This window comes from Diadema setosum, chromosome 15 (genome assembly GCF_964275005.1).
Source record: "Diadema setosum chromosome 15, eeDiaSeto1, whole genome shotgun sequence".
Taxonomy (NCBI): Eukaryota; Metazoa; Echinodermata; class Echinoidea; order Diadematoida; family Diadematidae; genus Diadema; species Diadema setosum.
This window is the reverse complement of record NC_092699.1, coordinates 8,142,858-8,214,946: the sequence shown is the minus strand read 5'-3', so window position 1 is coordinate 8,214,946 and position 72,089 is coordinate 8,142,858. Positions and strand designations below refer to the sequence as shown.

At 39.1% G+C, this 72,089-nt stretch overlaps 3 protein-coding genes across 3 annotated transcripts; 1 reads left to right on the top strand and 2 right to left on the bottom strand.

Moving 5' to 3' along the window:
* Window positions 1–12,003: 12,003 nt before the first annotated feature.
* LOC140239284 (ATP-dependent RNA helicase DDX19A-like) lies at window positions 12,004–33,987 on the bottom strand. Its single transcript, XM_072319159.1, has 11 exons — window positions 33,864–33,987; window positions 29,775–29,928; window positions 28,680–28,824; window positions 27,178–27,270; window positions 26,201–26,300; window positions 25,324–25,438; window positions 19,359–19,536; window positions 18,562–18,799; window positions 17,670–17,832; window positions 15,213–15,404; window positions 12,004–12,982 (listed from the first exon to the last, which is right to left on the bottom strand). Exons 1-11 carry the CDS (start codon window positions 33,909–33,911, stop codon window positions 12,924–12,926), a joined length of 1,485 nt encoding a protein of 494 aa, XP_072175260.1. The 5' UTR covers window positions 33,912–33,987; the 3' UTR covers window positions 12,004–12,923.
* A 334-nt stretch (window positions 33,988–34,321) lies between these two features.
* On the top strand, window positions 34,322–49,106 carry LOC140238838 (small ribosomal subunit protein mS22-like). Its single transcript, XM_072318735.1, has 8 exons — window positions 34,322–34,447; window positions 40,275–40,411; window positions 41,679–41,843; window positions 42,656–42,799; window positions 43,409–43,492; window positions 44,416–44,561; window positions 46,299–46,407; window positions 47,074–49,106. Exons 1-8 carry the CDS (start codon window positions 34,327–34,329, stop codon window positions 47,182–47,184), a joined length of 1,017 nt encoding a protein of 338 aa, XP_072174836.1. The 5' UTR covers window positions 34,322–34,326; the 3' UTR covers window positions 47,185–49,106.
* A 3,130-nt stretch (window positions 49,107–52,236) lies between these two features.
* LOC140238980 (elongator complex protein 5-like) lies at window positions 52,237–66,333 on the bottom strand. Its single transcript, XM_072318876.1, has 8 exons — window positions 66,270–66,333; window positions 60,882–60,942; window positions 58,805–58,936; window positions 57,896–58,092; window positions 57,300–57,493; window positions 56,349–56,438; window positions 54,381–54,481; window positions 52,237–53,015 (listed from the first exon to the last, which is right to left on the bottom strand). The coding sequence occupies exons 1-8, from the start codon at window positions 66,331–66,333 to the stop codon at window positions 52,925–52,927; spliced, it is 930 nt and encodes a 309-aa protein (XP_072174977.1). The 3' UTR covers window positions 52,237–52,924.
* Between the last annotated feature and the right edge of the window lie 5,756 nt (window positions 66,334–72,089).

Sequence of the window (72,089 nt, the reverse complement as noted above, 5' to 3'; positions counted from 1 at the left end):
GAATTAAAAAAAAAAAAATCGATCACGCATTTCTCACACAAAACACATTAGGTTCGTTGTCCCATTTCCTTGGCATCTATATCCAACGTGATACTTAAATGTATGAACGACAAATAGGCTTATCAAAATCAGTTTACTTATATCAAAAACCTTATATCTTAGTCATGGTATTCATGTGATGAACCTTAATTGCATGATATATGACATGTATTCTCATTTGAGTCACTATTTCCTCAATGATAGCGAGCTTTCAGCATTCGAACGAAATTCCCAGTTAAACAAGATTGTGACAGCCTCGCGATACGGGTTCAATCCCGCATCACTATCGCAGGTGACATGAATAATAATGTTTGATATCATAATCATGCGTTCAGATTAAGGCCACCTGTTAGCGGCACAAGCTTGTCAAAAATCATACTCGTTCAATGATATCACTCCTATACCGGAGAATGTAGGCCTACTTGCAAGGACGACATATGTTCTTCTGTTTCGCCGCATCCTACAGACAGTTTGCAATTTCTTTTGACAACAACGATCGCACAAAAGGATGAAGAACAAAATTAACTTCAAGCTTTACACTCACCTGTGACTGACAGATATCCCAGGTCTGCTTAATCCCTTACTTAAATCGTTCCCTCGACAATTTGTCACTTGGAAAATCCTCTGAAGATCATTTCGTTATCCGCGGCGACACAGATCTTGGCTGATAGAAACCCTGGCATTTCCCACACAACGAATGGACTGGGGGTTGTGGAGTGCGCTGCGCGCGCGGCGAACAAACAAAATTAACTTGCCCCGCACACTCCGAGCCTGGCTTGCATGGTGCCCCGAGCTCACCAACGGTAATGGAAGCGGACTTGTGTACACCCGTAATTCGCCAAAATTGGCGCTCCCCGGATGGCAGCGCTGCACGGCACAGCCTAGAACTCGCCAATGCGAAGGTCGGAAGCATTGGTGAGCGTGGAACGAGCACCGAGCTGTTAGCGAGCGGGAGCTTGCACACGGCGCCGATTCTTCTGAAAGGCAAAGGAGACGCCCATGCATTTACACTGCGAATACCATGCGCGCACACACACACTACAAATCGACACACTCTCATACAGACTTACAAATGCACACACACATGCATGTAGCCTACTGCACACACACACACACGACGATGCCTTCACGATATCGACACGTCATAATGATATAGCACACTTAACATACAAACTACAAATACAGAAGTTGTTTTTTTTTTCCTCCTCTTTCTTATCAGTTATCAATCTCAAGAAGATCGTATGTTAAATCTAACAAATTATTCATGAAAATGGTAGGGGAGATGTTCATCTAGAAAAAAAAAAATGTGTCGTATATGCATTTACCTATATCAAAACAAAACCAGAAAGAACGATGGTCATGTGCATTCAACAGTGTCATGATACGATAATATCATCTTTTGAATAGGTATTTTCATAATCATAAAACTACATGGGATTTTAAATGAATAATCGCGACAAAATGAACGCAACGGATGTCGCATGATGCCAGCTGGGTAGTAGAAGCTTACCCCTAGGTTTTCCTAAGCTTTAAGGTCTGTATGCAAACAAGGATGAAATAATAGAAATCTTGAGCATAACAAACCATATGGAATAATCACGTTTGATAATTAACATAATCATCAAAATGAATGGAGATTGATTTCTCCTCATCCCACCACAGAGTCTTAACACAACCTTAGCAACACATACGTCTGACAAGAAGGTGACTAACATTAAAGTATAGTCATGGTATGTTTGTCTTTTCATGCTTGCCATAAATGTTTGCTATCATAATACAAATATCCGGATATAGTATGTGCCAATTTTATCTACCTATCTATCTATTTACCTATCTATCCATCCATCTATCAACCTACCTTACCTACCTACATATCTCTCTCTCTCTCTCTATCTATCTATTTATTTACCTATTTGTTTATCTATCTATCTATCTATCTATCTATCTATCTATCTATCTATCTATCTATCTATTTATCTATCTCTCATCTCTATCTATCTATCTATCTATCTATCTATCTATCTATCTATCTATCTATTATATGAATATTTAGTGTGAGACATCGTGTTCTTTTGTTCTGATGTGTTTTCTTGATAGATCCTGATGAAGGCCATGACAGGCCGAAAGCTCGATTAAAAGTGAAACGAAGAGAGCAACGTTTGCCTCGAATCTGATTTGTTGTTTTTTTTTTTCAATATATATATGGAGCTTGCTTCCAAAAGACGCTAAATCCATCATTTTCAATGGATTTAGCGCCTTTTGGATGAAGCTATACAGTCAAACCTGTCTTAGCGGCCACCTGTTTACAGCGGCCACTGGAAATCCCCCCCCCCCCCCGAGAGAAAAAGCCCTGTTAAAGACCCTATGTATAGCGGCCACCTCTCTAACGCGGCCAGCGGCCAAAAATTGTGTTTCCCGCGGTATATTTTAACCTGTCTATAGCGGCCACAGATTCAATGGAGCCGTAGCCAAGCCGATAATTCAGCGTGTTTTTCTGCTTTATAGCCGTGCCAGTAGATCATGGGCAACATTCAGTGATCGCCACAGCTGCATTCATCACTCATTCAGTCATAATAATGCACTAACACGACCAGTACATTATGCTACTGTGCAGCCGGTGATACCCCGGCATTGTCAAATGCCTGGACAGACGTGTACACGCGTTATACGCATACATACATGTACCATACAACGATGATACAATATAGGCAATGCACACAATGGCGGAAAACCTGTCTATAGCGGCCACCTGTCTATAACGGCCACTCTTTCGTTTCCCTTGGGTGGCCGCTATAGACAGGTTTGACTGTATATATATAAGTATATATATATATATATATATATATATATATATATATAAATGAAATATATAATAATGAAGAGTTTGTTTGCAAAAACCGATTAGTCCATTTTTGAAGATTTTGAAGTATGGTCTCTGTAAAGTACAAAGTAATACCTTTTAAATGATATATTGGTCACTACATATAAAGGTATATTTTTGAAGTTATGGTCAAAAGAAGCAAAAATTTTCTTATTATTCTCTTTATTTTTCTTGACCTTTAATCGCAAATATCTCCATTTGGCAAATATGGACTTATCGGTTTTTGCAAACAAACCCTTCATAAATATATATATATATATATATATATATATATATATATATATATATATATATATATATATATATATATATATATTTATATATATAATCAGCATCTATACTTCACACTATCATGACTAACTGTAACGTACATTATGTCAAACATGACCGTTTTGTATCGACTTATCTCCCACCATACCTTTACTTAATTACCATTAAGGTTAATGAACATTGCAACGTCATGAGGAAATTTGAAGGACAAATAAGGTAGAGAATTCAGTATCTACTTTATCTTTTTTTCAGCACGACCTTCACAATCTTCATTCATGAACCAATGACGGGAGTTGTAATCAGTGCTGAGAGGAGGGAGGAAGGGATGGAAGAGGGCTTTTCTCTCACTGAAAGAATGAAGGAATCAATTTACATATCATCATTAACCTCCCCATCCAATAGATGAATATGGATATATGATATATATAATGTATGCATATAAACAAAGCACAGAGACAAATGTATGTATGCATGTAAGCCCTCCCTCTCAAAGTTCTGTATAGCAATCAATCGTGACCACGCTACCTAATCACGTGTTGCCCCTGATCCACGCCTGCATAAAATACTGGTAAACATTCCTTAGCACTCGTTGCAGAGAGAACATGGGGAAGGTAATATGAATGCCAAACATTATTTTTATCATGATATGGTACATTGAATCTCAATTTGAGACAGAAATTTCAAAGTTCACTCAGATAGTTGAAGGCGAATTCATTCTATTACGTTATTGCACATCACATCAGATCCTCCAGCGTAATGTTTATTTCAGTGACATTCTTATGCGTGTGAATATCGGATTCGGTAGATTATTCGCGTGTTCATTTCATACTTATGTAGGGCAGTCAAAATCCGTTGATGTGAGTGATGTTATCATACATTCACACTTGGGCTTATTTGCAACTATACTCTTTACATTGGTGTATTTTGGGGGGGGGGGGGAAATTTGTGAAAAAGGGCAAACTTATGATTGACTCATTGAGCACTGTGAAGATGAATAAAGCAAAGGCAAAATAATGATTGTAATGCACGGTGATTATTCGTCATGTATTCAAAGGCAAAGAGAATTGTATAAGCAGATAAGTAAAATAACTGTCATCACATGCCGGCAGCCTTGATTTTATCTGAAGAATTTCACACTCGTTAGCAAGCAGTATACAACCCGGAAATATTTGATATGGCGTCAACAATGCCGACTGTCGCCAAGTATCGACTTCGCAGCATTTCAATGGCAATTCAAACAGCTTTGTTGTTATCTTGCATGGTGACAGGCGGACGAGTGTCCACAGAAAACAGCCCCCGTTTTCTGGCCCCGGCATGTAACGTCACGGGGGCGGCGTGTTATGTACACAAACAGGGAACGCTGGGGAGTTCTAAGGCCAAACAAGGAGGGCAGCGTGGGGTATATTCACATCTTCCCCTGATTTACAGTCGAAGCAAGCTTCGCTATACCTTTCTCTTAGTGCGAAAATAGTGTCAGATTTTTTGAAACGTGACATTTTATGCAAAACACGTTGATGCTATTACCCTTTTTGCCTTTAAGACTCTGACGAGCCCTAACCCAACAGCGAAAGGAAGCACATCTTTGACGATTTGGGCACTGTCCCCGTTAGTTGACTCTTTATTGCAAGGATACCACGCCTAGCAATAGTCCCAATAAAATTGGCGGATTTAACTTAGCCGCTATTATGCGATAAAGATTATTAATCTACTATACTGAGTATGAAAGTGTTATGTATAGGGCCTATATTTATGATTACATTATTGACAATGAGGATGATGAAAATAAAGACATAACACAGTAATATGATAAAAAAGATGCCGATAGTGATAATAATAAGTAAGTCTTTCACATTTAATTGACAGTCCATAAAATCGTTCCTAGTACAATGTAGTATGTACCATGTCTATTCATGAACTGCCATTCAACAGTTACTGTATGTACCCTAATAGTGTATCACAGCAAAGCGGGAATAAAGGCGCGAGGGTGGGGGGGGGGGGGGTGGGAAGTAATGACTGCCTCTATAGATGGCGCTGGCCCGCCGAATTTCCAGTTTCGATTGAGGTAGCCACGGATATACCGGCTCAAATTTCAAACGTCGTGTCACAAGTGAAATAGAATTACTCCACCTCCTAAGTGTGTGTATGTGTGTGTGTGTGTGTGTGTGTGTGTGTGTGTGTGCGCGTGCGTGTGTAATGCCTTGAGCAAACTATCATGTCCTCGTTTGGCGGGCATTTTGCGAGAATATATGTGTGTTAAAAAAAACGGATTTCGTTTCATTGGTTAAGAAAAGGGTCACAATGTAAGATTGACTTTGTTTTGCACAATGTTTGTGCATACTCCATTTTTTCTTTGTATAATGTAAGATTGACATCATTTGTACAATGTTTGTGTTTAATGCAGTTTGTCTTTGTATGTTTTGGTTTTGTTTCTGTGAACGTTTTTTGTTTTTGTGATATGAAATTGAACGAAATTCGAATTATAAAAAAGTGTGTGTGTGTGTGTGTGTGTGTGTGTGTGTGTGTGTGTGTGTGTGTGTGTGTGTGTGTATCTACACCAAGACCATGCGTCTGAAGCGACCGAATGGGTAAGGCTACTAAATTCGTCTCTCCTTTCTAACCAGACACCTTCATTAATGCTTATGCTTATATTCTTAACATTATTTTTCGTTTGAAAGTTACTTCACTATGACAGGTGCGTGCATCATTTTACGTCTTAATTGGGGATCCACTGTACACTGGTAAACCATGGTGGATATGGTGTTTCGTTGTTTGTTTTTAGTGCTGGTATTTACGGCACGCTGTCGGCTAACAAAAACAGTATTCCTAATGCGCACATTGATAGACAATAAAAAGCTTGAAATTACTGGTCCAACCATTCTCTTAACTCCTTTTTTTATATAGTTCTTTTGTCTGTGTAGGGGATGTTTCTTTTTTGGGTAAAAAGTAACTCCCTCGGGATGACAGATTATGATAAAGACGAAAAGCAGGAAAGATATATGGCTCGTTAACAGCACAAATCATTCGGAACTTCGGACCACGCCGCCCCGTCAAGGTGCGAGAAATGTTGCTATGCAGGCTGTGTGAGATGTCTTTACCCGTGATACAGAATGACATTTTGCATCCAGATCTAAAGGTAAATTCCGGCCAGTTAAAGTTAAGTCTAGAAAGAAAGAGCAGAATATGAAATCCACAACAGAAAAAAAAAGAGGGGAGGGGGGAACAAAGCTGATGATGTCATAACCTCAAAAATTTCCCTTTATGATGTACAAAGAAAAACAATTCGACGAAATTCAATTTTTCCTCTCTAAATTACTGTACAGCATAGTGTATTTCCTGGGTAAATGAATTCAAAATAATTATTATTGAGATAGTTATCAAGATTTGAGACTGGGCATGATTGCATTTGAAAAGAAATCCTGAATATTTCAAAATTTTATGTTCCAATACAGTACAAACTGTATAGCAAGTTGTGAGAGAATGACGTCATCTACTCACTATTTGCATATTCATATATTACTGTGTTCAAAAACTGTCACGTAAAAATAAGCGAAACATCACAATCTCATAACTTCAGATACAGTATCTTGATCCAATTTTGATCCAATTTTCATTGTTGCAATTAAGAAATTTTACCCATTTTCAGATTAACTTTCACCTGGAGAACGTACGAATTGTTTTCAAGATTTTCAAGTTTGAAGTTGGCGATGACTAACTTGTTTGTTGTACGCTTCCTTCATTGTATCACAAAACACAAAGACTTGTCTGTAGGGACTTGTCACGTGTGCACTGACAGACGCTCGTCTCCACTGGGTGGTGTGAGGATTATTTGTATAGGATTGGTGAATGACTTTAGATTGCCGTGTAAATTAATTCATAGCATTACAGGTGTATATATATATATATATATATATATATATATATATATACAATATATGTATATATATAATCCAATAGATGAAGAGTTTGTTTGCAAAAAGCGATGTCCATATTTGCCAAATGGAGATATTTGTGATTAAAGGTCAAGAAAAATAAAGAGAATAATAAGAAAAATTTTGCTTCTTTTGACCATAACTTTAAAAATGTACCTTTATTATGTAGTGACCAATATATCATTTAAAAGGTATTATTTTGCACTTTATGACAGAGCCCGTACTTCAAAATCTTCAAAAATGGACTCATCGGTTCTTGCGAACAAACTCTTCATATATATATATATATATATATATATATATATATATATATATATATATATATATATATCCGTGACACCGCGAAAAAAAGGAGTGAAACGTATACTGACAGATAGTGCGGCAGTAAACTCACAAGTCAGTTTATTTTGTTCTTTATAAAAAGAAAAAAAAAGTTCATACAGAGAAAGAGAACACGAACTGAGAAGAGCAACTGGTCTCTATTTTCATGTTAAATCTGAACGCACTTTGTGTGAAGAAGCCAAAGCGTAACGGCACAAATTTTATGATGGCTTACAGCCAGGATTATGACCTGAGAACCTGTACATACAATGGACTCGTGTTATTACTAACTCCTAAGGACTTACAAATGACCTCAAATTTCTATATCGACATCTTGTTAAATTAGAGTTTGCGAAAACAACCAACTGCACAGATGCTTTGCAATATTGGTCAAGAAGGGAAACGTTTTGACAAGAGTCTGATGTGTTAATATCATAATATCAATAGATAAATGTTCTTTACAACTGAAGTGCATTGGAACTGGACCCCCCCCCCCTCCAAACTGATAAATCACCAGCTATTGAAATAAAGGAGTTTAATCAAGTACGACTATTAATCTGAGCTTACTGCTACATGGAAGAGACAACTAATAATGTTGACGTTTGCTTGTGAGATGTTTGACCCTCATTCACAAATACCATGGAAAATTAGGGCAAATTAAGAGAAAAAGAAGCATTCACAGTATTCGATCACATAATATTCAGATTGTCAGTTGTTAACATGCATACCATTAAATCACTATAGCGCTTGTCATTCTTAGTTGCAGTTTGTGGTACATGCACTGTGAATTCGGGCCCTTGTACATTGTTCTGCTGGCAGGGAAATATCTCAATGAATGGAGGAGAACAAACATACATGCACACATTTCTTGTGAATTCAGCGACATCCGATCATGTGAACCAAGCAAAAAATTGACAGAACTTGACAAACATATCAATACATGTGAACATGCCAACTACATAATGTTCACTTCATTAAAGATTCCAGTTCTGTTTCACCTAGGGTAAAACTTCTGAACGAGAGAGATTAGATGGTGAGAGCTGGATCAGGTATTCTGTCGAAACAAAGAAAGAAAGAAAGAAAGAAAGAAAGAAAGAAAGAAAGAAAGAAAGAAAGAAAGAAAGAAAGAAAGAAAGAAAGAAAGAAAGAAAGAAAAAAGAAAGAAGAAAAAATGTCTAAATCTCTTCTTGGAGTTGAAAAAAATGTCATTGTTGACTTTCATAATGGGCCAGAATTAAACAGCAGACTCTTGTTTTATTACATACTTTGCAATTGCTATTATCACAGTCACTTGCATCAAGGTGGCAAAATAATGGAACACAAAGAATTTCTAAACTTTGCAAACCAACAAAATTACTTTCTTCTCTTGTTATGTATGTATTCTTAACCACAAGACTTTGTCATTGGAAAGAAATATTGAAGGGAGATAATGGACAAATCCTTTAACAAACCTTGAATTTAGACATTTACCATTGTTGGGTAAGGTGAAATGGTTAAACTTGTAGCACACGAGTTGTTTATAAGGAGCAATATTTAATACAAACTTTTGACAGTTATGGAGCAGCATGCAATAACTCACTTGATTAAAAAAAAAAAAAAAATGTTAAAGTGGGCTTACACGTTAACAAATATTGTTTCATGGGCATATCACAAGCGTAATTGAAATGTTTATCAATCAGTACTATTACCTTCAGATTATACGGTCAACCTCAAGTCGACCTTGCATAAGTCGAAAATCAAAGTCAAAGGTCTTTTCAAGTCCTCTTCATCTTATATTGTATTCATTTTAATCCCTCGTAAGTCAAAGTTTCTCTGAGTCGAAGCTTTTTCATCAGTCAAAACAGCTTTGACTTTGGCAAGGTTGACTGTATGAGCAAAAATTATACTCTTCAAGCGATTAATGGTTATTAATACCATGTACTAAGAAAGATGCTGGATATTTCAGAGATGCATCACTTCCATCTCATCAGTGAAACTACTGTGACTGCTACAGACTCCAGCACATTTTTGCCAGTGCTAAATTTTCATTCAAGCGACTTCTTGGTGCCTGAAAATGGAATGAATCTCTCGAATATGACAGAAAGGACACCTCCATTACATACGTCTGTCATCACATAGTACATGTGACATCTGCAAAAGTAAGAGAATCACCTTAGCCGATTTGTCTCTTTGATCTTTGGTATGTATTGATACCTTTGCATTTACGCTACACTATATCTACGGGGGCAAAGAAGCAATACACATCCATATGTTCACTTCAGACATTCCCATTATGTTCTCAGGCATATGCTTTGCTTTGACAGCACATAAACATTGGTATAGTAAAATTTACCCAACACAGTCAAACCTGTGATATGTGGCCACTCAAAAACATGTACGTGTAGATGGCCTTTGTGGACAGGTTGCAGGCCAATTCGATTTTTATCACTCAACAACTTGTGATACAGGTTGCATGCACGTCTCGCATACACATGCTCAAGGTAGCAGTAAAGCACTGGTATATTTAGGTGTGATGAGGTGGAAATAGAAAGGCACCAAAAAAGAACATGCAGTTTTCAGTCTCTTCCACTCTCAATTATGCAGTTGGTTAATCCTACATGAGATGGAGAAACTGTAGCAGACCAAAGATACCTAATTACACTTTCAAACGAGATAGGACTCAACCTCGCGAGTTTGTCAATGGTACATCCAGCGCCTAACTGAAGCTACAAACAGGGTCTTCCACAGGTCACTTCTAGCCATGTGATTTTCTGGTGGCCACATTCAGCTGGCAGGTACTACAGCAGGTGGCCACTACAGACAGGTTTGACTGCATTCATTATTGTTTTCCAGTTTGCAGAATTTCATAACACGCACAGTATCAATTCCTAACACAATTGGGAATGATTTCAAGGATCTTTCCTGTTCCCTGGTATATTTGATGATTGTTTTTGGTTTTTTAAACTCTCACAATCCTCACCCTCTATTCAAGGAAAAACATTGCTAAAACAATATCATATTTGATGATTGTTTTTGGTTTTTTCAATCCTCACCCTCTATTCAAGGAAAAACATTGCTAAAACAATATCATATTTGATGATTGTTTTTGGTTTTTTAAACTCTCACAATCCTCACGCTCTTTTCAAGGAAAAACATTGCTAAAACAATATCTTGCTTGCAGAGCTACACGGGATACCTCTAATGTTTTGCAAGTTTATAACAATGTTTCCCACTTTGAAGTGCTTCCGGAACACCTGCTTCACGCACAAAGTTTTCTTCTATATTCTTGATTGCCCATTTACTACTCAAGAAGTGTTCGCAAATCTGAAGATGGCAAGCATTGCATTTTCCCCAACAAAAATTGCCAATACATCACAGGGACTGTCCTTTGGATTGCAGTTTTGAAATGCCACAGTAACAACTGTGGCAGTTTCGGTTGTAGTTGTAGTCGTTGTCGTTGATGACGTAAAAGGACTTTGTGAGTCTGTCCTTTTCAATGTAATGCTCTTACAAATGCATTGTGAAAAGACAGCCTGAATTCTGATATAGCCAACTTCACTAGGCAATGTGTGACTGTCTTCAGATTGAGTAAGTACAACTACTTTAAGCAACAGCCAAGTATAACATCTTTCTTTCTTTCTTTCAGACAAGTTTCACATGTGCAGAAACAAGGTGCTCTTCCAGCTGCGTAAGACGTACACATGTAAAACAAACACAAGTTCTCCATGCTCAGATGCACAGAAATCTCACCTGCATACAGACCAGAACGCCTTTAAGAAAGGAAAGTGTGTACTCTACTCCACAAGAGCAATACCTTTTATCTCTTGTCTTGTCTTGTCCCCTGCATTTAATTTTTTTTTTTTTTTGGGGGGGGGGGTGGGGGTGATGACCTGATAATGATTCTACTTCAGGAGATGGAGAAAAAAAAGATTGGAAGATATCCCAGACCACGCATTGTCGTAAATACACAGAGAATTACGTGTGACCATCTATTGAATAATCATTTTCATAGACCAAATAAATCATTATTTCTTTGTTGCGTTTTTCTCCGTTTCATTTTCATTGCAGAAAAGAGAGCACTGTCAATGACAAGTATGCATTTGTCGCTCTCGGAACCACTGAAAAAAAACACAAACATCGAAACATCTAGTCGTGGGTCAAGTGACACAAGCTTTAGGCTGAATAAATTTGTTTAAAGGGATAGTACAGTTTTGGTTGAGATGAGAAATAGGCTTTCAAATTTTTGCAAGATACCAAAAAAACACTTATGATATAGCACAGAGCATACCATTTTAAGAGGAATTCAAAGTTTATTTGATAAGAACCGGGTTTGGAATAACTGAAACATCCAAAAACAAAGTAAAACAAAGCGATCGTTACAAAGTGTGGGTCCCACACTTTATTAGAATCGTTCTATTTTGGATATCTCAGCCATTTCAAAACCAATTTTTATCAAATAAACGTTGAATTCCTCATAAAATTGCATGCTCTTTCATATTTCATATGAGATTTCTCATTATCTCACCTAAAAATGTTACAAACAAGAAATTAGGTCTCAACCAGAACTGTACGATCCCTTTAATTCTTTTGTTTTTTTCATTGCCAGTCATTGTTATGCCTTCTATTGCTACCTGAATTTACAGAAAATGCACAAAGCTGCTCCTCATCAGCTCATTAACACGTGAAGATATTTGTTAAGTGACCGGGTCTGGTTTCATCTATCTTTGACAAAAATACGGAGGATATGTCCAAAATGGCATTCCTGCAAAATGGGCTGCCTGTACACACATACAAACAAGTTATCTTTTAACATGTACATGTACCCACATCCAAATGTGGGTACTACATTTTGTATTTGATTGATTTTTTATAACCAGCAAGCACTCTTTCAGTTGTTTGACCACTGTCGAAAAGTTCTATCACCATTATAGCAACAGCTGCCTGCACCTCAACAGCCAACATATAACCGCTGAATTCCTACAGATTGCATAAAAGCTGTACCTATTTCCATGAATAATCAACTGCTACACAGATTTGATGGCAGCTGTATAAACTTTTGACAACCGCTGCAAATCTCTCTGTCTTTCTTTTCATTGCGTACAATTTGACAGGAGCTAGTTTGCTCTAGCAAGTGTTGCATAACTGCCAAAAATATTTTCACAGAATCTTCCCACAAACTGGCAGCAACAACTGCAAAGACACATATTGTTTGCTGTAAAAAGTCTATTCTCTTTAAAGGCATGAGCTTTGAAACCTGACCGGGTTTCACTTGACTTTGGGCTTCTTGTGCACTCAAACATGCTTGCATTTTGTTTATAAATAGCAGCTTCTCTCATCAAAAATCTACAGATAAAAGGTTCCTTTAGGCGCCGCAGCTGCCTTCCCTATCAAATTTTGACATGTTCCCAGCAAACAATAAGGAAAACAACACAAAAACATGTTTCCCATCATTTTGGTTATTTCTTCTTTCTTGCACCTACGTCACGAAGGAAAAAAGCAGACCCTCAGACTATCCTTTCTATTTCATCCACATCGTCCGTACTAAGCCTCTCAATCTTTCGTCCTGTGGAGGTGAGAAAAGAAAGAAAGAAGATGTTATCAAAATATAACATTGAGTCAAAAGGGGCCTGAGCTTTCGATCCCGGCAGAATCTTCATCAGAGGCAAAATGACAAACAGGCAGGGAAAGCAATCACATATAAGGACTTCACACAACAAGAACAGTCAGGGACAGGCTAGGGACACAGAACAGAGAAAAGAAAAGGATAGGGTAGGAGGTCATGGGCAAGGAGCCCAACAGGTGAAGGGAGGGGGATTAAGGCAGGAGGGTGGACAGACAAAAGGCAGAGGAGGGTCAGTAATGATCCTGAGGGCCATGGGGGCAACCACTGAAGGAAAAGGATGAATAGGGAGGCAACATCAAACAAGATAAGGAACAACAGAGGGATAAAGAAAGGAAAAGAGTGAAATAGCAACAGCAAGGGGAAGGGGGGGGGGGGGCTGAGCAAACAGCAAGTCCTAATAAGGTGTACCAAGAAGAGGCAACAAAATGAAAGTGAGAGTCAACCAACAAATGCAAGTAATCAATCATATCAAAGTATATATACACAATAATGATGATAATAATAATAATAATAATAATAATAATAATAATAATAATAATAATAATAATAATAATAATAATAATAATAATAATAATAATAATAATAATAATAATAATAATAATAATAATCACAACAACAATAATAATAACTTACGGTGTCACAGAATACAAGTGTTTTATATCAATGCAAAGCTTAGAAAATGGGCAATGTGATTCAATGAAAAAAATAATTTTCAAAATTCCTGACTTTTGCCTGAAACCATTGTCAATGGTCACAAATATCACCACATTTATCGTATCTTTTTGTGTGTGTGTCCCACAGCATAGCACTATTGTTCACAACAAAATATTGAGTATGGTATAAATGCTGATCACTCAAAGAGATTTTCGCTGTTTTAAATCATTCAGCGTAAATTTCTGTTCAGCCTAACTTTGAGTGCTGTCACTTTCAAGAGATCTATGAGCAAATATCACCGAATTAGTTTATCTTTTTATCTTTTTATATTTTTTTTTTTGTCCAACAGCATATAGCTACTGTTCACAAGAAAATATTGAGTACGGTAAAGCTGATCACTCAGAGATTTTCATTGCTTTAAGGCATTCAGCTTTCTTTTCAGCCTAATATAAACCATAGTTTGTCTGGTGAGAATAAGTAGGGCGGTAAGTTGCCACTAAACCCATAGTGTTTGAGACAACTTAATGCCCTTCATATTCTCAACTGACAAGTTCATATTTAGACAATATAATGTAAATAATTCAAAACAAAAGCACAAGTTAAGCAAAACAGAACAATGGCAAGTACCACATAACTCTCACAATTAGTACTATGGCTTAGGCCCCAGTCACATATATGGATCCTCAAGGATCTACATGATGATCCGGGGAGTTCCAGGATAGTTTCGACCTCGATGGAGCGTTGACGAGCATTGATATGACTGTACACCCGGTATCAACATAGCAGCTACACAGATAAGGCCGGAAGACTGCGATGTCTACACGGACCAACACGGCATCTACACAGATCAACACGGCAGCTACATGGCAGCCACACAGATCATCCCAGATTGCTCTGCCAACACGGCAGTCCCCGGATGATGCCCAATGCTTTTGACCTCCAAAAGTGGCCACGCTGGCCTCCTGGATGTCCAAGGATGCCCTAGGCGTCAACCCGGATCTCTCTCCAGATCACTCCGGATCAGATCCGGGGTGATCCGGCATGTCTATGTGACTGGGGCTTTACATTAAAGGTATTAGCCCACATTTGTAAACCTGCAGCAATTGGTCTCATAGTTAGCATGGAGTTTGGGTATGATTGCAGTAACACCTGCGCAAAATTTCGTTCCAATTAGTCCATTACTTTCATAAAAATAAAGGAAAATGCACCGTAATCCGTATGCATGCGTACAACGCTCGCTAGCTCCGGTCCACGTACGTGTTACATGTACAATGTACGTAGCTATAGCCCACGCTCGTAATTCGATTTTGGGTCGGGTTGACCCGGTTTGAAAATTGATTTTAAAACGATGATTTTCTCTCTTTTATCTAATGGTATAGACAAAGAGCGACAGGTGAGGTATGTTACTGTTATAACTTGTACTTGAAGTCATATTGGACCTGTTTTATGCAGTTTTGATTTTTATGGGTTTGCAAATGTGGGCTAGTACCTTTAAGACTGTTGACAAAGTCCTTACCAAAGTGCTCCTGAATCTTCTCCATGACGGCCATAGTCCTGGCCCCATCCACAAAGTTGATAGCCAGGCCCGACTTGCCGAATCGGCCTGTCCGTCCGATTCTGTGCAAGTAGGTCTCACAGTCTGCTCGTCCATCCATGTCCACCGGGAGGTCAAAGTTCACCACTACTGTAACCTGCTCGATGTCAATTCCTTTATCAGGCATTGCAAAATGGAACAAAAACAAATGGATGACTATCAGACTTAAATGAAAGTTGACTGCATCAGGGACGTGTACCTTACATACAGGTAGTGAAACAGAATTAATAAAAAAAAAAAAAAATACAAACAGAAAAGGGTGAACTGATGAAAAGAACTGAAAGTTAAAGGACAAGTTCACCTTCATTCACATAAGGATTGAGAGAATGTAGCAATATTAGTAGAACACATCATTGAAAGTTTGAGGAAAATCAGAAAATCCGTTCAAAAGTTATGAATCTTTGAAGTTTTTTTGCAGTCACCGCTGGATGAGAAGACTACTGCAGAGTACTGTATATGCTATATATTTCGCGTGGGTTTTATTTTCGTGAATTTCGCGAGTCGGGAGCTATTCGCGAAATTAACAACATGCGAAAATATTACCTTCCAAAATGAATCCCTTGCCTTGATGATACGAACATTTCAGTACTAGTATACCATGTCACGGCTTACCGAACAGACCATATAAACTGGCTAAGCTTGTTTACGTACTAGTACATATAGCACGTCCACGTCCAACTACTAGTATACACAGCCCAGTCGCTGTAAGTATCATTCGCACAGCACAGTAGATGGCGCAATACTATTTCTGCGAGAAATTCCACTTTCTGTTGTTTTTGTTTTTTTCATTGCGCCACAACGTTACAAACGCGCGGCGTGTCACCCTTGATTACATGTTCGCTATAGCTCTTGCGTTTGCATGCCGCTACGTCTTTACAAGTACTGTATGTCAACTTTAGGGGCCGGGGCTTTGTATGCTCCAGCTGGTTGCCGCTGAATTTACTCGTACCCCTCGTACCACTCGTCAGAAATCTAGCGCGATATACTTAACCACTTCAAAAATGTGGAATTCTAACTTACTAGTTCGCAGAGTTTGGTAAGTTTTTTTTCATGCAGTGTATAACTAGTATCATTTTTATTTGCTAGTAAGTTGAAAATTCACACTTTCTTTGCCACTTCATATTTTCTCTGGTCCCCCAATCGCGAATTTAACCACTCGCGAAAATGTGTGACAGCGGCAATTCGCGAAAATTTATGTACGCGAAAATTACAGCGTATACAGTATGATGTCACATGCGTACAGTACAACAATATAGGAAAATATAAAGAGAATTTCACAAAATTTCATCTTTTGAAAAAAGTACACATTCCTTTGACTCGTTACTGACATATGTTATGGGTAATATTATTCCCATTGCCTTTAGAAAGAGGCAAGTCAAGTGCTCTTTTATTATGCGAAAAAAAGTGAAAATATGTTGAATTTTCTTTACATTTTCTTTATACTGTTGCACTCATATGACATCACAAGCCTCAGAAGTCTCCTCATCCAGCGGTTCCAACACAAAAATTTTAACAATTCATAACTTTTGCATCGATTGTCCAATTTTCCTCAAACTTTCACTGATGTGTTCTACTAATATTGCTGCATTTACTTAACCCACATGTCTATGAAGGTGAACTTCTCCTTTCAGTTTTGATATACCAGACTCTTAGTGGTTTCAACCCCTTTTATGAATCGGATGATGAAGATGAAACCCCCAATACTGTTTCCATACACCCTTGGGCAGCTGGCTTTACTTTTAAAGAGAGTCCAATCTACATCCTGTATGATGATGCACTGATTCATATTGACAAGGCACAGTTGTCCAGCAAAGCAAATGCTAAGCCAGATGGTTACGTTTATTTCATAAAGAGCCTTGCATTAACTGTAAAATAAAATGATTGTAGGTACCACAGCAGTAACACACCAAACAATCTGTGATGAGTATTCAAGTAATCCCCAAAGTAAGTGCACAGACTGTAATTTTCAACATTTACAAACACTTTGTTTTTTGAAGCATTTTTTTCTTTCTTTCTTTTTTTTCTTGTTTGTTGAACGGACAAACATTACCACATAACCTGCAAACAAGTAATTTGAATATAGGGAAAGAAATACGAGAAATATAAAACAAAGGGCTCGACATTGAGCGACGACTTCATCCATGCACTGTAAAATCAGAAACCTTTGGCATCATGAAATTTTTGCAAATTGGAACTGATTTCCTTTTACAGTAACGGGGCATGAAACATTCACAAATTGCCACTGGCATTCAATGCATTGGGTATACAAGAACGTTCATGGGCATTTTCCCTTCGAAAATCTTAAATCCTTGCAAAAAGTTTCATGGGTACAATAATTTCTGGTTTTACAATGTACTTTTTGTCTACGGATACTCTTACCTCTCGCCATGACATTTGTGGTGATAAGAATCTTCTCCTTCCCGTCTCTAAACCTTGTGAGGACAGCCACCCGCTGGTCCACTGTCAGCTCGCCTGAAAGTAGCGCCACGGCGTGTCCCTCACGTGTCATCCTCTCTGCTAGCCAACTCGCTGTCCTCTTGGTCTGAAAGAAGAATAACAACATGGGCATCAAAACGAGACATGATTAATCCTCATCTTCATCATCATCACCATCATCATCATCACCACCATCACTACCATCTCAATCATAACCATCATCAACATCATCATCATCATCACCATCATCATCACCATCACCATCACCATCATCACCACCATCACCATCATCATCATCACCACCATCACCATCATCATCATCATCATCATCACCATCATCATCACCACAATCACTACCATCACCACCATCACCATCACCACCATCACCATCATCAAACTCTCATGTGTCTGTTTTGTTGCAATGATAAACAAAATGGGTGTTATCTGAGGAAAATCAGGAAAAAACATTCATTTGACAACACTTCTTGTAAAGCCCATACATTGTACATACCAAAGTTATTGGAAACTGCCAATTTCAATGACATTTGTCACACAAATGTGCTATATCTTGGCAAGCATGCACCCAATTTTCGAAAATAGGTGCTCAAAATGTGCGCATGATATGAATGAAAAAACTCGCAACATTTCAGCAAAAAATTAAAAAAGAATCATTTTAAAAGTATTACGAAAAATGACGAGGCAGTGGGGGGCAATACTAAGATGAAAAATGAAGAAAGAGAGCTTCACATCTGCAGCTATCCTCATAATAGATTCTACGTCTCCAGCAGAGAGAATTTTTCTGCTTTGGTAGATTTATGTCACTCTAAGTGCTTACCTGGCAAAATATCATAGCCTGGCCGATGGTGATGGCGCCGTAAATGTTGGAAAGGGACTCGGCTTTCTCCTCCTTGTTGGCACAGAGGACGTAGTACTGCTTGATGTTGGAGAGGCTCTCCTCCTCGCGACGCAGGCGGATGACGATGGGGTCAGGCACCACTGTCTCTGCAAACTTCATCACACTGTTGTCATATGTCGCCGAGAACAACATCATCTGGCACGTGGCTGGAAGTTTCCTGCGAAGGTTAAAAAAAAAACACATATACAGTCAACCTCACCTAAGTCAAATTCAAAAGGATCACTAAAAAATCCTTGGAATTGTTGGGGCATGCATTTTGACTTTAGTATACACAATAGAATTGAAATTTTCATATCCATCTGGGGTAAAAATTTTTGTTCACGTCTGCGAGGTCAACTCACAAGCAAGGTTAAATGTAAGCGTAGGTATCCTCAGTCAAATGCCCTCTCACTGGTAACTGTGCAAAAAGCAAACTGAGGTGCCATCACATGAAAGTGATAGAAAGTCAAGCTACCAGTGAGAAGTAAGCCACAGCACGAGGGCCATTGGAGATCCTTCCAAAATTCATAACTTGTGCCTTCGAATGGCCAAATATTGTGTTCTATAGTTTAGTGGCAATAGCTTGAGTGGAATTAGAAGACACTTGATCTCATACATGATGATGTTGACTTCAAAGATGACAATTATGAAATAAAAAAAGTGATGATGACGATGATGATGATGATGATGATGATGACAGTAACAGGGCAGTCGCCCTAGCAACAGACAGTACTCACTTCTGGATGCGGATGGATTGGTCCTGGTGCCCCTGCGTTGCGATCATGACGTCAGCCTCGTCGAGGACGAACACCTTAATCCGAGATAGGTCTATACTCCTGAACTTGATGCACCAGTCCAGCATTGTTCCCGGTGTACCGATGACAATCTGTTGCGTAACCTTCTCCCCGCGACCCACTGCATTTTGACAACAAACAGTTCCCTTTTAAAGCAACGCTGCACACTGACACTGGTCCATCGGTCCCTGACCAGTAAAGATTACTGTCGGACCAGCAACTTTTTCAGGAACAGAGCAGTAAAAATGGAAAAAACAAAAACAAAAACTGGGAAACTACTGATCCAACAAACAGGTTGGACCAGTACAAAAAAAATGGATCAGTGTGCAGCCTTGCTTTATAAAAAGGTTTCATTCATGATTAAAAACTATGGATCTAATTGCAACTTTACTAAAACTTTAGTTTGACTGGATGAATAAAAACAACATACATTGTCACATACATGTGAATATTAATGCTGCGTATTTGGGGATAACGGGGAGTAAAGTCCGATTGGGGAGTAAAGTCCGATTTGTGGGGAGTAAAGTCCGATTTGTCACCTCCTCGTGGTACTCCCTGGTTGACGCTAACGACAAACGGTGAAGCTACTGGTGATATAACAGTGATAGACTTAGCGAGTCAGCAGTTTTGCTAGTAGTGGATAGCTCAAGATGGTATGCAGACAGCCTCAAAACGGACGGACCACACGGAATACGACCACGGAACGAACATTGACAAAGATTTACGAATACGCGAACATCGGTACTATAAATGCTGGAACCATACGGGGGAAGACGGAAGAAATAGTTGACCTCATGCAGGAACGACAACTGAAGGTGCTAGGCATAGCCGAGACAAGACTGCAGGGACAGGGGAGAAAGACAGTCCATGACAACTATGAGCTCATCTACTCAGGCAGTGAAAGAGACACAAGGCACGGAGTTGGGCTCTTCTTCCACCCAGACTTCGCTGTGCACATAGAGAAGGTTCATTATATCAGTAACCGCATTATTGCATCAATCGTCAACATTAACAATCATAGGGTCTCATTCATCCAAGCATATGCTCCACAGCAAGGATGACCACAGGAAGAAAAAGATGAGTTCTATGAACAACTGCAAGACACTCTTGACAACATACCCATTGACAGTGAAATTATTGTCATGGGCGACTTGAATGGACACGTTGGCTCCAGGCCAGTAGAAGGCGTCATTGGAAATTTTGGCGTAGGCACGAGAAATGAGGAAGGGGAGATGCTAATACACTTCTGTGTAAGAAACAACCTCTCAGTAATGAACACTTATTTTAAGCACCAGGAGAGCCACCAGTATACATGGTACAGGTACAATTCTCGGATTGGGCAGTACGACCTGAAGACACAAATAGATTTCATTTTGTCCACCAGAAAATCTGTCATCAAGGATGTTAAAACCATTCCATCGGTATCCCTTGACTCAGACCATAGGCTCATTAAAGGCAAAATGAAGATACACCTTCCAGAGAAGGAGAAGTCCAAAGTGCGAAAGAGGGTAAAGACTGAAAATATTAAGACATCGCTACCGGAAATTCAACACAAGTTAAGGGAGGTAAGAGATACAGTCAGAGGAGAGGACATTGAAGAACACTGGGAGAAACTCAAGCACTGCTTGCACGAGATCCAAGAGAAGATAGTAGGAGTAGCAACTTTGGGCAATCGTAAGAAGAAGAAAACGGGCTGGTGGACGGAGGATGTGAAGGCAGAAGTCGACAAGAAAAAGAAACTTTTCAAAACTTGGCTAAAAAACAGAACAGCGGAGAACAGAGAAGCTTATGTAAAACAGAGAAATTATGTTAATCAAGTAAAAAAGTGGGTTCGGAAGGGAATGTGGACAAGGATAGGAAAAGACCTACACGAAGATGTCAAGGGAACCAAAAAGCTATTGTACAGCATGTCAAAGGCTTACAAGACCAGGAGTGATGGCAGGACCAAGAATACCACGTTGAAAGATAAATCAGGTGCAATTATAACTGGACAAAAGAATGTGGCGAACAGATGGGCTGAATATTTTCAGGAACTACTAAATGTCAATGATGATGAGAACCAGCAAGGAAGGAACTGTAGGGAATCCATCCCACCTGCTGCTTCAGACCAAGAAGACCTAATATGCATGGAGGAAATAGACGCTGTACTGAAGCTCACAAAAAACAACAAGGCTCCAGGGCCAGACATGATCCCGATTGAAACAATCAAGGCAGGTGGTCAGCCACTTAAGGAAATGCTACTGGAACTCTTCAACCACTCATGGGTCAGTGGCACCGTGCCAGAGGAATGGAACCAATCTTTAATCTGTCCAGTATTAAAAAATAAGGGGGATCCTTTGGACTGCAAAAATTACAGGGGGATATCGCTGATGAGCCATGTTGGAAAGCTGTATGAAAGGATACTTGAGAAAAGACTGAGGAAGGAGGTGGAAGAGTTCCTATCAGAAAGCCAATGTGGTTTTCGACCAGGAAGAGGGACCATTGACCAGATCGCTGCCCTACGACTCTACTTGGAGAAAAGCTGGGAGTATGCAATTGATCAGCACATCTGCTTCCTGGACCTGGAGAAGGCTTTTGATAGAGTGCCAAGAGAAAAGATGTGGAAGGTGATTGAGGAGACTGGAATAAGCAGCAGACTACTCATGGCCATCAAGAGCACCTACAATGATCAGAAGAGTGCCATCATCGGAGATTCAAACTATTTTAACATCAACACAGGGGTTCGCCAAGGCAGCGTGCTCTCACCGTTGCTTTTTATCACCTATCTCAACCACGTACTCGTGAACATCAAGCAAGAGGATTACCATGCGGAATGCCTGGGCTACGCAGATGATGTAGCACAAACTGCAGACAGCAGGGACAAACTACAAGACATCATGAACCAATGGGATAGGGAGCTAACTAAAGCTGGTCTCAGGATGAGCTACACCAAAACTGAGTACATGCATGTGGGAAGGGACTTGGAAGAGGGGAATGTAGCCATCAATGGACACGTTCTTAAAAAGACGGACAACTTCACATATTTGGGCAGCAAGATAACATCAAACAATCTCATGGAGGAAGAAGTTAACAACAGGATAACCAAATTCACCAGAAATCTAATTACACTCTATCCCCTCATGAAAGAGAAAGAAATACCCACAGATGTCAAAGTGTGTATATATACAACAATTCTGAGACCAGTGCTACTGTATGGCAGTGAAACTTGGACACTTACTTCAAAACTGAAGAGTAGAATCCAGGCTACCGAGATGAGGGTTCTCCGTCTCATCTATGGGGTTACCAGAAGAGATCGGGTTCGCAATGAAACCATCAGACAAGCCCTCAAGGTAGAGTCAGTTTTGACCATCATAGAAAGGAACCTACTACAATGGTATGGACATGTGGAAAGGATGCCAGACTCTAGAGATGTCAAGAGGATCCACAAATGGAAACCAAACAAGAAGCGGCCAATTGGGAGACCAAGGAAGAGATGGGAAGACCAAATCAAGGAGATTGCCCGAAGGGAGGAGATGGATTTTAACACAGTTAAAACCATGGCTCAAGACAGACAAACTTGGCGAGGACTCATACGGAGGCTGTCAACTGACAGGCCAACTGGCCTACAGGCATCCGGGTGAGAAGGGTGAGAATTTGGGGATAACATAATTTTCCAGAAAATCTACTGAAATCATATACTGAAGGCACTCTATCTGCAATCACAGTCACAGGACTGAAAGAAACATATGATTATTCAAGCATCGTACACTCACAAACTACGTTTGTACGTCGTCATAAGTCGCTTGTAAACATATCACTAGTAGCGCAGAAAATTGATGGATAAGTCTAACAGGCCATAACACAACTTCACTATGCGGAAGAAGAAAATCCTGTTTGGAAAACTTCATTGCATTTCATGGTTACTGTAAAAGTGGATATTTTCGCGCGACTAATTTTTTCGCGCTAGGCCGGGTCAGAAGAGTTTCACGTGTTTTTAATTCCGCGGAATCAAGACATCATGCACAGGAACGTATGGCAAGCAAAAATATTCGTGTGTTTTTATTTTCGCACTAGTTTCTGGTTGCGCGAAATGCGCGAAAATTTCAACACCGCGAAAATTTCCACTTTTACAGTACATGTTTGGCCTTAAGATGCAGGAAAAATTAGCCATGCACTATGTTATGATATGCCAATAATCTGTCCATTGAAACTGACTGAGCAAAATGTATGTGTCCTTGAAATAGAACCTCCAACATGTGGTATCCAGGGAATAATTTTCCAACTCATATTTGATTAGCAATTTCAGCTGATGAACAATATTCCACATGGTATCCTGTACATTTCTATGGAAGAAAACTGCTACACAAAAGATAGTTTGTGTAGCAGTGGTGTAAAAGTGCATAGCAAATTGCGATGCGATACCAGGAAAATTATTCCCTGGGTATCACAATTAAGCATCATCTTAAAAATGTATGTATCATCTGGTAACCTGAGGTTTTATTACACAGAAACGAAGCTAACTCAGGGCAGCACACTAACCCATTTTTTGTACTGGTCTGACCTGTCTGTCAGACCAGTAGGTACCCAGGTTCTCCATGTATTACTGACTCTCCATTCCTGAAAAAGTTACTGGTCCAACAGTGGGTTTTACTGGTCAGGGACAGTTGGACCAGTGCTAGTGTGCCACATTGCCTAACGTATATATCATAGATTCCCAATTATCCCCAGAGTCACATTATGCATCACATCATACAGCCAGATTGTGATCACATGTGATCTTTGCATTGCACGCAACAATCAAGAGCACAATCCCACATTTGCCTGCCAATAACAAATAAATAAGACCACATATCACAAAACCAACAAAAAGTCGCACCACTTATTTTTTGTGGGGACTAAAAAAGGTGAAACGGGTCAACCTAGTCAATGTTGAGTTTTTCATATTGTCTGAAAGAGCTTTCCTTCTACATTATTCCTACATTTGGGATCATAAAATGAATGGGAAAGTGTGTTTTCAGCAGTTTTTCTACAATGCCCCCCCCCCCTCTTTTTTTTTTTTTTTTGTAGAGTAGTGTGATCAGGTATGTCTTAGAGGCCCCTTTTCATTTCTTGAAAATCCTTTGCACACTTTTCACTTGCAACTTTAATAACTTTTGAAAGGATAACGGTACTCTAACAGTACAGTTTTGAATGTTGGCATTAACCTGTGGAGGACGAGTCCCAAGTATACTCAGGCAGGTGTCTATGGGAAATGCGCGTTGTGGCAAAATCAAACGTCCTCAAGGGGTTAATCAAGGACAGAATGTGTTGATAGACCATGCTCAATTTCAGCTTAATCTGATAATTTCTTCATTACTGTTGCTCCAGTGGTTTACATCCCACTTTTTGTCTCATTCATCGCACAGCTAGCACAGCTTGGTAAAGATTAACATGCTTGAATAGACCCTGTACTTCAGAGCCTCTTTTCTCAGTTCACACTTTTCCAGAGTGTGTGATTTCTCACCAATATTTAGATAGGTTAGGAGAGTCCATTTGAATTGAGTTATACATCATTTTAAAGCTTAGAGGCTGCTCTTTCAGAATCTGCCCTTAACCAAAAATTCATGTCTGGCAACTTTTTGTTGGTTTTGTGATGCAGGGTCACAAATTACGTGACATATTATTTCATAATCTGGGATGATATTTCATTGACCCTCAACATGACAGATGAAGTTCTCTCTACCTCACACCCCCTAATCGTCACATTTTTAAAACCAATTTCTATCCCTACTGAGTGATGATTTTTGTTGAAATGCAGACAAAACATAAAATCAACTTGTTTTTGTTATCATATCTAAAAAAAAACGTCATTCTTCTGCCTAAATGCTTTGCAGCTGTACTCACTCCTTGACTCTTTCACCCACATGCTGGAGCTGCTCACATAACTTACCTCTTTGGCCCCTCACAGCATATCTGATATGTACTCCATGTAAATGCTTCCCCATTTCTTCCACAACCTTGCCAATTTGAAGAGCTAATTCATATGTTGGTGCTAAGCAGAGTGCCTATTGGAAAGAGGAGATAATAAGAGAAAAAACAATATGAAATGCTGTAGATGATACTGTACATTGTATATCCTGGGTCATTAAAATTTGCTGGCAATTTCACACATCAAAAGATATTTGCAAAATTAAAAATGTGAAAAATATTGCTTTGAGTAACACAAAATGCACTGCACATTGCCGCCAAGGGGGGAAATCACTAACATTTCTCCTGCAAAGGGAATAATGTGTATTATTCACTTCTCTACTGCGGTTTTCAATCACAAATTTCACTACTTGCAAAACTGTCCATACCTATCCCTATTCACGAAAAATAATACTCGTTAAACACACATACAGAGCACCTACTAAATTGTTTCTAAGAGAAGCAAATCATCAGGACGTGAAACCTACATTTGCCATTGACTTTATCATGAAATTTCAGTTCAAAGCATGTAATTCACATGATCTAGCGATTCATATCATTTTTTTTTTTCGTCAATGGACATTGAATACCTAATCATGTTGTGTTACAATGTGCATTTTCCCAAATATATGCAGCTGAACATCACATAAAATCATCAAGACTTTGCAATTTCTATGTATGATATTTCATCAAGTTCCGTAGAGGGGCATTCCACCTCATTAAATGTGTAAGGCAAGTCACATTGTAATTAATTTGTCAATTTGATTTGTGTTTTATGATGACTCGTATGCTGCGTGGCAACTGCTGATGTACAGCCTTTACCTAGCCTTTGGTGATGGTCTGAACGAGCCCGGACTTACCTGAGGGTACTGGTCATTGTCCACTCTGCTCAACATGGTCAGGACGAATGCCGCTGTTTTTCCCGTCCCGCTCTGCGACTGTGCAATCATGTTCTTTGGCCTGAGGACCAAGATAGGATGAAAACTTACTACTCCGAAGAAAGAGCGTAACTTAGGGTGGCTTGCTAGATTTTGAACATATCTCATGGCACAAAAGTCTTACTACCCTGTACTTCTGACTGCATGAAACAATGTACATGCAAAAACACTGTTTTCTGAATGTTCGACAAATGTTTTCAAGATTATAAGGTTCATACACGTTGTATCTTGCATCATGTTCTATACACAGTACATACCAGGAATATCATCACAAATCTACAACTATTTCCTTTTCTATTTTTTTTGTTGTTTGTTTGTTAATGCTGTATATCTCTATCAGTAAAATCACAATGTTTCATATGCATCTAAATAGACAAAATGAAAAAAAAAATATATATATATATAAAAGAAGACCACTTGGGCTCTAAAGGTGCAGCCCAGTGCATACCAGGTAGTGCATATTATGTACGTCAGTTCATGGGAGTCGCACAATGAACTTATTCCAAGAAAGAAAGACCCACATGCCTTCATTTCTGTTTGGAAGTTTTACAACTCATATACTCCTCATTTATCTGGCAAGAAGGACCATGCTGGTCAACAGTTACTCAACTTTATTAAGCATTGAATTATGTTTTTGTCCTTTTGTGATAGTTTTAACTTTGCTCAAATTCACCCAGCCAGCAGAAGCTTGTGGATAATATCCCATGAGCCAAAAATCACTGAGAATAGAAAGGAGGGAATGGGTGTCATAAGCCTCTTAAAAAAAAAAAAAAAAAAAAAAAAAAAAAAAAAAAAAAAAAAAAAAAACACTCTGACATGGTGTCAAAAGGGAACGAGGATGAGTGGTTGAGGGGACTTCCAAAGTTGATACAGTCTATTGCACTTGCACTGAGACTTACGGCTCTGCCATGAGCAGTGGTAAGGCCGTTTCCTGGATCTTTGAAGGGGCGTTGAAACCCATATCATAAACTCCTTTCAGCAGGGCCTCCTTCCTGTGTGATCAAGAGGAGAAAAGCAAGATTTCTTCACAAGTTCTTGACAATCAAAACAGAACCCCCCCAAAAAAAACCAAACAAACAAACAAACAAAAACAAAGCAAAACAGCATACACCCATGGGTGCAAACAAAGCAGAATCTTATACAAAGCATGTTCCTTCATAAATCTTGGATCTCTATTATAATACATGTACATCCACACACAAAAAAAAAAAGAAAGAAAGAGAGAAAGCAATGACAGCTGCTGCTACACATAGTTTGCATTTGAATTACAGTATGCCTGTGTATCATAAAAATGTATAATCTCCATTGTGCTACAGCATTTTTTCTTTTGTTGAAAATTCTTAATCATGTCAATACACAATGTATCATGCAAGGTCTCAACTATCACCTTTGATTATTAAAGGAGACATGAGGCACAAACACAATATGTGACCCGCTACAACAAAAGGATCCTAAAGTCGCTGACGGGTAAGCCGAGCATGGCCCAGAAAAATGCTATTTTCAGGCCTTTCCTTTGATCATTTAGCTTTGAAATTTTGGCAGATGATAGAAGATACATTAGACTACAAAATTGTGTCAAAAAAGAAATCCGAACGTTTTGACAGATTTTGGCGATCTGACTTCAGAGTCGATTTTTTCGGCTCACCCGTCAGCGACTTTAGGATCCTTTTGTTGTAGCGGGTCACATATAATCTACATGTAGGTATTTTGTATTGACACGGAGATTTATTTCAGAATCTGTCATCAAATATTGAGGAAAAACAATTTGCATGATGACTGTCCAGACCACTGAAATTTTCATGCTTTATAGTCAAGAATGGTGCAGAAGAGAGCATGCACCACTTTACATGCACATAGCAAATGAAGTGTATTACACCACAGCATAATGTAACACAAACACTGAATGTCACAAGCTGTAAATTCATCTCATCCTAAATCATGTTTACATGAATACAATGTTCAGTATATAATATCAGAGAAGTGACTTTAATAGTGCAAAGAATATTATTCTTCATGTGTGTTATAAGACACCAGATATAAATTTCAAAGGTCCTAATAAAACCACACTTCCTGATATCATACACAGAGCTACACATTGCACTCTTTCAGGTACCGCTGGTAATCAACGAGAGAACAGTATGACAATAATTTTTTAATGCATACCTGTACTGGAAATAATTTCATGACATTCTACTATCCATCCACCCTGTTTTCCGCAAAGTACATCCAGTCTTGCGGAAACATGTTTCAGGTTAAATTTTACCCAACAACTAGCCACTTCAGCCCAAAATCAGTGAAAATGCATATTTTTTACATGATGATAATGCACATACATACAGTACATTAGATAAGTATGCATACAATATGAGTACACATATAAGGTAATAGTTGAGGTTCTCACAGGCGAAGCTGGTCAAAGGACTTGACGGAGTGCAGGGGTGAGTTTGGATCTTTCTGTTGAACCTCAAGCTGTGAGCTTGTGGTGTCATGGATGAGGCGAGAGTGGAGAGCCTTGTTGAGGAGAGACGCCTCTGCTGCCTCTTTTGCTGTGGGAATGATATCACAATGATAACAATCGTAAAATAATGATGAAATTAAACTAGAAAAGCACTGTGACAGCACAGAGCTCTGCCAAGCAGCTCATTTCCACCCATGTTGCAGTTCCCACCCCACATTGTATAATCTTACATTCATATCATCTGCATTTTTAGATTCCTTGACCATCAGGCCTACTACAGCACAATGGCTCTGATGACTGCAAAAGCAAGTATGTCATCTAGCATTCATGATAGACTCTGACATGGATAAAGAATCCTTCAAAATATTCCACTTTTGCACAGAGACTGACAAACAAACAAACTCCACAATACCAGCAAAAGCTTAGCCTAATTGGTGGAGGTAACAATAATGATCCAACAAAAAGAATGATGGTATTATAGTTTTGAGAAATACTGGGATTTACAGGTAGGAGTTGGTTGCTGTTTACAGTGAGCTCATTTAGTTTCCAGCAAAGTTAATGCAACAAGATGTCCATTTAGTGTGAGGACACCACTTCTAAAAATATTGTTACAGGTCGTTCGATAACAATCTAGTTTACTCAATTTTTATCGTCTGACCATGTCTGCAATGATTGTGTGGTGAAAAAAAAAAATTGTGCTTCTAAGGGCAAATAGTACACTGTAGATCATAAAACTACATGTACATTACTGTACTACAGAACAACTCATGTTCAGAATGATTTAACCATCTTGTTCAGATTACATTTCAGTTGGTCAATCCACTTGCAGATGCAATACAGGTCTTGCAGTTATGACCCATTAATATCAGATTTTCCTTTTCTTTCAGGTTTGTTGTTGTTGCTATTTCTATTTTTAGGGCATAAGTCATTCAATTGTGAATATTTATGCCCAGTTTCATGTTTTGCTGTAAAATTAGTCCTTATGCAATTCTGTGTTTAGTTTCAATTTTTCTGTTCGCAGGAGATTGCCAATCTCACCCTTATCCTCCTGAGCTTCGGCCGCAGAAGATGAGGAGGCAGACGCTGAGGAGGAAGCCCCACTAACAGCACCAGCAGCAGCAGTTGCACCTTGGGCAGGTGGTGCAGCACCAGCAGCACTCACTGAAGGTCCACTTATGCCAATCTCCTTGATCTAAACAGAAAAACAGATATCAGTATTTATTACATTGTACTACATTGTACATGTAAATACACCATTTTTTCTGTGAAATGACCATTACTAGTTTGTGAAATAATGAGACACTGAGCAAATATCATCCAGACATTAAAGATCATTAGATGATTTGCATAGCCTAGATTTCTTTTGTTAACATACCCATTCCAGGATGAGCGAAAGGTCACATACATACTTGAGCTCAGAAAACTTCACACAAACTAAAACCTGCGACAAAGCCAAAGGCATTTCTCTCATACATTTTGTAGTATACTCAACCTCAGCTGTCTCTGGCACAGTGGGTGATTTAAAGTTCGGTGCTAGTGCTAGTGCTAGCGCTATCTCAGCACTAGCACTAGCACTTAACTTGAAATCACGTCGGTGTTGGGAGTTGACCTAAAAATCATGACGTATTCCTGGTAGTTGGTGCTGGGCTTGGTGATGAATGTCGTCTGCTGAACCAAGCTCCACCGTCTGTGTTAGCGATTTATGTGCTTTTTCCCTATTGACTAACACTAGCCACTTGGGATTTTCATTTTCTTCATTTCAAGTTCGGTGCTGGTGTTAGCATTGCTGTGCGAGACCCATATTCACTTCCATAACATTAATAGATGCACGTTTTGCGTGCAAAATCTATGCTAATGCAGTGGTCGCCCACGTAAAGAACATGAACACTCCAGACATGGCTACATGTATATACATGTAAATAAGAGCCTGGGATCAAAATTAAGATAGTTGTATTTTGGGGAATGGATGAAATTTGTGGCATTTTAATCCGTCTTCCTCACTATGTGTCTTAAAGGTCCAGTTTACCTTTGGGAGCAGTGATTTCATAAATGTTCAAGATATCACATTTGATGCATACGTGCAGGTCTGTTGTATCATAAAACATCCTACCATATGAAATATTTGCAATAAAACCTAAAATATAAGGAGATATCAGGGTTTTTCTCAATAAACCGTAACTGTATACGGTTTAGTCTGGAAACATTTTTATTATAACTATTGTTCACATTTTGTGTATTTAACAACACTTAAAATCGATTATACGGATTCAAATTTTGACAGTGGTTGTTTCTATCCCTAACTCACATTTTAGAACTATTTTAGAGCACTAATGCTTTCATCTGCAAATGGTAAATTATGCCTTTAAACTAAGCAGTTTTGGCTACATCTTTAAATATTTGACTGTAATCATGCGCCATCACTATTTTCGTCACGCAATTCCTGCGGAGCTTGCGGTGCTGTGATTCCAACATAACACCGAGCGTCCCGAGTGCTGGTGATCGATAATTTTGATCGGTATCGCCTCGTTAATCTGACCATCAGAGTTGGAGCTCGATTTAACGCTGTTATTTGGCGGCAAGCACTAGCACCTACCAACGTGAAATCACCCAGTCTACTACTTACTGGAAGCCACCAACAGTGTAAACTCCTTCAAATCAAGTCTACAGTGTAGAGGGCATGGAAACATAAATTCCTTTTTACTGTTCTTAAGACCCAGACACTATGTCACTAGATTTTAAATACCTGGTACACTTGTAGTACAGCAGGCTAGGCAGAAGAAAAAAGAAGAAGATAGGGTAACATCCCCAGTATTCGGTCACTTAAGCTTTTTTGCAATATTTTTCAAACTAAAATAATACATACATACATCATATCTACAGCAATGTATGTGAAATATATCAAATTTCTTTAATCTCAACTTTCATTTCGTTAAATATCTCACAGAATTGCACAAAATCGCGAAATATTTCACCTTGAAAATTCCCCAGTATACGGTCATCGGCTCCAGTATTCGGTCACGCGATGTGCGCGTTCAAAGTCAATGCGTGTTCAAGGCAGCTGAAAAACGCGCGCACGCGCTACCTTGTTGGCGCAAAATTGCATCGGGGAAGTTGCGGCGACCGTTGGTGACCGAATACTGGGGCCTCGGCACTTGCATTCAACCCTTGTACATTGGGACACTGTATCGGCATGTACGGACATTTTGTTTTTCTTTTGCGTTTTTGAGGATACCATTACACTCCAAGCTTGCAATAAGTGAAAAATCCCACGAGAGAACGGCGTATTTCTCAATTTTTTAGCATTTTTTCGGCGACCCGTACTCTTAAAACTGGGCCTTATCCGCGCGCCCTTTTGGCTAGTAGCGCCGATTCTGCACTTTTGACGGTAAAATTTGGGATTTTGGATGGATTTTTGGAGGGGGCTAAGGGAGTTTCCTGTTGTGAACGAGTGTGCAAGTATGTGAATTAGTGTGATTTGCGTGCGTTGTGACAGTTGAACTTACTGGCTGGTGACTAGTGATAAGTGACTGAATACCGGTGCCTGACCGAATAATCATACTGGTGCCCTTACCCTACATAGGGCCTACAAAATTAAATTTACAAGTGGTAAATCTCTCCAAAACTGTAACCGTTAGATCTAACGTTAGAGCATCCTACCTTCACTTCAAGTGACACTTGTCATTGCTTGTCGCTATGCTTGTCAAGACAACTCAAAACCTATTCAATTGCTTAAATGTATACCGAGTTACACCTTTGCCTTTAGGCCCTAGGTGAGCTGTGAGGCGGTGCCTACAGGCGCAGGCCGGCTACAGCAAATTATTATTATTAATATACAACATCAGAAACAGGCCAGCTTTAAAAAAAAATAAATAAATAGACAATCTAAATACCTAGGCCCCCTAAATAGTTTAAATATTCAGAACAGGGTCCAGCACTAAAGCAGAAGGCTGGAGTCAAGTATTTATTTGAAGGGTTATAACTCAGTTCGGGAAACCCACTCACAAGGGGGGCCCCTCCTTATAAGTAATCCGTCCCCCTTATAAGTAACCCCGTCCCCCTTATAAGTAACCCCCGGGGCACCCCTTATAAGGAGTCTTCACGCTTTTTTGCAATGCAACGCGAAAATGAAAGGACTGCGGCAATTCGCTTGATTATGTCCATAAAGCTTCACAAGTTTCCTAGTTACTCACGAAATTTGAGCAAAATCGGTTCGAGGCATCATATCTAAAATCATGGATTTAAATGCGATGTCAAACAATCCATGCGAATGCTGAAATGCGAGCGATTACTGGCGTGAGTGTCGCCAGGCGCAGCGGCGCGGCAATGCTTGAGTGCAGACGTGGCGACTAGTCTCCGTACTCAGTCGCCACGTCTGCACTCAAGCATTGCCGCGCCGCCGCGCCTGGCGACACTCACGCCAGTAATCGCTCGCATTTCAGCATTCGCATGGGTCGTTTGACATCGCATTTAAATCCATGATTTTAGATATGATGCCTCGAACCGATTTTGCTCAAATTTCGTGAGTAACTAGGGAACTTGTGAAGCTTTATGGACATAATCAAGCGAATTGCCGCAGTCCTTTCATTTTCGCGTTGCATTGCAAAAAAGCGTGGAGACGCCTTATAAGGGGTGCCCCGGGGGTTACTTATAAGGGGGACGGGGTTACTTATAAGGGGGACGGGTTACTTATAAGGAGGGGCCCCCCTTGTGAGTGGGTTTCCCGAACTGAACTATAGACTAAGCTCATTTGTCGTGTTTGTACATTGTAATTTCAGCATTCTAATTTAATGTCTAAGATTCTAATCCCCGCATCCTGGAATAACCGAGATGCCATATTTTAAGTTTACACCCACTCACGGTACGGGCAGGCGTTACAATGTGAGCTGAGATGAGCACTGATGATGAGCTCCGGATAGTCAAATGACAACGTAGGCCCTACGCATCCGCATTCGAGCTCCGATGATTCGTAGAGCTCTCTGAGAGCTGGAGGCGAGGTGCGGCGAACTGCGTTCTTCACTTTGCACACATCTCGAATCCTCAGTTCTGATTTTTTTGAGAGTGTACAGTGGACTTACCTGGGTTTGGAAATTTTGAATAATCTCACAGTGAGGAACACATTATACTTGCCTTCTTTTCCTGCTCATTGATCGCTTCATCCCAATTAACGTTCGACATTTTGCCACTAGTTTGTTGACGAGATTGTGCTTGAATACAGTCTGTACCTGGCCACCGCTGCAATTCTCTGTCACACACACACGCACACAGGCTATAACTAGGGTCACACACACATGCACATTGCATTTCGCACCACCACCACTTGTGTACTGTATACTGAGTACATGTCAGCACGGAGTCGACTAGCAAAATTCGGTGAAAGTAGGATAAGAAAAGGCATTAAAAAAATAAAAAATCTTTTAAAGAGTAAAATGAAAAAGAAAAAATATAATAAATTGCAACTTATAAATTTTAATTTATGAAATGTTAGCGTAAGTTGATAATCATACACCATGTGATGTGAATGCCTTTTAAATCTTTATCGCTATATTTTACAGGTTAACGATTGGCAACCCAGAACAACATGGCGACATGCATGAGCTCCACGATGTTGCGAAATCGAGGACTTCAAATCTTGACAAACTACGCCAAATGTAGCCCAGCATGCAATATTTCGCGTGAGAGAAGGCTGTTGTATACATCACAAGAGGCCAAAGGTATTCTATGATACGATGAATATGATGGAGATAATAGAGCCGTCATTTTTCTCTAGGTAGTGTGCCGTGATTCGCACTAACAAGTGCTGTAATGTAATTTACCGGAACTAGTTTTCATGCATTTACATGTAGTCCCACATACCGTATACAGCGTTAGTTAGTCAGCTGTGAGTTCGCAAGCACTTGAGTAATTATGGTTAAGAAATATAAAGTTTTGGTACCTCAAAAGTTTCCCTGAATTTCCTTGTCTTAGTTTGTGTAAATTTTTAGGTTAAATTACCTTTCATATAACTAACACTATCTATGAGACTTAGGGGCCTACTCGCCCCAAAGTGCTCTCATGTCTTGCTACTCTTCTTGGACCTGCGACCACCAGCAGCCCCATACGCATTAACTATACACAGCCCAGTCGCTGTACATGGTACGTCGCGACAGGGCTGTACGAGCGCGACCACCAACCACTAGGAGAGCGACGTATAAATTTAGCTTTGAATTTTGGGCATACTCGTGAAATAGGCCCCACCACTGCGTGTCCGTACAAATACTACGGCGGCTCGCCTGTTTATACTCGTGAATTCAGCCCCACCGTGTGGCGTTCATCGGTAGGTAAGCACGGCGGTGGGGCTTTCTTCCACAGTATAATACTCGTGAATGCGGCCCCATCAAACGGCGTTTACGCGAGATGCATACGGCGGTGGGGCTGATTTCCACAGCATAGCATCTTTCGTCCTCCCTTTCTCCCGTTTTTTTCTTTGGTCTTCTACTTTTTATTCTCGGAAGGACTCCCTAATGTCCCTTGACTAATTTAATGGCCAATTTAACTATAAATACAACCCTACCTAACCCTAAACCCTAACCCTAACCTATCCTTGCTTGCTAACGCACGGGTGCACGCGCACTGCGGTGGGGCCTATTTCACGATTTTGCCAAATTTTGATACTTAACATCATTTTTGTCACCTCAAACTCATCGAGTATACTCTTCAATATTTACTCTACATCTGATGCTATCAGTATTCAAATGTACGCAAAATCTTCAAGAGGACCTAAACAAAATTGGTGACTGGGCGAAAAAATGGATGATGGATTTGAACACAGATAAGTGTAAGGTTTTGACAATATCCAGGAAAAAAAGTAGGGTGCAACACGTGTATCATCTAAATAAAGCCCCTCTTGAATCTGTTGAATCCGTGAAGTACAGTACTTGGGTGTAATGCACTTGTCAATGTAATGACGCACCCCACTACCCCCGGACATGGGTGCGTCATGGTCATTTTCTGACTGACCACACGGGGTTTTTGACGGACACCAGAGTCACTTTTTTGACGGACAAAAGGCTGCAAGTGACGAACACCACAGTCACTTTTTTGACGGACAACACGTTGAAAGTGACGAACACCTCGGTCACTTTTTTGACGGACATCCTCGGTACATTTGACGCACCCCCGAAAATACTGAAACAATTTTTGCATACGTTTTATTCAAGCAATTTCATTTTCTTTTGGTTCGTAAACATAATTTGTAAAAGTTTCGGCAAGTTTCCCTTACCCTGGCCCTGCAAGCACCGTACCGTCATTCACCGTACATCACGCTGCTGCTACGATATTCCGTACAGTAGTATGTATTCTGTGCATGCAATCCATCCATACGACAATCACATGTGTGCAGATGCGCTGTGTGTGCGCGGCCATTGCTAGTCCGGTGGATGCATACTGTACTGCAGCGCAGGTACACACCACGCCACGGCATTCCCGCGAGTATACACAGCCCAGTCGCTGTACGTAGAGATTCGCACAGCCTAAACAAGTCCCTCGTTTGACTTGAGATTGAGTATGCGTGATTTCATGGGTTTGTTGGATAGAAAATGTGAGGAGAAAGGGTGGCTTTTAAATTGCTTGCTTGCCAGATTCTGGCAAGCATTTTTCCCTCTTATTCCAAAATGCTTCCCGACTTTGATTTTCACTTGCCGCAGGAAAACGCTCACCGTAATTTCACTCGCGGTAGTGTATACGGTACTGGTAGCGTGCAAAAATGCGTGCAGTTTTCCATAGGCTGTAGCCAAGTGACGCACCCCTCGGTTCAGAATAATGCGTGTTATTTAACATAGCCAAGTGACGTACCATGACGCACCCCTCGGTCAAAAATTTGACCGACAATGATGGGATTTTGACGCACCCCTCGGTCAAAAATTTGACGGACAAAGCTGGTAAAATGACGGACACCTAGGTCACAAATTTGACGGACCAAACGAGGAAATGACGCACCCATGTCCGGGGGTAGTGGGGTGAGTCATTACATTGACAAGTGCATAACCATCACTTCTGATTTGAAGTGGACCCAACACATCAACAATACTGTCAATAAAGCCAATAACGTGCTTGCATTTCTAAAACGCAATCTTCGCATAAAATCTTCTGATGTTAAAGCCACAGCTTACAAAACGTTGGTTCGACCAATTGTTGAGTATGCTTCCACAGTTTGGGACCCATCTACCAAGAACCTAATCCACCAAGTGGAAATGGTCCAGAGAAGAGCTGCGCGATTCACTTTAAATCGCTACCATAACACCTCGAGTGTCACCAAAATGCTACAAGAACTTAATTGGACCACTCTGGAACAGCGCAGAGAAAATGACAGGCTAATTATGATGTACAAAATTCACAATAATCTCACTCCTCTTTCAGCACAGGACTATATTATCAAACAGGCTACCGGTACTCAGTTAACGAGAGCCTCGCAACCACACTCCTGTCAGGTACCATATTCGAGAACTGAATCGCATCGCCATTCGTTCTTCCCAAGAACTGTAAGGAACTGGAATTCCCTGTCGTCAGAAATTGTTTCAGCGCCATCTGTGGGATCATTTCGAAACCGTTCAACGGTTGATCACAGTGGCTAGTTTTTTTGTCAAATTTTCTATGTGCTTGTAAATATCTGAAAATAAATTGTATTATAATGTAAATAGCACCAGTCTGCAAGAATCTTCAGTCTATTGAAGGAGGCAGACTTAATCAGAAGAAGAAGAAGAAGAAGAATGAAACTTACCGAAATTGATCATCATATCCAGCATGTCCACACGGTACACAATCTTTCACGCCAGGCCTATCACTATACACAGCCCAGTCGCTGTACATGGCACGTCGCGACGTACCATGTACAGCGACTGGGCTGTGTATAGTTAGGCCTGGCGTGAAAGATTGTGTACCGTGTGGACATGCTGGATATGATGATCAATTTCAGTAAGTTTCATTGCGTACATTTGAATACTGATAGCATCAGATGTAGAGTAAACATTGAAGAGTATACTCGATGAGTTTGAGGTGACAAAAATGATGTTATGTATCAAAATTCAAAGCTATCGTGATACGATTACGTCACTCTCCTAGTGGTTGGTGGTCGCCCTCGTACAGCCCTGTCGCGACGTACCATGTACAGCGACTGGGCTGTGTATAGTTACATACGCATAAAAATACTGTACAAGCTGATATTTTCGCGTAGCCGTAGGCCCTAATAATTACAGATATTTTTGCGAATTGGTCCTTCGAGGGCATTTTCGCGTGTTGTTAATTTCGCGGTTGCGAGGGTCTAACTGAACTTATTTATTTGCGCGTTGTTATTTTTGCGTGTTGTTATTTTCGCGATTCAAAGGCTATTCGCGAAATTCACGAAAATAAAACCACCGCGAAAATTTCAGCTCGTACAGTAGTTAGCGACCAGCAGCCCCATACGCATCGCATAGCGTAATGGGGCTTCGCATTGTAGTATTCAGGAGGCGTCATGAAGGATTTAGTATCGCGGGTAAATATCAACTTACAATCCAAAAATTTCTTCAATTTGAAGACTTACCAATTAAGTTGAAGTATTTAAAACAGGCTTCGGGCAAGGTTTGGTTCTGCCAATAGTCCCTTTCTGTTCGAATTGATGACTGAATTTGACTCGGTCGAGAGGACCTTGGGAGAGCTACATACACTGAATACTACGGCCAGTGCATTGGCACACATCACATGCGCACAAATTTCAAATCCATGAACAGATAAGATGTTTGTGTGCGCATGCGCTGGCCGTCAATTCAGTGTAGCTCTCCCAAGGTCCTCTCGAGCGAGTCACATTCAGTCATCAATTCGAACAGAAAGGGACTATTGACAGATAGAAAGGGACTATTGACGATACTAAATCTGTCATGATCCTGAATGCTACAATGCGAAGCCCCATTACACTATGCGTATGGGGCTGCTGGTCACAGTTAGCTGCGTATGGGGCTGCATGCTGCTGGTCACAGTTATCATGCAATACAGATGTAATGGTTTCGCACAATACGTGTACTACCTCGCCGCCGTACGGCGGCGGCTCTGGTACGAAACCATTATTGCATGATTACTAAGACATGAGAGCACTTTGGGGCGAGTAAGTCTCACAGTGTTAGTTATATGAAAAGTACTTTAACCTGAAACACGAACTAAGACAAGGAAATTCAGGGAAACTTTTGAGGTACCAAAACTTTATATTATCTTTAAGTTGATATTTACCCGCGATATTAAAACTGTCATGATGCTGAATGCTACAATGCGAAGCCCCATTTAGCTATGCGTATGGGGCTGCACGCTGCTGGTCGCAGTTGTCATGCAATAATGGTTTCGTTCAATACGTGTACTACCTCGCCGCCATATGACGGCGGCTCTGGTACGAAACCATTATTGCATGATTACTAAGACATGAGAGCACTTTGGGGCGAGTAAGTCTCACAGTGTTAGTTACATGAAAGGTACTTTAACCTGAAACACAAACTAAGACAAGGAAATTCAGGGAAACTTTTGAGGTACCAAAACTTTATATTATCTTTCAAATAAATGGCAAACTTTACTAGAATATACAAATTACTATAGATTCACAACCATTCTCATTGGACCTTACACTATAGTATATGGGGTATTATCGCGAAATAGGTCCCCACTCCATTCACCGCCATTCATTTCGTCATGCGTCATAGCCGCAGGGCTGCCATTCATAAAGACAGGCCAATGCTATGATACGTCAAAATGAGTGAGATCAATAGAAATGCATGCAAATGAAATAAAGTTTTAGCATGAGAAAGGACCAAAATGCACGAGTCTCACGCTCAGTGCGTGAGAGTTGGCAGCCCTGTAGCCGGGAACTTCTTTCAACCTCATAGACTTTAATCTAGAGTAATAGACTTTGCATAAATTTAAATTTATAGGTTCTTACTTTAGTGGAGACGCACGTGCAAAACGAGAGGGGACCGATATCACAATTTGGCCGTAGAAATTAGTTATGGTTGCGTGTCTAACACATCAACCACCTAACGTTTTTCTATCAATAGAAACATGAAAAATCTCACAATTTGCCTGAAATTTTTAATACTCACGTGGAGAAAATACTCCGGATTCACAAGTGCGCACTGAAAATGCGATCTGAATGAGATTATGAGGTAGGCCTATGCACTCTCAGTAGAAAATACAAGTAGATTTAGAGTCTAAGTCAATTTCTAGTCTACTCTTAAAAGTGTCTAGAATCTAGAGGACTGTCACTGTATTCAGATACAGACTTCTATATCAAATGTCATGCGTGATAGTGTTTGCTTGATAGGATATTGTTTCGAATCCGGAATAAAAAAAGAGAAAACTGACCTTGAATACATCTCAAAATATGTAAATTAGAGTAAGGGTGGGTGTTTTTGGCCACTTAAGCATTTTTTTATGATTTAGGTAAAAAGTAAATAACAGAACCAAAGACAAAGTGATGAAGACATAAAGTTTAAATAAAGTCTTGAATTGTCTACATATTGTGTATTTCTCTTTGGGACATGGCAGCAAATTTCAGTGATCCGGAGATCCAAACCCTTCTCAAGAGAATCACCGGACTGAACGTCGAGAAGGTCTTCAGACCAGCCAAGCAGAGTCTGGAGCCACCCACCTACAAACTGGTCAGCAGCAAGAAACTGCAAGAAGTAAGTTCAGCTGAATACCACAGACTTTACTCCTTTTTTTTTTTTTTTTTTTTTTTTTGGTCTTGATTTGAAAGAAAACATTCTATTAGATGAAGTGCAAATGATCAAGTAACAAGAAGAGCTCAGTGACAATGGCCGTGAAGTTAGTCAAATCATGTTGGTATGATAGTTATGAAAAAGAAAAATGAATGAAACTGAACATTGGTAATGTGAATGGAAACAGAAAGATGAGGGTACATTATGTTATGGGGGCATGTAAGAAGGGTTTGATGTCACTGTATCTTTGCTGAAAATATACAGTATTTCAGTATTTCCCAGGTTGTTGTTGTTTTTTTTTGTGTGTTTTCTTTTTTTTTTGAGAAATACTAGAGTAACTCTATGTCTCTGCAATCATCATGAATTAACAGATAATGGCTGTGATGACTTGGGGAGAAGGTAGCTTTGAGGTGTTGATTTTCAACTTACATTGTAATATGTGACCCTGCACCACAAAACCAACAAAAAGTCACCAGATATGGAATTTAGGAAAGAGCAGACTTTAAATTTTAAAGTGATATCATAATAACTTGATACAAATTGACTTTCTTAACTTCTTTAAATAAAGGAAGGAAAATGCATGTACAACCTCTGAAAGGGTGTTACTGAGAAAGGAGGCTTAAAAGTTTAGGGTTCATTCTAGTGCTATTGTCTCACTATTTCAAAGAGTGGTGCTCTGTGCAATGAATAGGACAAAAGACAGGCCATGGAACTCATTATAGCAACCACAATGATGGGATTGTTAGATTAAGTTGAAACTTGTGAAACACATTGAGAACATCATATTCATGACTACTGCCAATTTTAAATGTAATGGCGTCATTCAAAAGGTATTACAGTTGAAAGTGAAGTGTGTGAAAGGGGTTTTTGAAAAATAAAAGGGGTTTCGCATACCTACCTAATTACATAGTTCTACCTAAAAGTGTTCTGGAAAACTGTAAAAAACAAAATTTCCCATTTACGTTGTATTTTATGATCTCAAACTTCAGCATTATGTAGGAAAAATGTTCCTTTTTCAAAAAAAAAAAAATATTGCAAAACAAAGATTGACTATTAAGTTGACCCATTTCACCTATTTTAGGTCCTTGCGTACAATCAGGTACTGTAGTGTAACTTTTTGTTGTTTTTTTGATGCACGGTCACATGTGTATACACTGTATATACGGTGTATGTGTCATAACCTCTAAAACCAGTGCCAATACATGTGTATAACACTTTATTCCTCAACTAGCTTCAAGAAGAGGCAAGAAAGGAGGCAGAGAGGAGACTGAGCATGCCTCCGGTGTTGGAGGAGAGAGAACCCATTGATGAGGTGCTAGCGGAGGATGAGGGACTGGCAGGGCTGGACACCGCCAACGTGGTCTTCACCGACATCACCTATGGTCTCAGCGAGCGGGTAAGTCAGATTGGGTAGCATCCACACATTTGACCAAAAACCACACGTCCAATCACCTTTGTTCTCCCAGGGTACACAATTAAACTTTGCAGCATTCATCTACAAAGTATCAGCAGTCTATGGCTATTTCTACTGACCTAAGTCTATGGATATTTCAGCTCACCAATCAGAAGGCAGTATTGGGCTGATTTCTGTGAGAAACAATCTGTCCGATATCTGCTGACTCTCGTTATAACAAAGTCCTCGGGATTGGCAGTTTTTTTGTTTTTTTGTTTTTTTGTAATATTTTTTTTTTTTTTTTTAGACGAACGAATAGAGTGTATTAAGATGTCTAGCTGATAATTTTGGGCCCTGAATTTGTGTTGTGTTGGTATCTGAAATTTCATTATAACTGTGTTCATTATGATGGGAGTGCACTGTACATCTTTTGTAGACTTATATTCTGGGATGCACTTTCTCTTCATAATGGCTCCTTGTGAATAAAAAGACAAAAGATACTTTTCAAAGAAACTTTTTTATGTTGTTGTTGTTGTTGTAAGGAACATGATTTTCTGTTTGTGATAACCAAAGCTGTGTTATATAGCAAACGTACATCATTACCTGTCAAAAAGTGTTTGTAGAAAAAGGGGAAATACGTGTAGAATGTCCTTTCCTTCCATTAGTACCCTTCTGCAACCAGTTTCACACAATTTAGCATACATGTAGTAGCTTAGGTGCAGGAAGGAGAATTGTTACAATGGCATCAGGTGGTATTGTGTTAATTCTTATCTTTTATTGTTCCCCTCCCCCTTCCCCTCTTGTGTGCTGAGAAGAAGCGATTTGTAGTCGTTAGAGAACCGAGCGGCAGGCTGCGTAAAGCTCGATGGGACGAACGAGACAGAATTATGCAGGTCTACTTCCCACGTGAGAGGAGGGAGGTTGAAGCGCCACCAATGTTTGCGGATGAACAACTTCCAGTATGTTACTTGTGACCCTGTGCCAAGCTCTTGTCCTTGATTCAAAACAAAAAGAATCAAAGCAAAGCATAAAGACAAATTATGAAGACTGTGATGATAAATGTATTTTTAGTGTTTGTTTTTTTTTTTGCTAGTATTGCATAACAATTCTTTTATTGTCACTGCATATATATGGATATGTATCTACATAGTGTGGGTTTTTTGTTTTTTGTTTTTATTGTGAAACAAGTACAAGTAGATCTGTTTATAAAGATAAATGTAATGTTTCATGTAATGAAATTTAATGTAATGTTTCATTTAATATACAGCCTACAGGAGTTAATGCTCTTATTCGTAAGTGATTATTTTCGTTAATGATATTTAGGTTTCATAGCAGCAGCTGTTGAAATCAGAACAAGCTGGTATTCTTTGAAGTGTATCAGACAGCTGGTGTATTCTGTGTTTGGTAATGCCAATCTTTGAAATGCTGTTCGTTTGACCATCACTTCAGCACTGTCTAGGAGCACACATATATTGCGGCATACAGTATTAGAAGGCTAGGATCTATCAAATGTTTTTGTTTTCTGCCATATTTTACTATAATGCTTGTGCTTGTCCCTCCATCACCAGGCCATCTTTGCCAAGGAGCGCCATGAATTCTTACTGGATGCTGCGTGTGTGCAGTTTGAGCCTGATGCTGAAGATTTCATCAGAGTGAGTATAATTCAGTCAATTAATGACTACAAGTATTCAAATGGTGACACAGATACACAGATGCAAAAGCACACTAAATTAACCTGTTCCTTACAGGAACCTGGTGACCTGTGTTTCAAGTCTATGGGGATTCCAGAATTAAGTATAGAATGGGTTAAGAGTAGACACAGAAGGCTTTTGAATGTTTCTAGAAACTTGATAGTGATCTCTGACCTATACCTTATTTGTCCACCACAACTCCCTTGAAATAAAGAAAGATAATCATACCAACAAAAAAAATCCCCTAAAATGAAGGTCAGCCCTTATGAATCCCATCAATTTAGAGGTCTGTCACCGATTCCTCATGTGAGAAATGGATGAAGTTGCTATTTCCAAGCAAATGAACTTGGAGAGTAATACCGACTTTATCAAATGTTTGAAAACAACTCATAAGGATTTCAGTAATTTACAAATTTTGACTTTTGATCATTTACCAGCATCTGGTAACTCTTTCACAATCTCAACTCAGCCAGCTTTGCATATTTTGCCCAAACGCACAGCCACATTTATAAACTGTCACAACGTGATACAGCTCATATACATGTAAACATCATGGCCTTAGCTTTGCCATGAGATTTTCATCATGGCAAAGCTTGCAGATTTCTCTACCAATTTGCTCTTCTGCATTTCGAACATAAGCACATCTATGAAGAGTTACATAGCTTTGAAAAACAAAAACAAAACAAAAAAAAAACCAACCAAGGATGTTTTCCCAGAGTGCTCAGTAACAGAATTATGTGGCACATAGGGTTTTTCACCTTGGCAGATACAGAGTTAATAAGGAAAATAAGTTGACCAACATCCCTGTGCCCCACATTCACCTTGTACAAAAACATATTATTCTTTTTTCCTCCATCTGTTGCTACCTCCTTCGACATATCAAGGTTCATCGCAAGGCTTACGAGGACTTAGATGAGACAGGCAATTATGATGTCCTCCGATCAACTAGACATTTTGGTGGCATGGCCTACTTCTTTGCCAGACAAAAGAGGATAGATGGTCTGCTCACAGGCATGGTCCAGAGAGACTTGTAAGTAAAGGATGCCTGACAGCCTCAGTTTGCTGCTTTTTTTTTTTTTATTTGTAAAAGAATATTTGTTTATTTTTGACATCCATTGAAAAAGGTTTCACTTTTATGTTCTCCAAAATGTGTGCAATTATTTCTACCTCCCTTACCACACACAATTTTCTCCTTTCTTCTTTGTCTTGTTCTTCCATTTTGTGTTCATCTCTCTATTTTCTCTTTTCTCCTGCATCTTTTGTTTCCTTCCTTTATTTTTGTGTCTCTTTATGACTTTTTCTTTCATTTTTTTTTGTGTTTATGCTTTTACATGCTGATTTTCCAAGTGACCCCACACATGCATTTCCATTATCCTCTATTTCATGTTCTTTTTCCTATCTCATTTCTTTGTGTTTTTCTTCATTTTTCTTGCTTTAGTGTTTTGAATTTTGTTTCTTTCTCCTTCACATCATATTTCATGTTTCTGCTCATTTTGCATTTGTTCTTGCACTATTGTTGTGCACTGTCTTTTTTTCTCTTGTTTTCTTCCATTTCCTTCTCTTCTTCTATCCATGCTTTCTTCCATGCCATATTTTTTTCTCTTCCTTCCTGCCTCATCCTTCTTCACTCCTTCTTCATCATTATCTGTTTAGTACCTCTCTTTACATATTGTTGCTGAGCGACAAGACCTCGTATCTGAAATTTTGGTGAAAATTACTTTTTTGGATTAATGGTCAGATAATCAGGTAATAAAGTGATGTCCTGTCCAAATCCCAGCCGTCTTACCCCAAATATGAAGCCACCCCGGCATGTCAAAGGAAAGGCTCTCCCATTTGATACAGTGCTGTGGCTGCCATTGTTCTCCTAAACATTTGACATTTTGTAGATACAAGGTCTTGTCGCCCCAGCAATGATATGACATCTTGATAAAGTGTGGAGATGTGTAATTACATTGAAACAAGACCCAAAAACCTTTACCAACACAACTAGTCAGATGGTATATGTGTGTGAAACATTTTATGTATTTATTTGTGTCTGATGTACTAATGGACCAATGATCAGTCTATAGGTTAATTGTGCCCAGATAATTTGGTGTCCAGCATTACAGGACAAGTTCACCTTCATATACACAAGGACTGAGAGAATGCAGCAATATCAGTAAAACACATCAGTGAAAGTTTGAGGAAAATTGGATAATCCATTCAAAAGTTACGTTTTGAAGTTTCAGTATGACCACTGCTAGACGAGAAGACTACTACAGCTTGTGATGTCATGTGTGTTCAACGATATAGGGAAAGTATAAAGAAAATTCAACATACTTTCACTTTTCTCGCATAATAGTAGAACACTTGACTTGCCTCTTTCAGAAGGCAGGGGGAATAATGTTATCCTTAACATACAGTATGTCAGTAGCAGGTTGAGGGAATGTGTACTTTTTTTTCCCAAAAATGATATTTTGTTGAATTCTCTTTGTATTCTCCCTACATCGTTCTACACATTTGACATCATACACTGAGTAGTAGTCTTCTGTGCAGAAACTTTGAAAATTCATAACTTTTCAACAAATTATCTAATTTTCCTCAAACTTTCCATGATGTGTTCTACTACTACATTTTACTATTATTGCTGCAGTCACTCAATCCTGAATATGTATTTGAAGGTGGACTTGTCTTTAAGATATGATCCTCCATTGCTGATATCAACACAAAAGCAAAAGAGAAATGTTACCACTCTGAAGTGTGTGTGATCTCTTCTCTGTCAACCCAGAATCCAAGATGCAGCAGATTTAGTCAGACTATATTGCCTCATTCACCCAACTAGCCCGGTTGCCATGGAAGCAGAAAGCCTCGGTCTAGAAGGAGTGGCTCTGATCAAGGTATGTGATTGGTTGAAACAAGCCAGTACATATTCCTGGTACATTGTACACCTGTTGTCTCTGTGGTAGCATTTTGCTTGTATTCACTTGGCACCTCTGAATTTTATTGCACATCCTGCATGGAAGAAAGCCAGGGCTAGATGAAACAAATGTGATAATAATGATAACATATGTAATGGTGTAAGTAGAATTGATTTGATTCGAATGAAAAATATACAGAATTCGAAAAATAGAAAAATTACCACTTTGAGTAAGAAATGTGTAAGTTAGAAACGACTTTGATCTTCTTTTATACATAAAATGTATTGTCAATTTTATTATTATTATTATTATTATTATTATTATTATTATTATTATTATTATTATTATTATTATTATTATTATTATTATTATTACTATTACTATTATAATTGTTATTATTGTTATTATTATCATTATTATCAAGGACTGCAAGATAAGATATTTCTTTATCAAATTTCCCAATCAAAGACAATATTCACCCTTTCTTTCTCATTAGCATTTGTCATAAAAGACAGTCCCTTATCTTTTCTTTGTTAAAGTTCAAATAGTACTGCTGCAAATAAATGATAAACATACTCCTATTTTAGAAAATGATATTTAAGATTTTGGATGAGGTTCTCCTGTATCCATTCTTGCATTTGGCAGGCATACATCAGATTGGATTCCCATCATTCGGGCAAGCTGGAACTAGCCCTGCAGTCTTGGGAGAATGCGGGAGAGTCAGATGGTGCACAGACCAGGACAGCTGTGGAGTGAATTCAGAAGATATGAGACTTTGAACCCATCCCCACACTCCGTATGAGATGCCCTCTGTCTGGACATAACATACATTGTAGTGGACTTGGACGTGTTTATCAATCTCTGACATTGGAAAGTTGGTCAGCTGACAACAGAAAGAACAAGGCCATTGTCTCCAACCAATGGAAACATCTGTGCTAGACCGAGATTTGGCAAAATAGCTGATATTTTTCAAATCAAGGAAAAAGACGGTGGATACATACGTACCATATCTTCACTAGATTGAAATATTATCATTATCAGCTAAAGGTTGATCAAGATTATACTGTGACACTTGTTGACCACACCAGCGAAGTATTTGTTCATCTTATGCACTAATTACATTCAAGACATGTATAACTTTCTATTTATGAATATATGTGTGTTTTGCAGTTTTCTTGAGAAAATATCCTGTCCCATTCATCTTTTGGGCTAGGTTTTCCGATCAGTGCAAAGCAAGTGACAAAGATGGTGCTTTACTGCTGGTTATTTTTCCTTCGTAGACTTGGATAGGTCCAGTTGCGCATGATATGACCGGTAAATGATATGGAGAGACCACTCATCATGTTATGTAGTTCCATTCATTCGTCATCATGGCCAGCCTATGGATTTGTCCTGTCGTGGTCTAGTGGACTGTGCTCTCAACTGAAAGTACAGAGATCAAGGATTCAAGCCCCGTTGAGACATGCATAGCCAGGGGAAGTGGTTTTACATACAATGCCTTCGTTCTACTTGTGACATGTACTGTACATCTGTTACGGGTACCAGGTTGCGGATTGTTACAACTGGAGATAGAAAAATGAATGCCCGGTTGAAGTGTTGCCCAGCCAGCCACTGTAAAGTTCCCCCGATATCCAATTTGATCCTTTGTCCATAACTTCTGCTCAATTTAGGAATTGTTTGATTTAAAAACCTGTATGTATCAAATGTTTTGAATAACATGTCGACTTTTCATTTTCTTTCTGCACCCGACAAACTCTACCTCGCAAAAGAAAAAAAAAATCTCTCTTCATTGTGATGTCATTAATAAACAGTAATGTTTGCTGAATTATACAAGTATAATGACATGCAATTGGAATGCACCTAGCCCTCATCAGGTATATCAGTTCACAATAGCAAGACATGTTTCATACAATATAATTCTACACTTTTTTTTTTTGGATACAATATTGTACTCTCAGTCTTGGAATGTTTCCAACTTTGCAATGTATCCAGAAAATGAAGAAAAAAAAAATTGAACAAATCATTTGCATTGACTTCGGCCATCAATGGATATACATGTACATGTACACGTATTAACCGTTGACTTCTGCAGAGTTGACTGCATATCCGAACCAGCTTTGAATGTTCCATCATCCCGACCTGTGTGAAATTTTTCACAGTGAAACACCCTGAAACATGAATTTATTGTTCTGCTATGGTCTCTTATTAATTTGTTTTCATACGATTTAGTAGTATCACATTGATAAAAGCAATTGAACAGACACACCTACTTATTAAATGGTTGACTTTTGTTCATTTTGGGGTTTTTTTTTAACTCTTTCTTTCAACCAACTCTTTGAGAATTATACTGAATGATGTATGTCTATGTACATGCACCACCTTGCATTTTGTCCAAGATCTTTGTCTTGTATATATAAATCATGTGAAATATTAGGAAAATTCAGACTTCTGTTGATGAACCTGTTCTTTGTAGTCCTTGCTATGTTCTTTTTTTTTTTAAGATTGTGTTTGAGTGTGTGTTTGTGTATTTTGTTTGCAGACCTCTCAATATGACTCTGAAAGTGATGCAATGATTTTGATCAAAATAGGAAAGAAGTGGCACTACCTGTATGAAGAGTGTGTAGCAAAATTATCAAGAAAAAAGTTTCCCCACCTTTTATTAGAACCACTTTGTTTTGTTTTAAGATACCACAACCATCTAAAAAAAAAGAAGAAAAAAACATCAAATAAACTAATTTCTCTTTGATTAAAATTGAAATTTGTATGCTCTTTAATATTTCATATAAGTGGTTCCTAATTATCTTGCAAAAAGATAAAACCAGAATCCCCGTCTCGACCAAAATTATACCATGAACCAGCAAACAAAACAAAAACAAAACAAACTTCGATGCAGCTGTTGAGGACATAAAAATGTATTGCATGTATATGGAAACTTTATTGGAAACATCACATGATCAAATGTGTGACAGAATACATGTAATCAGTGTAGTATGTCTGAATTACCAGTGTACTGTACTCTTCCAAACACATATAGGCATTGTAAACAACAATTTTAAAAAAAAAAATAATAAAAAAAAAAAATGTACACTGTAGCTACAAAATGGGGGTACAAAAGCCGTATGTACAGACAAACATTCTGGATGACTCAATATTGTGCAGCAAGAGAGCGGAAGAGAAAAAGTTACACCATAACCAATGTGTACAACATTTTACTGAAATATACAAAACTGATATCAAAAGATGCATTTGTTATTTCTATGTACATACAAAGTGAAAATACAGGATTCAATCTACATGTATTTACAACACATGTACATTCTCACAACAGATCAAAACAGATATTTTCGACAGAGATGATTTTGTATGTTTCCCTGATGTAAAGTTTGTGAGATGTTGTCAATGATGTTTTCCATACTGCATGAATATGAAGCATAATAATGTGCTCTTTATGTCTGAGCCATCTGCAATACACTGACACTGATATTTGGCTGTAATACTAAACATAGGCTACAAATTGCATATTTTGCTTTTTTGTGTGATGAATGTGATTGGAAAAGCTTTGCTTCACCAAATTTGACCAAATTTTGAAGAATGCTAGATTTATCACTTGAATTTTGAGACTTCAGCCATTCAAACTGGCTTCAAGACATTACATTGTATATACATGCTCACAAAAAATAAAACAAAGTTTGCACTGAATGAGGTCAAGAAATGGCAATGTTACGCTTTCATCGTACTGGCATATTACATGCAATAATTTTTATACATGTATTAAGCAGTCCAAATGTAAATATAACACTTCAGCAGTACTTATAACATACAGAAACTGATCAAAAATATTTACATGAATGTGTAACTGGTATAGACTTCATCACAATTTCCATGATAATGTGTTTTCATGAGGAGACACTTGAGCAATGTCTACAAACCGAGTAATTTACAGAAAAAAAAAATAGACAGCAAATATCCCTCACAAAAAGAAAAACCACAACATTGATCTGTTTGCCAACAAGTAAGTTCTTCACCTCAGCTATGATCACAATGAAAATGACCAAAGACCAACACGGAACTTAAGAACAGACTGGAAGCATTTAAACATCCTGTCAATTGCGTAGACATAGATACATGTATAATACACTGTAGTAACACCCCTATTAAAAAGTACACTGGTACAAGTAGCTGGAAAACATGATTGAATATATATGGGGCTGAACTATTAAAGTTTGAAATACTATGAAAAATGTCATATCGTCGCTGGGGCGATAAGACCTCGTATCTACAAAATGTCAAATGTTCAGGAGAGCCAAAAGACATCGCGGCCAAAGCACTGTGGCGAATGGGATAGCCTTTCCTTTGACATGCCGTGGTGGCTTCATTTTTGGAGTAAGACAGTTGGGATTTGGGCAGGACATCACTTAACCCATTATTTGACCATTCATCAAAAAACTAATTTTCACCAAAATTGCAGATACAAGGTCTTATCACCCCATCGACGATATAGTCCTTTCATTTAGTTCTTGCAACACATGAATACAATCAGTTTTTGACCCTCAAAATATCAAGTACAAACATAACTTCAGACAAACATTGTGTAATGTGATTTCACTCCAAATAAAATAATTTTTCATTTATGTGTTCTTTCTTCTTTCTGTTTGTTTTTTGTTTTTTGTTTTTTTTTGGGTGGGGGGTGGAGTCATTCAAATGAATAACATATTTCTCATTAAATATGTCACAATTTCTTCTTGCTTGATCACATTTATGCATTGGTATAGTCACAAAGTCTACTTCGTAGAAGCAGCTTTTGAGAAAATTCTACATGCAAAGGACCACTACTGAACTCCCGTGAAATTGAGGAGGTACTCAAAACCTTGGTATAGAAACATCATCTTCCATGCAAGTGATACACCTGTCCTTCCTCAGTCATTACAGAAAGCATTACAGAAAGCGTTTACAAAATTAAAGGGGGGGGGGGGGCGCACGCACCCCTCCCCCATTTTTTTCTTTTTATTTCTTTTGTTTCAAAAAAAAAAATAAAAGGGGGGGGGGGGGGCGGCGAGCGCCGGTTGCGGTCCTCCCTGGATCCGCCACTGTGACCGGTGTACACTTTGGATCATGTTCCAACAATAATTGTCACACCATGTGCACACTTGATACTACCACATTACAGATTGGTGCAGGACACTAAATCACTTGTCAAAGCAAACTTACAACAAAACATATAGAACAGAAACAAAACAAACTTTATTGCATAAGGCCTAAACCCATTCTATCTCACTTTCCCACAGCCATAAAGCCAGGTAGGCAAAAGCCAAATCTTAATGAACCTGCTGGATGTTGGGAATACTGTACCTGCTTAATTTGGATAACGTATGTATATATATTGTAGTACGTAGCTGGTCAGACAGCTTTACAACTTGTATTTTAATGGTAATTTTACACACATGCTGAAGAACAGGTGCATGTTACTAGTGCTGAAACAAGATTGCTAAAATCTGCTGTGCCAATGGCAGTGTGTAACTGTACACCCTAGAATTCCTCAATGGCACTCCACATTGCCATAACTTCAGCTAAGACAGTACCCTTGGTTAAGGTACGTCAAATAATATGTCCAATAGACGAGGAGAAAATTCCAAAAAAAAAAAAATCACAATCAATGCCAAATGTGGCAGAAAATGACTGAAATACATGTTGATTTCAAGGTGCAGCATAAATTTGTAATAACAACGTATTGATAGAAAAACTCCCTCCACTTCAGTTGTCCTTCACTATCATCATTCCATGAGAAAAATATTGCACTTTTGGATAGCATAACTTTCCATAGGCCAAGTGGTAAGATCTATGGCATGATATACACTTTTCACTGTGACTCTCCTACAGTCGTGTTTGCATTACAAGTTACAACAGCATGGTGGACCTGAAAGGGTTGTATAAAGAATTTGATTTCTACTAAATGTACATCTTAAGCTATGAATGGGGAAAAGAGCAAGGGGGGGGGGGGGGAGATACTGTACATGCATTGTGGATTTACTCTTTTGCAAGCACAGAAGAAAGATCAAACTCATAAATCAATTGATGAATGCACACAATTGGAAGAATAAAGCAATGCCTGCACATGTAATGTTGTAAGATAATAAAATCAAAAGGGCTCTAATAGGAAGATATGTCAAAAGGGCTTTCAATAGAAAGATACGCCAAAGTGGCTTCAAATACAAAGATACAAAAAAACTGTGAGGATGCTGAGAGAGCTGTCTGTGTGTTTGCTTTCATTATTAAAGCTTGCTAAAACTTTGATGGAAAGACAGGGGTTTCCTGGGGTGTTTCATCAATTTAGTCAGTGCTGACAAGTTGTGAGTCTCTGACAATTTCAGCAAAATCTGTGGATTTGATTGGCTGAGAAGCTCTGGTCACTGACTGTTAACATGGTGATTGTCAGAGACTGACAACTTTCATGAAACGGTCCCCTGGATAACGAGAAGAGCTGGTCAATCATCAAGAACTAGATGTCGAGATCATCGTCAGGATCCTCATCATCGTAGTCGTCTGCTTGGTCGGGCTCGTAGAAGATCTGGCCTGAGCCCCGACTGGCACTGGAAACATGCAAACAAAATGAAAACCATGCATCAGATTGCCAATGGAACAATCGATAGAAATTCAATGCTACATCAACATTGACTTTGGTATGGAATAAGAAAAAAAAACATTTCATATACAAGAGTCTATAGTTAAAAGTCTTGCTCAAACTGGGCAAAGACTAAAAAACACACAAAAAAGGGTCTACCGATGGGTCCTGGTTGTGTGTTGTGATTTCAGTCAAGAGTGATGTCACACATAAACTTGCAAATTAGATGGTGTGATTTCACCATGTGTGTAACAATTCTGATAAATATGTAATGCTTTAGAAATAGAGGGAAGCAGACATTGTATTCATCACGTCAAGTCATTCAAGAGCTGTAATGAATAACCATTCTTAAAACTGTTACACTTGTGTTTCATGCACAAACAAATGAACCAGTTTGGTGAAACATATGAAACTTCTCCTTCTTTACTCCAATCACTGCCAACCTGCCTGGTGTGCCCAACAATCTTTATTAACATGAATTTGAAAAATAGAATTTCTCTTTCCTACCCCTTATCCCTACAACCATCAGAGCAGCAATTTGTCTCAAACAATAAAATGCCAAAACGGGATGTTTCTTTTACCTTTACAATTGAAGATCTGAATATAAGAATGACCCAAGTCCAATTTCTGGCCAAATTCAGTTTGATATGGGAAATTGTAGCTTATGATAAATCCTAATTACCCCCGGAAGTGCCTGAAATAAATGAGTTAAATCTTAATGAATGTAAGAATGAAGGACTTGGGTCATTCTTACATTCATATTATAGCGCCCTCTCTCGTCCTTCTCTCATCTCTATAGCAGAATATCATGTATATGATTCAAAGAACGACCCAAGTCCATCACACAAAATGGCCTCTCCACAATTAATGTAAATGTTAATTGCCATAATAATATATGTTCTAATTTGTATATACAATGTTGCCTTCCCATCACAGTTAAATAGAATATTATTGGACGAATAAAAAAGATATGAAGTTTTTTTTAAGTTTACTTGAAATGGTCTTCCATGGACTTGGGTCGTTTTTATATTCAGATACTCAATTTACACACACACACACACACACACACACACACACAAAGCAAAACATGTCAGGTGATGGCATTTGACTTTAGTATTCAAGTAGCAAACAATCAACGTTCAGAAGTTCCTAACAGATGTAGCTAATGCATAAAACTTGTGGACAATATTTCAATGTTCAAACAAATGCCTGCCAAAAGTTTCTGCCCAATTTTAACTGGTACCATGCCTTTCAGAAAAAAAACAGTGTCTCTATTTTTCTTTCAAAGTGATTATCACAGTCTGCAATTATCCTTGCCCACAATTTAACTTACTTTTCTGCCACTTTGGTGAAGGGAAGGACGACATTCTCCTTGGCTTTCCTTTCAGAGTCTTTCAAGGTCAGGTTGAAGGTCAAGTTGGCTGTTGGGTCAAGCTGGCAACACAAATAGGTGAAAAATGCATATTGACAACACAATCAAGCAAGTTCTTGGAGAGCCACAGACACCATCAAATCATACACAAGCTGGTGAATCGAAGATTCAGTTAGAACTACAAAAACTCAAAGGGAACAGCTGAATACTTTCATACATGTATTTATCTATGATTTAACCTCCATATACACACAATTTATTGGACTTTTTCTCAATTACTATAAAGTGACTATAATGTATTGTAGGTATAAGGTTACATGGGGCCTTTTACAAAGAGACCCCTTGTGCATCATTTGATCCCTTACATTTATTCACTGTACAATTGCCATTTTTCTTGTACATTGTGACAATGAATGAAGTGAATTGAAAAGATTCACTCATTCATTTTGCAATCTGAACTTGAAATGTTGAGATACCTACTATAAACAAAATGTTAACCCACATTTTTTAATTAAACAAATACATGTAACATACGTACTAAGAAGAGTTGTGAACATGATCAAAACATAACAAAACAAAACAATAAGGTGTGATCACGCCAGCAAAAAATATCATCATTCTAAGCGCTGACCAACAGGTAGCAGGTATCCCAGCAGCTCCAATTAATTATTCAGATTTCCCCATGGTAAATCCCACAACCTACTTCCCCAAAAGAAGAAAATGAAACTTTATGTATTTCGTAGGAGATGTGTTGGCTATATGTGGATATTATAGACAATGATGGTCAATCCCGAGATTTGTGGTTTGAGTTTCCTATCCACAGAAGTTGTATCCCAAGGCAAGGATTTTATCCTCACTGCCCAGTCCCTCGAAGGGGACTCACTGCTATTCTCATGGTCGGACATCCGGGTATTTTGCGTGTCACGGGGTCATGGATAGCAGTGGAGTGAAAACAAACCATACACGAGCCTGGAGTGTAAACGCTGTACGTGTTTTCTGCCGGGGCGCCCCGTGAGCATAGCGCTAGCGCAAGCTGTACTACTGTACAGTAGCTGTGCGGGCAGCAGGATTAGGCCCTAGGCCTACCCTAAATTAGGCCCTACCCTAAGCCTACTACAGTACTAACGTTAGGCCTATAGACCTACCTGAAGTTTCTTTGAGGTACTAAGTAAGCGTAGATATCGTGTTAGGGCCTACTCAAAGAGGTTCTACTGCACATCTGGCCATTTAGTCGGGTCGTTGATCCAGAGTCCTGCCGCGATTTCATACGGGCACAGGTCCAGTCCGGCTGCCTTCACCTTGGCAAAATGCCGGGACCGATCGATCGACAGGATCCAGATTTTTAGAATATTGCTGGCAAGACATGATGCATGTATCTCATGAATGATAGCACAATGACAAAATGAATAATGAAAAACATTCCCCATGTACTGTCTGCGTAGAGTTGCACATAAATTATACGCGTCACACATGCACAGCATGCAGTATGCGCATTATGCAGGCTTAATGCAAGCTGTTTGTTTTCACTCCAGTCAACCGGAAGTGACGTGTAGCCGACCGCAAGAATATGGTCCATGGTCACTTGCTTGAATACAAAAATCCATTGCTTCATGAGCAGCCACATAAACAAATCATTACAATACAATGCAATGCAAACAGCTGTAGCTCAATTTCTTTTACTTTGAATACTGAAGTCTGCCTGCCTGTTCCTTAGTGTTGGGATTTGTTTGTTGCTGTTGTGTTGTTGTTGTTGTTGGGTTTTGTTTTTGTTTTTGTTTTGTTTTTGTTTTGTTTTTGTTGTTTATTTTTTTTTTTTTTTTTTTTTTTTTTTTGGGGGGGGGGCATTCAGAAAATGTCAAATAAATGATTTGGCAAGTTGAAGTTTTGTAAATGTGCATGAACATAAACATGTGATCCTGCAAGATTTACCTGGTGCTCTTCTTCCATTCTTTCTGCCGTCTTTTGAACATCTACGAAAGTCAGGAGTCTGTAGTCATCACAGATGCTGTAGCCTTCTCTCTGTGTATTGAGGATAAACAGAAATCTCATCAAGATGAATAATAGACATGTGTTTCACTCTGTGCATCAAGTAACAACATGACTTCAAAGTGAAGAGTGCAGACCATTTCAACACCATCTACACGTATACAACCAATACTGTGCTGAAGAGCACGCAAAGTGTTCAACTGCTGAACTCAAGGCAGGTCATTGCCAAATTGAGGGAAATTTCAACCCAAAATTAGACATACAGTGTATTCAGTAGTCTTATTCAAATGCCATTTTTATTTGCAGATGAAGCTTTTAGGAAAAATGTTAAATTAATGAAATTCTTGCATTGAGTTGATTTTTAATGCAACTGATTGGCAATGCACCTAATTGACGATATCTACTTTGATGTAAGGCAATTTGTCAATCAGTCGCAACACAAAAATGCTTGTATTTGGTATCACCATCTTCATCTTCAAATACATTACTACCAGCATTATCATAACTAGATTTATCATCATCATAATAAAAGCAAAGTATGAAGAATGAAGACATAGAGTAATAATACAGATGATACATAAAAGGCTTGATGCATATCACTCAGACACTGCACATACATGGATGAAGACAAGTAGCAGAAAATGAGAAATACAAACATCAATAAGAACACTACATACAAAATAATAAAGGAAACATTTTAATCTGACAAGAGAAAAAAAAGGACTTGACCCTTGGTAGTAGACTCAATAACAATGTTGACTACAAAAATATGAAAAGCAATTTGCCTGCCATACATTGCATGCTATAAAATGTAAATTGCAGCAACACCCTTGCACTAATTCAAGGTAATGCAACTTCTCTTTTCTTTTCTTGAAATTCGTGTGAAGTGCCAACCTTTCGTAAGACTTTTCCTGAGGACCTCTTGTGCAGAATGTCGCAGAATCCCATAGGAGCAGCGTCCAGTGGAGCTATGGACATGTTAGGGGAGACAGAGATGACGGTCATCGACAGATGACCTATGGCTCTCAAGGCGGCTTCGTCGTGGACATCTCTGTGGAGTAGACTCAATACCTGCTGGACCTGGAAGTCTGGAAGAATCCATATAGAATTTAAAACAAAAGAAAGATCACCTTACCTGTAAATTCTTCTCATGAATGCCAAAAATGTTTGAAGAAAAACAAGCACAAACACTTTGCATTTTCAACCCATTCAGGATGAGCTCATCTTGCTACCAAATGTGTTTCCTGTAGACACCTACCTTCAACAGGCTTAAAAAAAAAAACCCAAACCAAAGCAGAATCACACTCTCATGCGCTACATTGTATGGCACGGTGCAATATCAGTCAGCATGTACCAGGTATATCTGGTATATGATGTGAATTCAAAACAAAACATCCACTTGAAAATGCTAAAAGGTACAAAGTTCATCGAATTTAGACCAGTTGTGCAACAGACTAAAAAAAAATGTGACATTGCGAACCCAAATTCACCTGATTTATCAGGCAAGTGTGTGAGTGAGTGCAGTGCTCGGCATGTGACGGGAACGGTTCTGTGGACGATGTGAGGTGTGAGGGAGTCGATGACCACGGCAAGAACTTTACTCTCCTTCCTCCTTGTGTCAACGACGTGATCGATCAAGTCCTTGTCGGAGGTGAAGCGGACCAGGTTATGCTTGCACAATGTCATACTGAAATAAGAGAGGACAGGCATTACCAAAAATGATATTCATAGAACGTTGTATAGGCTTAGGTAGCAACGCCACATCATAAACAATTATGCATTTCCATCTGTGAGATATCTTATGTTAAATTCTCCTGTGGAATGGTTAGAACAGGACTATCAGAAATTATATGTCATAAACCTGCACTTAAAAAAAGTAATGACAAGCATAATGGTGCACTCTTTGTCTTTGAAGATATGAAATGATAAACAAACTTGAGAGCTAGAAGGCATTCTTTGGCTTGGGTATGCACAGAATCAGAATAAGGATGGAGGAAAAAAGATACAGATGAGTTAAGGGGTTCAATGGTAAAAGGCATAATATTCAATGAGACATTGTACATATGTACAGTACTCATCCTTTCACCATTTATCACATGCTACAGGTGTACATATGTACATGTATGTGAGTCGACCACTTACGAAACACACACACTACTACAGTCAACCTCGCCTACGTCAAATCTATTTGGACTGAAGAAATAGCTTTGACTTAGAGAAAATTTGACTTATAAGGGATAAACCTCAATAAAATATAAAGAGAAGAGGGCTTGAAAAGACCCTCAACTTTGAATAGGCGATTATTCAACTTATGCGAGGTTGACTGTACTTAAAACACCCGACTATGAAAAAGATCTGAGACAACTAATGTACAGCATATTGTCTCTTTGAATTCGCACCTGGCTTGGTTCCACCCCTGAGGATCTGTCCATCCATCGTGACACGTGACCTTTAGTCTGGTCTCAGGATCGGAGCCAGCCAGGAGGGCATCTGGGGTGCGATCAAATGCAAACAGGTGCACCTCATCCACCCTAGAAGAGAAAGAAGACAAAGTAAAGAGACTTAGAGCATTGACTTCTCTAGAAATGACAAAGGTTTGATGTTATTTTGGGTTTATTTTAAAAAACATAAAATTTATGACATTTTTTCATTAAAGCTTATTGTGGAGACAGACAAAATAAAAAGGCCAAAGTATTTCTCCTGACTAATTTGTTTCTTTTTTTATTTTGTTTTGTTTGTTGTAAATGTTGTTGCTTTTGCTTTTTGCAATTTAAAGGGATGGTACAGTATTGGTGGAGATGAGAATGGGGCTTTTGACTTTTTGCAAGATACCAAGAAAACACTTATGAAATAGTACAGAGCATACCATTTCAAGAGGAATTCAAAGTTGATTGAATGAAAATCGGGTTTGGCATGACTGAAACATCCAAAAGCAAAGTAAAACAAAGCGATCGTAAAAAAGTGTGGGTCCCACACTTATTAGAATCGATCTGTTTTGGAAATCTCAGCCATTTCAAAACCAATTTTCATCAAATAAACATTGAATTCCTCATGGAATTACATGTTCTTTCATATTTCATATGAGGTTTTCCATGATCTCACCCAAAAATGTTAGAAACCTGAAATTAGGTCTCAACCAAAACTATACGCTCCCTTTAGAGAGCAATTGTGAACCAATGCTTTATTGTAAATGCAATTGTGGTCAAAAGACAAGGCATTACTTGGCTGGAGAGTAATGCTTCTTGCATTGTACACTACTAAATTTCAGTATTTATTTGTCATGGTATAACATACACAACGTACAGGGAGGATGAATCAATTTTGACGATAGGGAAATTTTCCATGCCAGATTAGTGATTAAGTTCAGTAAATAAGAACAGTGATAAATTATGTTACAAATACATTGTATGAGTATAGGGCACAGCTAATCTCAATGTACATATTCTACATGCAGTGTATCTAATCTGCTGTCTGTTTCATTGTGTACTTGTATTTGTGTAATTTTCTTCCTCTTCCATACTGTATCATCATCACAAAATCTACATACACTGTATTTTCAGACAGTCTCTGGACTATAAAATTACACGTAGGTGATTTTAGCAGCTTTGTGCAAAGGGACAATGAAGAAGTAATGTTAATATGATTTGGGGGAGGGGGGGGGGGTTTATCTCCCTTTTGAATCCTGTATTTAAAGTGCATGCATCCTGCTCCTGGCAGCGTGCTTCCTCTGGCAATCTATGAATGAGGATTCAATGGATATCTTACCCAAGCAATATGAATGACAGCTATCAACACGGTCCAAAACAAAGCACAAGCCAAGTTATACATGTACAGCACTCCCATTATAACAAGCAGGGATATAAAAAAAATTTTGTCACAATGTGACAACTATTCACCTCCAAAAACTATTATCTGTACTTCCTTTAATATATCAATTCAACTATGACTAAACTTTGATACAACAAAAGAAAACTGCAGGTCCTGTAGACTTCTGTATTTATATTAATTTTAACAGGAGTTGCTTGTACAGCAAAAGAAGCAAAATACAGGTAAACTTGGAGCAATCTCTATCAGCCATCATGAAAATGTATCAATTTTTTTAATTTTTTATTTTGTCTTCTTTTTGGAATGAATATCTAGTGAGTGTGCCTGTAGACAATTAGTGGTCACAACACTCTAGATATGTTAACTTTCCTCAAGCTGGTTGTTTTGTTGCCCACTTGTAGTTTTGAGGATCTATGAAACATTGCCTTTCTCTATACTGCATGCTTTCAGTTTAATCTGCTATTTTCAATATTTTTCTTACATTCATCTTTTCTGTACAAATTTCCTCTTAATCTGATTTTGATACAGAACCAATATACGTATTGGTCTATAATTCTGTAATACAATACTCCTGTTTGAATGCCATCATTGCATTGTTCTATAAAATGCACATGTAGCACTAATTTTTGTAGGAATTTATACCAGACTTACCTTTTTGCTATTTCTTTGATGAAACACCTCAATATGTGCCGCCCACTATGCTCCACTGTATCTGTAGGCATGGATTAGAAAATTGAGAATGTTGCTTCAGTCCCTATGCTAGAAACATGAATGCCGGAGAATTTGCTTTCACAAAAAAGAAAACAGCAGAGATTCTCAATTGATATGGTGAAGCTGTGCACATACAATATGCACATAATGCAAAATTCACAGGATACTTGACGTCTTAAATTCCTCTTTGCTACCAATAATGACAGTCCATACTGTTGATAGTGCTTGTGATGGGAAGTGTGACATGTATTCTTGAAATATTCATTCATATGAAAAACGAAAGCAATACAATAAAAAACACGTACTTAAACATTTCATACTTTTTGAGCTCTGTGCAACAAGAAAAGATTATTTTTTAAATGATTCCTCAAAGGCTCAAACAATCGTTTTCACTCAGCATGCTTTCTAATAGTTACACGTCTATGTTGATACATTGTAGCACTTGGCATCCACAGCCACAACTGATACCGGTACGCAAGGCATACAAAACCCTTGTTGTATGTCTAGAAATCTCCTTGCTTCTAACAGCCAAAAGGCCGGTTTAGTTGCATAACATGTACATGTATTGTACATAGTATGTTGCATATAATAGTCATTCATACCTTTTTTCTGTAGAGATACTGCTTTTGTTTTGTATTGAGGATAATCTATTGAGGATAATTTCTGAGCAGTTGGACACCAAGAGCAATGTGTACCACCTCTACTTGTCCATGTAGGCCCTATAAATATCTCTCACCTCACACTCATTTGACATGCATAAGGAAACTAGTTTGAGGCCTTCTGTCATATTTTCAATGGAATCTACTTTGATATAAACTATTAGTACTATACATACATTTGTATAAATTTGCGGGGCATCAAAGCTGCTTATGGGGGGGGGGGGGGAGGCACAAACTGGCTTTTTCGTGCATGCTATGAGAGCATATCACACATTTTGGAGTCTTGCCGCCTTTACTGGTCAGTATAAACAAGAAGGCATAGACCTAATCAGCAATTTGAACTTTTTTACATGTACCCAACAGGGGTGTACATAATTGTTAGATTACCTGCAGAGGACAAGTTGATTTTGCCATCTACCACACATTTCCCATACATACCTATCAAAGTATACATTGACTGTACTTTGTTAGATGGGAATGTACGCAAGTATTGTAGGCCTATCTAAATTTAATGATAGCAATGATATGGATTTGTGGATCATGAAGTATGTACGACTGTGATTAGCTCGACCAGACGCCGTGCGAAACACAGTGTTGTGTACAATGTACAATGTGTACAGCGACAAGGCTGTGTAGAGTAGAGATCTATAGAGTAAGAACCCCAATTTTCGGCCGGCCTCCAATATCTGGACACTTACCACTTATCACAAGGCAGCAAAGTCGGCTGTCACAACACAAGCATATCACATCGTTTCACATACTAGCACACTCGTTCATCACAGGAAAGTGCCTGAGTCACCTCCAAAAATCCATCTAAAATTCCAAATTTTGCTGTCAAAAACGTGGAATCGCCGCAACTTTTCCAAAGTGCGTGCGAATTAGGCCCCATGTAAAGAATCAGGGTCGCTGAAAAAGCGCTGAAAATTGAAAAATTACGCCGTTCTGTTGCAAGATTTTTCACTTATCGCAAGCTCAGAGTGTGATGGTATCCTCAAAAACACAAAAGAAAAACAAAATCTCTGTACGTGCCGATGCAGTGAATAAATGCACAAGGGCTGAATGCAAGTGCAGAGTCCCCAAAATTCAGACACGAACGGGCACTGCAACATCACCGATGCAACCTTGCGCCAACAAGGTATGGCGCGCGCGGATTTTTCAGCGGCCTTGTATGCGCATTGACATTGGGCGCATGTCCGAATTTTGGAGACGCTGTCCGAAGTTTGGGGAAGTGACAAGGTGATAATATTTGGGGATTTTGTGAAATTTTATGATCTGTTTTAATAACAAAATCAATATTGGGAAAAATTAGGTTGATACACTTACATTATCATAGGTATAATTTTGTAGAGTATTATTTTAATTAAATAAATATTGCAAAAAAAGCTTAAGTGTCCGAAAATTGGGTCTTTTACTCTACTTAGACTGTGATTTGTGACACTGAGACACAGTGACAATGACACTGTCATTGTTTTCACAATTCTTCACCAAAACACTTGACTTTAAACCTATCTCGAAGTCGAAAAAGACGCAGAAGACCCAGCCCAGCCCAGTACACATGGTACAGTAGCTAGTAGGCAGTATTTAAACAGGTAAATCGAACAAATCCAACAACATGAACAAATGAAATAAATTTTATTTGCAAATGTTTTCGAAGATAAGATAAGTGGGCCCTGGGACGGATTCTTGAGACAGACATTCAGCAGCTTCACAACAGTGACTAAATTAGTCTAGTCACAGCACAGGCAGGCATGCACGACATGGTGCTTGCCATACACAATGCATGCCAGTCATCACTCGGGTGATTGAATACATGAACAAAACATCAGTCCCATGATCTCTATACTCAAAATAGTACGCTGGTGCACACGACATGTAAACCGCACCATCACTAGCGACTACAACACAATACAACAGTTTGTAGGGTGGCACATCCAATTACCGGACGCTTTCTTTTGTGGCTTTGAATTCCGTACTCAGAGGATGAAATTAGGGCTAAAAATAACATCACTTACAGCATGTATTCACAGACTCCTGGAAATTACAAATTCGGCCAACTGATGTCAATTGTTCACTCCAGTTTTTAGAAAATATGCTTCAAACATAACCCTCTACAAAAGTTGTCTTTTTGCGCAGTGCAAAATCGCATTGTATTACCGGACACGATTTTCGCAATGAAATAATCGACATCTTTCGCACCTAATACTTGCACAAGAATCACAATTTACATGTACATCACAAATCATCGTACACATTATCACTGTGCGGATGACAAAGAAAAAATTGGCAAATGAGGCTAAAATTTCGTATTTTACGGTAAAATGTCTGTCTTGAACATTTCGAACAGTTCACACTACAGAATAAAACCTTGTGAAAAAATCGACAACTGGTTAGACTCTACTTCTAGTTTACATGCTTTGTCTATTGGAGCTGCACGAGCGGGTGATGAGTTGCGGGCCCCTTGGCCTTAACTACACGTAGCCGCGACAAAACGCGGCTACACCTCTATTCCTTCGCAGACGTTGTCATTTTTCAGTGTGGTTGTGCGACTCCTCCATGAATATCTTTATTAATCGTGGAAAACTAAAATACAAGGAATTATCGTAATCTATGATAATCATTCAATAATCGGTATGCGATTTTTTCTTTAATTACGTCAAAAACTCACCGAAATCTGTGGCTGAAATCAGGTCTGTAAACGTCCTTATTGCTTCACTCCTCATCTGCGTGTTATTTGAATGGCATTCACTCTCGTATACTACAACGTACAACGTAGGTCGTAGGTAGTCGGAGAGCTAGAGGGCGCCTCTCCGACTACCTACGTTGTACGTTGTAGCATACGAGAGTGAATGCCATTCATAATAACACGCAGATGAGGAGTGAAGCAATAAGGACGTTTACAGACCTGATTTCAGCCACAGATTTCGGTGAGTTTTTGACGTAATTAAACAAAAAATCGCATATTGATTATTGAATGATTATCATAGATTACGATAATTCCTTGTATTTTAGTTTTCCACGATTAATAAAGATATTCATGAAGGAGTCGCACAACCACACTGAAAAATGACAACGTCTGCGAAGGAATAGAGGTGTAGCCGCGTTTTGTCGCGGCTGCGTGTAGTTACCTTGGCCTTAGCCTTAGCGCACAACTATTCCACATCGTTCGCATTTGAGGACGATAGCTACAAATTTCCGATATCGATCAGTGAACTTTTGGTTCTATTGGAATCTTCAGCATTTTTCCTGTATGTGACCAGTGAGTGGGATTTCATAGAATTTCAGTCTCGAAATGTGATTCAAACATGCATAGGGTAACATCCCCAGTATTCGGTCACTTAAGCTTTTTTGCAATATTTTTAAAACTAAAATAATACATACATACATCATATCTACAGCAATGTACAAACATGAAATATATCAAATTTCTTTAATCTCAACTTTCATTTCGTTAAATATCTCACAGAATTGTACAAAATCGCGAAATATTTCACCTTGAAAATTCCCCAGTATACGGTCATCGGCTCCAGTATTCGGTCACGCGATGTGCGCGTTCAAAGTCAATGCGTGTTCAAGGCAGCTGAAAAACGCGCATGCGCGCTACCTTGTAGGCGCAAAATTGCATCGGGGAAGTTGCGGCGACCGTTGGTGACCGAATACTGGGGCCTCGGCACTTGCATTCAACCCTTGTACATTGGGACACTGTATCGGCACGTACGGACATTTTGTTTTTCTTTTGCGTTTTTGAGGATACCATTACACTCCAAGCTTGCGATAAGCGAAAAATCCCGCGAGAGAACGGCGTATTTCTCGATTTTTAGCGCTTTTTCGGCGACCCGTACTCTTAAAACTGGGCCTTATCCACGCGCGCTTTTGGAAAGTAGCGCCGATTCTGCACTTTTGACGGTAAAATTTGGGATTTTGGATGGATTTTTGGAGGGGGCTAAGGGAGTTTCCTGTTGTGAATGAGTGTGTAAGTATGAGAATTAGTGTGATTTGCGTGTGTTGTGACAGTTGAACTTACTGGCTGGTGACTAGTGATAAGTGACCGAATACCGGTGCCTGACCGAATACTGGTGCCCTTACCCTAAATATTAGCTATCTCGAGGTGCGGGTCACTCAACTATAAATTTGAGATAAAAAGTGAATTTTTTTCGTGTTTTTACATTTTTATGTGGCGTTTTTTGCGATTTCGGTCCACACAAAGTTCTGTAAGGCTAATCTATGAAGTCTCGCGCGTACAGAATGTCATTAGTATGCAAAAATGTGCGTGTCCGGTACGCGTGTTTTTTTTAGACGGCACAGATTGGGGACCCTATCCCTAAACCTAACCCTAATGTTAATCCTAATCCTAGTGTAGTAACCCTAACCATCAAACCCTAACCCTAACCCTAACCCTGACCCCAACCCTAACCCTAAACCTAACCCTAACCATAAAACCTAACCCAACGTTTTTCCCATAGGTTTAACACGCGCCATGCCCCAATCTGTGCCGTCTTTAAAAAAAACGCGTCCGGTACCATGCGTCCGGTAATACCATGCTTGCCCTTACACATCGAGGCTCACACCAGGACACTATTTAGAGTATATGGGACTAGAAGAATATGCTTTGCTCATGTATCCAATTACCCGAGTTCATGCAAGGGATTATCTCCGATGATTTTGCCCTTACCTTGAATCAAAATCGAATTACTGCTTTCAGACCCCGATGCTACCTGCTTTATTAGGCTGTTCATGTTGAAAGCTGTGTAGATGGAGGCTGCAAATGGTTTCGATCTTTATCCCTTTGTTGTCTTACTATAACGCTTTCATGCGGCCAGTACAATCGGCCCGTGCCGCATCGGCCCAACTCCCAGGCCCGCGGGCGCGGTAGCTTGGTATCACGATGGACGAACCAATGGCTGGTACAAACCATAGAGCTCTATTATACAGCTCTATGGTACAAACGCTACCGACTGCCCTGTAGCTGTTTATACACTGCCCAGTCGCTGTAATAGGTTGCCTAATTACCCTACATTTACAGCGACTGGGCTGAGCATAATAGTTAGGTCGTACCAGTATTTACTCTCTCTCCTCGACAGAGCGATTTGTCGAACTATTTTGTTTGTTTGCATGGGTGTATGCAAGGGGGGGTCGGGAGGGTCGTACGACCCCCCCCCCCCAAATTTTCAAAAGGTCCACTTTTTGTAAAAGACATTTTTGTTTTTTGAGGACTTTTTACTCTATATAGGCCTACAACAGGGAAAAAAAGTGACCGGTGTTCCAGCAAATTGTCAAAAATCTCGTAAATTTCGTAACTTAGTTTTAATATGCCATAATTTACCTTATTTCTAAGCCGCACTGCCATGCTGAAAAAGTCACTTTTGTATGCACCAAATGGCCCCATTTTAAGATATAAAATTCAAAAACTCCCTACCGTGGGAGGGGGGACACCCCCCTCCCACACCCTCCCCCCGCTCGGTCGCTCCGCTCCCTCGCAAAGGTAAAGGTCCAAAAATTTTGATTACGACCCCCCCAGAAAAAATCCTGGATACACCCCTGGTTTGACTGTAATTGTTTGTTTGTTTTTTTGTTTTGTTTTTGCTTTAGCGAACCTATATGCATTCCATTTACTGGGTACAAGGTAACACTCATTTTTATTTTTAAAAATTTTAACCATTATAACACACGTATAGCCTATCATGCGTAGACATTGAAACGGGTGGGGGGGGGAGAGATAACAGGTAGGCCTATTATTAATCACCCCCCCCCCCCCCCCCCCCACTAGGCCTTCGGGGATTAATTTCTATTATAGAATTGGCCGCTCAAAGTTCATCAGTGCATTCGAATTAATGAAAGGGCGTGCAAATTCAAGCGATTTTGGTCACTAGCTGCTCTCCTCTCACGGTTTAAATTCTTTGAATATTCAATTTGATTTTATGTCATTTCTTTTGGGTTTGATTTCATTGAAATTCATTCAATTTAACAACCTAAAGTTGGCATTCAATTTTCGCGCCAGCTGGACAAACGTTCAAATTTGTGCCAAAAATACGGGCCTACCAGTTTTAATTTCATTTATACTGTATAGGAACACACAACTTTGAACGTTCGAATTCAATCAAGCATACAAAACTTCTATACGGCCTTTTTTCGCTGCCATTAGATGATTCAATTTCATTTTCACATTAAAGTCTCATTTGATTATCTTAATTATATTGGACGTACTTCTCAGTCCTGTCGGTCGACCTTTCTGCTACTTTCAATTCAATCCTAAGCTAAGAGGTGTAACAAGGGCGGATCCAGGATTTCAGTAAAGGGGGGGGGGTGCAAACAATATTTCTGGTGCTACTTCAGGATTTCATCTCTTTTTTTTCATTTCTCTTGTTTTGACAACAAATAAAGAGGGGCCCGTTGCCCCCCCCCCCCCCCCTCTCTGGATCCGCCACTGGTATAATTCAACATTTAGGAAATAGTCATATCCCAGAATAGCTTAGGGGTCCTGTTATAGGCCTATGCAGCTATACGTCCAAGTCAGTATTGATCAATTTTGATTCCATTCCTTGGTTCTCCGTGCTTTACCTTGAACCCTACCCCCCCCCACACACACACACACACTGAAAACCGTTCCGCGGCCCCTATAGGTTGTACATATTTTGTTGTGTAGCAGCGTCTATCATGTATGAAGTGTAAATGTACATTGTATGTGTTTTCTTTTAACTATTCCTTTCCTACATTTACCTCGATGATCCATCGCATCGCGTGCCTCGCGTAAGCTGGTATAGATCCTTCATACTTCTCCTCTCCCTTCTCGTCTTTTTTCCTGTCCTCATGTCTCTTTCTGTTTCTTCTTTCAAAATAATTTGATTTTTTTCATCCACTATCTTCTTTTTCCTCTCTCTATATTTCTCTTTACAAGATAGTTTATATGTATGTTTGTCCGTCTGTTTGTTTGTTTGTTTGTATAGGTCTGTATGTGTTGTGCACCTTTTATAAAACTTGCTTTCCTTGATGTTATTTAGTCTTTTTGTCCACGAGGAGACAGCAAAATACAAGCTTAACTTTTTAGCATGTCTCCTCCATTTCCTGCAACTTTAGGTTTAATTCAATTTTCATTTGTTTTTGTATAGTGCGTAGTATTGCTAACTTCACGTAGTTTTCTTTGTTATTATATACATTGTATTGATATTGTGTTATTTTGTGTACGAAAATGTTTTGCATTGTTGGAAATTAAATATACGAAATGAATGAATTTAGTTTGCATATTCAAACAGCTGAGTAACTACAAAGAATAAAAGCAACAACGAAAAAGACTCTTGAATTTGAATTCCTAAACGCTCTCCACGGCGGTGCTGATGCGAATTTGAATGCGTTGCACTTGCATTTTTAATATGAATGCCCTTTTTACACCCTTGTGCGAGTGTGACAAAGCATGAGGAACATAGGGCCTATACTGAATATGACTAAAACATATTCACATCTATTGTAACTTACAGTGACATGTTACAGTGTTGCAAGCATTATGCTTGGACATAAAGCTGCAGATCGGTCCAGGTAGATCGTCCAACAATTGTCCAAAGTATAGAGGAAGAGAATCCAAACTGTTGATGAGTGTCTTTCTTGAAATGAGAAAAGCTGAAATTGCTGAGAAGCTTCATTCTTGGGGACAATGTACATAATAACAAAGTGTTTCTGTTAGACAATGAACATAATCAAAAAGTGTTCCAAAGTGCTGATGTTACCCTTCTCTGTAAGAAAGTGTTTCAAAGTGCTGATGTGACCCTATTTCTTTGTACACTATACATATAGAAAGTATCATGAATCTGATGAGAGGGATCACGCTTGGTTTTAATGGTCAGCTGTAGGCACCTGGGATCGAGACAAGGGAATACCGATTGTAAAGAAAACGTATAACTGGTGAAAGTCTGACACTGGTCAAAACAAGATGGGAAGTGACAGTTTAATCTTCCCCATGGTACTAGCTTATAAGTTGACAAGGAGGACTGGTATACAATGTGCTGACATTAGTCCCTCACAATAGGTGTTGACGCTAGTCTTTATTGTGCTGACAATGCCTTGTGCAGTGTCCACTTCATAATTATTCATGAGATGACCACTGGTCATCTATGTGATTGGTTAATAGTGTCGGCAAGGGGAGAAACATCTATGTGCCATTTTTAATGTTACATTTTGATTCGGTTTCCATATACAGAAGGGGCGGACTCGATGAAATAATCATATGCATGAAACTTTAGACTCTCGTAAAAAATCAAGGTGCAAGACCCTAAAAAGTTCGGTAACATCTCGACATCTTCAATTAGCTCATTGAGTGAAGAATCACTTCACTCCAACTGTGATGTGCACATCATATTTCGGCTGAATAAAAGTCCAGCGGACACCAAGGTTCACATACGACTTGTGTGGAATGGGACTTTGTTACCGGTGTGTGTGTGCACGTGAATGATGCGTGAAAAGTACGCCAACATCCATGAATGTTGAAAACCTCGCTACAGTGAGAAACCCATGAAATCGCATGCTAATTAAATCAAATTGAATGAACTAGTTACATTTTTGAATGTCGATCTCGGTGATCATTCAAATTCACTCGAACTTGAATGACCGCATCCGTTAAATCGAATGCAGATCTGATGAATTGGGTGGGAAAACCAGGTTTAGGCGGGAAAACTTATTCACGCCTCTGAATAAGACTGTGGTATAGCGGTGGAGTCGTCTCGTCCGGAGGAATAATACTCAATAGCATGCGCACATGGCGTATTGGGCAAAGTAAACATCATGTAAGGCCTAATGTGAGCTTTGACGTGGAAAACATATTTTTAGCACACAGTCCCTAGACAACAAAGGAAGGTGACTGGTTTGCGCTCAGGGGTAAAAACCTCCCGCTGTCATACTACGTATGTTAAAAAAAAAAAGAAAAAAAAAACCAAAAACAAACACATTTCCCACTTTTGATCTTAAAACCCGTTGAGGATGAGTCCCGAGTATATCTACTCGGGCAGGTGTCTATGAGAAATGCCTGTTGTAGCAAAATCAGTCCGTCCTTAACAAGGTTAATAATTCAAAAACTATTATATCACATAATAATAATAATAATAATAATAATAATAATAATAATAACGTCTTATTTATCCAGGGTAGCCTCTTCAGTGTTGCCACTGCTCTACCAGAGGGCCCTGCCATTATTATTACCCCAGCGTTGCCAGGTCCCCATTTATACGACTGGGTCGAGAGGGACAATTGTGGTTAAAACATCTTGCCCAAGGACGTAAGCACTGGGCAGGAATCGAACTTGGGTTCTCCGATTGGGAGTCGGGCGTCTTATCCACTATGCCACAGCGCCCCCACATAACACTGACATTGATAAAGGCAACTATAGCTAAAGTGTGTGCAATTTTGTTGGAGGTGATTTAGAAATGAAAGCATGAATGAGTTTCATCAAGTTCAAGATTTGTCTTTAATATAGGGTTCAAATTTTGGTCCATTTTCAACCCTTTGTACAAAACTTTAACTCTGCACGAGGCTCAACTGGTGTGTATGGAAGTGTGTGGTTAACATCCAGACAATGGTCCTGAACAATGGCCAGAGTTTGAATGTTCTACATACAAAAAGTGAGAAATTCCACTATCACAGCTAGCCTTTATCTATTCTGAAATGTATAGGTACGCCAGCACATGAAAACATGTGCTTACTTCTTTCATGTGCATGCATTTTACGCTTTACCATGAGTTCAGACTAGCAGTGCCCAGGACAATCCATCGTACGAATTAATAAAGCATTCAAGTGCCCTGGAGCAAGAGACCAGAAGTCTAGTCAGCAGAGCTCTGAAAAGGTATTAATTCGTGGTATTCGTGTCTATTGTTCAGGGTCATTGTAAGCACGCCCACACCCACATACACGTTAGTTCCTGTGTAAAGCTCAATTTTGTACAGAGGGTTCAAATTTGACCCAAATCTGGAACTTAACTTTAAAAACTGATCATGGCTTTCATGAAACTGATTCATGCCTTCATATATAGTCAAATCACCTCCAACAAAATTGTACACTATTCAGCTATTACTCGTATCAAAAAGTGATATCTGACAAGGGCGCCGGAAGCGGGGGGGGGGGGGGGGGCCAGGGGTGGCACTTGCCCCCCCCCCCCCCCCAAAAAAAAAAAAAAAAAAAAAAATGTTGGGGGGGCAAAACGAGTTTTTGCCCCCCAAAGTGCCCCCTGTAACAAATAATTAATCACTGATTTAAAGACCAAAATGAACAATAAAGGCATATTTCTTGTCTAAATGTTGTAATTTCATAATTGAAAATGCAAAAATTTTCGCCCCTAACGGGGCGAAAATTATAATACACAAACAACATACATTATTGTCTCTATTAACTTAAGAGTAAATTTAATGTATAGATGGTAGCCTCGTGTCCTCGAGTGTGCCCGCTGAAACGTACCTTTAGTAAACCTTACATTTTTCATTTTCTTCTTTGCTTTCTAGCAGTATAAGAATATTTG

Excerpts from the sequence above, each read along its gene's own strand:
- LOC140239284 (XM_072319159.1), bottom strand. The coding sequence starts at position 33,911 with ATGTCGAACGTTAATTGGGATGAAGCGATCAATGAGCAGGAAAAGAAG. Across the intron at positions 27,271-28,679 it reads TCCTTTGACCAGCTTCGCCT|GAAGGAGGCCCTGCTGAAAG; the intron begins GTGAGAACCTCA and ends TTGATCACACAG. Across the intron at positions 18,800-19,358 it reads CAATCCATCCGCATCCAGAA|GAAACTTCCAGCCACGTGCC; the intron begins GTGAGTACTGTC and ends TAACCTTCGCAG.
- LOC140238838 (XM_072318735.1), top strand. The coding sequence starts at position 34,327 with ATGAGCTCCACGATGTTGCGAAATCGAGGACTTCAAATCTTGACAAAC. Across the intron at positions 43,493-44,415 it reads ATGCTGAAGATTTCATCAGA|GTTCATCGCAAGGCTTACGA; the intron begins GTGAGTATAATT and ends CGACATATCAAG. Across the intron at positions 46,408-47,073 it reads AAGGAGTGGCTCTGATCAAG|GCATACATCAGATTGGATTC; the intron begins GTATGTGATTGG and ends TGCATTTGGCAG.
- LOC140238980 (XM_072318876.1), bottom strand. The coding sequence starts at position 66,333 with ATGAACAGCCTAATAAAGCAGGTAGCATCGGGGTCTGAAAGCAGTAAT. Across the intron at positions 58,093-58,804 it reads CAGGGGTGGAACCAAGCCAG|TATGACATTGTGCAAGCATA; the intron begins GTGCGAATTCAA and ends CTCTTATTTCAG. Across the intron at positions 57,494-57,895 it reads ACACTTGCCTGATAAATCAG|ACTTCCAGGTCCAGCAGGTA; the intron begins GTGAATTTGGGT and ends GGATTCTTCCAG.